At 44.1% G+C, this 70282-nt stretch overlaps 4 protein-coding genes across 5 annotated transcripts; 1 reads left to right on the top strand and 3 right to left on the bottom strand.

Annotated features, from left to right (window-relative positions):
• Positions 1-514: 514 nt before the first annotated feature.
• Positions 515-11469, bottom strand: RBM17 (RNA binding motif protein 17). Of its 2 annotated transcripts, none has more exons than XM_039730914.1 (11): positions 11329-11469; positions 10108-10224; positions 9122-9288; positions 7153-7250; positions 6583-6639; positions 4783-4924; positions 3694-3845; positions 2983-3056; positions 2552-2650; positions 2169-2241; positions 515-2025 (listed from the first exon to the last, which is right to left on the bottom strand). In XM_039730914.1, the coding sequence occupies exons 1-11, from the start codon at positions 11449-11451 to the stop codon at positions 1922-1924; spliced, it is 1206 nt and encodes a 401-aa protein (XP_039586848.1). In that variant the 5' UTR covers positions 11452-11469; the 3' UTR covers positions 515-1921. The 2 variants fall into 2 exon arrangements, with proteins under 2 accessions (XP_039586848.1, XP_039586849.1); XM_039730915.1 differs by having other exon boundaries at positions 7153-7247.
• An 18526-nt stretch (positions 11470-29995) lies between these two features.
• On the top strand, positions 29996-44905 carry LOC120512514 (interleukin-15 receptor subunit alpha-like). Its single transcript, XM_039730900.1, has 7 exons — positions 29996-30311; positions 38914-39099; positions 39318-39440; positions 39735-39962; positions 41729-41782; positions 42675-42738; positions 43977-44905. The coding sequence occupies exons 1-6, from the start codon at positions 30236-30238 to the stop codon at positions 42716-42718; spliced, it is 711 nt and encodes a 236-aa protein (XP_039586834.1). The 5' UTR covers positions 29996-30235; the 3' UTR covers positions 42719-42738; positions 43977-44905.
• Positions 44906-50991: 6086 nt separating this feature from the next.
• LOC120512531 (endonuclease domain-containing 1 protein-like) lies at positions 50992-55083 on the bottom strand. The gene is made up of 2 exons (XM_039730933.1): positions 54779-55083; positions 50992-52802 (listed from the first exon to the last, which is right to left on the bottom strand). The coding sequence occupies exons 1-2, from the start codon at positions 55061-55063 to the stop codon at positions 52263-52265; spliced, it is 825 nt and encodes a 274-aa protein (XP_039586867.1). The 5' UTR covers positions 55064-55083; the 3' UTR covers positions 50992-52262.
• Positions 55084-61102: 6019 nt separating this feature from the next.
• Positions 61103-65875, bottom strand: LOC120512530 (endonuclease domain-containing 1 protein-like). Its single transcript, XM_039730931.1, has 3 exons — positions 65757-65875; positions 63922-64240; positions 61103-61902 (listed from the first exon to the last, which is right to left on the bottom strand). Exons 2-3 carry the CDS (start codon positions 64204-64206, stop codon positions 61363-61365), a joined length of 825 nt encoding a protein of 274 aa, XP_039586865.1. The 5' UTR covers positions 64207-64240; positions 65757-65875; the 3' UTR covers positions 61103-61362.
• Positions 65876-70282: the final 4407 nt, after the last annotated feature.

The following is a 70282-nucleotide window of genomic DNA, read 5'->3' as shown; positions in this document are numbered from 1 at the left end:
AAGTTATCAGACTGGAAGCTCAGAAACTGGTGCTAAAAAGCAGAACAGCTTGTTAAAGGCACACAAAACAGCCTGTGTACCTCAGGAAATACTTACAGCCTAGTCACTCAAGAGGTATTTGCTGAAATAAGAGCCATAAATATATCACATTGCTTAATGCCAAGTCATATTTCAAACTAAGTTCAGATCACACTCAATCTGTTACCAGTGGTTAAACTTCCAACAGCAGCCACTCAAATTTTGAGTACTACAAGCAAACCTATGCTTATTCATAGCTGGCTAATCTCTGTTTTGCTACACAGCAGCAAAGGCCTTAAAGAGTTGCTCAAAGAGAAAACAGAGAAAACAAAGAGCAGAGGCAGGAACAGAATCCAGATTTTTGCCCCAGGTCCTGTGGTTTTGGTGTCAGGCCTGTTCCTCACCTCTGCTGCAGTGAGGGTGGATCAGAGAAAGTGCCCAACTCTGAGGGACTGCCCTGCACAACACAAGAGCACAGTAAGGAAGCCAAAACACAGCAGGTAAAATATCAGTTTTTTAAAAAAAAATTGTTTTACAAGCAAATGTTTGTACAGAGGTTGGTGGAACACAAGCAGACAAAATAAGCAGAACACAAGACCCAAGGGTTTGTCATAACTCAGCCAAAACTCAGCAAAAGGGCAAGAACTGGAGATATTCACAGCCTTGAACTACAGGTCTGTCCCCCCTCCCCCCCAGTCCGTGTGTGTAACAGGAAAAAGACATCAGCATCAGCTTTCAAACAGCTAAAATGCCCTCAGGGCTCACAGCCACTTTAGAATCTCCACAATTCTGGGTGCAATGAGGCACAGAGACAAATGCCACCATTGCAGAGCCCCTTCTTGCCAACTCTTTGTCACACACTGTTCCCAAACAAAAAGCAAACATAAAACCAGGAGCAGAGAGCTGTGTACTATCTCACATCGAGTTAAAACTAAGAGTAGTAGTGTTTAGTAGTTTAGTTTGTCAGCTCTTCAGGTTTTCATGGGAACTTCTCTCCATGGCAAAAATTTCCACAAGCACTCCTTCCTAAAAGAAAGCCTAACCCTGATGGTATTTGACCTCAAATATAGAAATATAAACAGAAAGAGCAAATGACAAGTTTGAAATGGTTAAACAAAGTTAGTTGCCTATGTGTGAGTTAGAGAAGTGAGATTTTTGACAGCTGGCCAGATACAGGAAGGAGTTTCCCTTCTCCCTACTAATGACCTGAAATCAGTTATCCCTGGATATTCCCAGCACAGACTGCCCAACAGCAGAGAGTCCTGCTAACAGTCCATTAAATTCCCTCCTCTTTCCATTTCCCTGGATTAGACATGGATTTTATTTTGCTCTGTGAAGACAGACTCAATCCTTGTTATTTCAGTCTCCATTCTGGCACAGAAGCTTTGTCCTGGAGTCAGGAGAACAAACCAGCTGCAGCTGTCCAATGACCCAAAGCACTGGTGTGCAGAGATGAGGACTCAGAGCAAGGCTCTAACTCTAGGAGAGACCATCAGGGAAGAGAAGATCAGAGCACACAGTCCTTGTCCAAAGCTTCACACTTATTGTGGATCCAGCACAGGGACTCCATGATGAAGCACCAGAACAAAGAAAGCAGGAATACAGACAAAGCATCTCCTCAGCAGTGGGTTTTCAACAGAGCAAAGTCATCTGAAAGCTCAAAAAAACCAGGATCCCCAGAGCAGAAAGCAGAAATGTGCAATTCAAAACCACACAGACGTGAATTTTACTTTCAAAGGGCTTTATATTACAAAAAAACATAAGTCACAACGAATGTGTAAAATCCATTCAATGAGGCTTGTTTCCAGTCTGCTAGGAAAGCTACTTTTCTCTTCCTTATTCCCAGCCTACTGCTGAAAACGTGATTGCCAAAACAATGACACCTCGAGCTAGATTTTTAAAATCAAACTTGTTCCGCCAGATCCAGCACTCTGAACTTGTCCAGGTTGTAGAAACAAGCCTTCACCACTCTGCCTCCAAAATATCTTCCATTTAGATCCACAACAGCTGGAATTGAAACAAAGAGCAGATCAGCAAGCAGCAATTCAATAAAATAAACATCTCTAACTAAACAGCCTGACCAGTGAGACTGTTTAATCTCTCTGCAGAAGTTAGCTCTGAGCTTCACAGGACACAATTTAGGATCCTACCTTTGATGGCAGATTCAACCCGTTCAAACTCTAAAAATATTCTTACAGCTTCATCATCAGGGGCACCAGGGATCTGAAACAAAACAAAAACCCAAAGCCACAAGCAATTAAAACAGCAGTGAGAACATGGTTTTCAACTGCTGTTCTTCACAAAGGCAGTGAAAAAAGGAAATAAAAAGGTTCCAAAAACACAATACTCAAGTGATTTTTGCACATTTGCTATTGTTAGAAGCTTGTATCTTACAGATACAGCAAATCCAGAATTCCAACACAGTGAAGGACCCTGAGAGATTTTCTATGTATGCCTCTCTCAGGCAGTAACACTCCAGTTGTGAGGGGAGTTTACTTTCAGAGCAGCCAAAAAGAGACAGATTATCTCTTACCTCAAAGATGACACATTTCCCAACCTTGCCATATTTCTCACATTCCTCCTTAGTTTCAACTTCAAGGTCTTCATCCACCTCCCCAGCACCGACCATGTTCTGAAAGCCAAAGAACAAAGCCAACTCACTGGATGGAGTCTGTGCAGGTGATTGTGCAGACAAATCACAGATGCTCTGTGAACTGTGACCACAAATACTTTTAAAGCTCAAAAGCTACAGGAGGAGACAGCTCCCTGTCCCTAAGGCAAGGGCACTGCATGATTTAAAGCAGTGTTGATTTAAAGTCACAGCTTGTACCCCGGGAAGTCACATAATTTCTCCTGCACCATGTGGGTGCAGGCCAGAACCATTTGAACTGTGCAGAGTTTTGTATCAGGAATAGAGGTTTAAACATTTCAGCACCAAGACACATTCCCTTACTTCCAACTCACCCTCAGTAAGACCACTTTAGTTGGGCATTTCAGGATCTCAGTTAAGGGGTTGGAATCCGCCTTCTTGCCCGTTTCTGTTTAAAGACAGAACAGTGAATCATGGTACAATTTAAAATTAAAGCTCAATTAGGGATTTTCATCAGAATCTTATTGATCAAACAATGGAATAAAAGCCACAAAATGTACTTTCATATTGGCGAGGAACAGTTATTCAGAACTTGTAGCTACCTGGAATGGCAGTAAGCAGAAAAATCAGTTCCAGTGGTGTGAATTAAACAGTAACACTGACAATGTACTACTCCTTTGAGGAAAAGAATTCCCTAGTTCAGAATTGTATCATAACAAGTACAAGACTAGGAGTATTCTGACTTCCACCACTTGTGCTCAGAAGCCTGGATGTTATCTCAAGATCAGACAAGAGCAGGGAAATGAGAGCAATATCAACAGGAAAAAAGCCATCTGAGCAGAGCAAGATCAGCCCTGGAAGTGAAGATGCTTCCCCAACACTAAAGGAGGACAACTGATGGAGGAAGGGGAGGATGAGCTAAAAAAATGTATACAGGATCAATTTACAAAAAGATTAAAAAAACGTAAATTTTCACAAGACCAAATATGAGTAAATTTTCCAACTCCAATGTGTTCAACAAGACAGATGCTAAACAGAAACCCAGGAGCTTCATTTCTCACACTCTTGGAGCAGGACACAATTACCTTTCTCTGTAGATTCACCAACAATGATCTTGCCACCCCTCTTGCTTGTTTTCTCTACTGACAGTGCTGTGCTGAGCCCCTGTTCATGTTTGCCCAGCCCCTGGCCCTCTCTGAAACCATACTTCTGCATGATTTTGTGAGCAACTGTCCCCCTGCAATGAGAAAAAAAAATCATAAAGGTTTCTTCCACAAAGTATGAACACTGCATTTCTCCTGAGTGTTCCAATATCCTACCTCCTAAAACTTCCTTACACAGGAGTAGAAAGTATAGGAGCTTCTACAAGTTACATGATTTTTTTCTACACAAAAGGCTAAAAAGTCTGGCTACATAATGCTGAAAGATTAAAGCACTAAATCACAGAAGAAATAGCCAATTGTGTGGTCAAAGTAAGGCAGGTCAGGTCAGATTTTTAGCCCTTCCTTCAGTGAAGTCAGAGTTCCATGGTACTACTAATTAGAGGTGGTAGCAATGCACAAGCTGGTCCAACAGTAGCAAATTTGGTTATCTTTTTCTGGATAATTAAAAAAACCCCACCAAACTCAAAAATTAAGTCTCTAAGCTGTTTTTAGGTATAGATTCATGTTCATTTGTTGCCATGGTAATTAACACACCATCACACACAAGGATGGAAAGTAAATGGGCAGATTTGCAGTCACAGTTGCTACATTCACGCAAAATACATTCTGAATTTTTCAACAAAGAAGAGCTGAAATTATTTGAAATATCCATTTGCTGGAATGTAGCAAATTTAAGACAATGCTGGAAAAGTAACCTAGAAGGACTAACATGCCACCTGTATTTTCAAGTACACTCCACTGTCTGGCTTGTGCAGGACATAAACACTTTATGCTGGAGTGTGGCTTAAAAGCACAGCCTTGAATGCAACCACCCCAGATGTGTTTTTCCCAATCCTGTCAATCCACATTTTCTCCTGTATCTTGCCAGTGTGGACTCTTTGAACTCAGACTAACCACACACATGCAATGGGTTGTGCTCATCTCTCCTGACAAACTATTTCAAGCTTTTGGTTTCCATCACCTTCCAAAGCCTTTCCCCACAAAATATGCAGGAATCACTCATTTGTTTACCCCATGTTGGCAAGGAAGGAGTTGCTGGGTCCTGTGGGGGAACGAGGTCTCTCTGGCTCATCGTACACTGGGGGAGGAATTGCTGCTTTGGAAGAAGGTGCCCGAGGTCTTGACTCCTCCTCATATGGGAATGATGCTACAGCTGGAGAAAACAGACACATTTGGGGTTTTTTCAATGAAATCCTAACAAACTATGAAAAGGTCTTCCACATAAATCCAAATAATAAGAATGTTTCCTTTGCACACTCTGTTTTGACATCCCCTCACCTCCCTCTCTCTCTCAGAAACAACATCTGAGTTATTTTGGGTTTTCCTCACTGGATGTAGGTTTCCACAGCTCTATATGGCATTTATTAACCTCTTATTAAATGGAGAAAACATTAAGAGACCACCTGCACTACAAAGAGTTTATCTGGGGGACAAACTCCCATTCATCAGGAACAGAATTATGACAAAAATGGATCAATGGACACAACTCAAGGCCCAAGGACTGTAATAAAAATACACTGCAGAGAAATCAGTCAATTAAAAAGAATAAATACAACTCTTCTCACTGGGAATTTCTGAACTGCAGCTATTCCTGGGAATGGAGATGAATCTGGATATCTCAATCATACTGGTTAGATTATTAAATCACCTTTCACTGACAAGTCAAATAGCAAAATGGAAAAAACCCCAACTATTAGAACACTAGAAAAAAATCACTTTTGAATGGATTTATGGACTTTTATCAGACTGACCTAATTTTAGAATATTTTCTTGTACACTGGCTCTTGTATCTTATCAAATAAAAGGTCAGACATGAAGTTTGAGGACATAATATGAAGAAAAATAATTCCTATTTAAATAGAAAATGGACTGGACTATGGGACTTTTGCTACACCAATAGTTTCTTGTTTTCTTCCAGCCTGGACTTGAGCATCAAGTAAGAAGCAACACAAAGGTTTCCTTGTCACATTTTAAAAGCTCTCCCCTTAAGGATATTTCTACTATTTCCAACCTATATTTACTTTTCCTTGACACTGATTAATTGCCCTTAATTATTTACTCAAAACAATGTCTTTCTGTTTTGAATGTTTACACATATCAAATGCTTTCACTGTATCATTCACTTAAGCTTCGAGGTATATTTTTACATTTTAATCTTCTTATAAATGCAATGAGGACTCCCAAACAAAAGTTTGTGTGCATAAGATTTTTTCTTATTATTGTTTTTTAAGTAGTTTTTTAAATTTTAAAATCTACAACAGTTAGACATGAAAAAGAAAGGGAATGGTTTTGTTCCTATAGCAGGATGATGCCATCTCGTGGACAACTGAGATCCTCACACCAGCACTGCAGGCAAATCTCCTCAGCTAAACTGCATCCTGGAAAAATTTATAAAATTCTGTCTCTAGTGCATAACTCCTTTAGAAAAAATATTCACTAAGTACCTCCTCAAGGAAAGAGCAATGGAAAAATTTCCTCTCCAGACTGTGGAGGTTTCTAGTCTACCCAGACAAACCTGCCTGTGACATTTCTTCTTTCGTATCAGAAGTGAGTAGCTGCACATGGTTGTAAGAGCCCAGTTTGCCAAGCCACTTGTCCAGCAATACAGAAAGATTTATTTCTTCAGAACAGAGATGCAAAACAGGGCAGCATCACAGGTCCCCCACAGCCTCTCCCCAGGAACAAAGAACTTGTTCATGTCCTGCTGCTACAAAGAATCCAATGGGAAAAGCAGGAGGGCTTAACTAAACAGAAAGCTGAGTAGGAAATGAACACTGCTGGGTTTAGAGAAGAAGATCTTGGAGCACTCACGTTCTTTGTCCTTCTCCACGAGAGAAGTGGGTGGTGCAATGGCAGCTCCTCCCATACCTATGAGCAAAATGGAACACAACACATTCAGAGGATATCACAACAGACTTGCAATTATTTACTGTAACTCTGCTGCTGAAAGAAAATAAAGACTAATTTTTTTATGCAAAGGCACATTTCTGACCCACGTCACCTGACCAGCTCAAAGGGCACTGATGTAACAAATGCAGGAATGAAAAGCTACAATAGTGAAAACTCAGTGATTGTCACAGCCTGATTTTATGTGATGCCTCATTCCTTACCTGGAACCTACACCATGCAGAAACTTACAATAGGTATCTACAAACTAATGTTAAACAGAGGTATTTCCACAAGTAATTTGGCTGCCATCTGCCTCCATGGAAAAATACCAGTATTCTACATTATATTATGTTGTAATAAAATGCCAGATTTACTCTAAAGGCATAGAATTAACAGTGTACAGAGAAATACAGAATCCATGAAACAGGACTGTGAATTCCCCTCCCCCTTTTTCTCCTCTTTCCACACCAAAACCATAAGCAGTTCCCTTACTTCTTTTCCGTCTTTCCCTTTCATAATCTTCATCTTCATCAGAATCTGGATCTGGTCGTCTTGAAAACCCACTGGCTTCATGTCTGTCTTTACGCCTTCTAGGAGACACAGCAAGTTAAGATGAGAAACCATGGAAGTTAACTCTTGGTTTTAATTTGTGATCCCACCTCTGCAGGGTGAATTATTCTGCTCCATCCAACTGGCATTTAACAAGTTTCCTATGAAAGTGCAAATTAACACCTTCACCATTTGTTTCTTTGCTTTTACCATCATGGGGCATTTTTGGTTAAACAGAAAATGGATCTAAGCCAAGATCATTTTCCACTTGCAAGTCAGCCAAGAAGAATGCATGGAAAGGAGGAAGCACCTGAATAAATCCTGTCCAAACAGACCAGAGTGACTGAATGACTAACGTGGAACAGATGTTGGATGGAACACAGAGCAAGGTAACAGACATTAATTAATCAATCACCCTGCTTCGGACAGAATCCCTTTTACATTTCCCATCACAGGCTATACAGAGTAGTATAATTTACTGAATAAAAAAATATCCTCATGTTTAAACATCAGATGGTTGAGACATTTGCTTGGCAATTAAAATAAGATTCAGGAACAACTTCTAATGTGAAGTACAGAATACTTCAAGATTTGTTTGCACTTCAGCTGTTATCTGATGTGATCAGGAAATTACTCATTTTAATACAACAAAAAGGAAAAGCACTTTTCCTCAAAAGTTAAGTGCACCACCTGATGCACAAATCAAATCTCATTCCTAGCACAGCCACCAAAACTGTGCTAAAGGATGACAAAAACAGCTCTACTGTGGAACCACACAGAATTTCTGAATATGCAATCAAATGTCCAGCCTGAACTTCCAAAGCACACATCTGATGAAGGCTTGGCTGAGATTGTCTCCCCAGTTTGAAATCAGAATTTATTATGCATTTTTCACCTCTTTTCTCTACTGTTAATATGTATAAAGATTTTTGGCCCACACACAAGTGCAAACACAACCAAAGTGCAGTCAATGCTGAAGCTGTGGGAATGCCATCCCAGATTCCTGAGGCCTTGTATGCCAGTAGGGCAGAGCCTCAGGCATTCCTCCTCCATCAAAACAGCAAAGATATAACCAAGAGAAAACAGAGAAGACCCAATGACTAGAGATATAAATTTCCACAATCTAAACAGGGTAGCAGAACTGTAATTCCAGAGTTCAGATGATTCATACTGTGATGAGGATGGTTTATTCACTTCACTTGAAATGAGCAAATGTAATCTTCTGCTTGGCTGGCAGACATTTTACCACTTATAACAATCAGATACTGAATCTGCATTCAACTTCTTTAACATGATTACAGAGATTTCTTATTTCAGGGAAAGGGCATTAAAATAAAGCAGTATTTTCTTTTGTCCAGAGACAAGAGATTAATAAACACATAATTAACTTACTTGATAATTAAATTACTGATTGCAGAGTATTAAAAAAGGAAATGCAATTATGCCTCTTGAAGGCTGTACTAGCTACATTTAAAACTGAATTCATCCATGGATCAGTTTGTAGTTTTTAGAAGCAGAAAGGGTGGTTCATTACTGAGTGCTGAAAAACTTTTCTGTAGTCAGATGACAATGACATCAAATACTCTGAAACACCTGCAAGGTCAAAGTCTAATAACAATGTATGAAGTACCCAAATATTGCTGCTATTATTGAAACAAAGTAAATTTAGAATATCTTTGACAAGGGTCTTTCACCCAGGGAGGCTGCAAAGTTGGTAATTCTTATTGTTTTTGCAATGTTTAGTGATTTTTACCAAGAGCACTAAAACACATTAACTAAAATACTGCTCTTGTTTCTACAAGCACACAGCATTCACAAACCCTCTAAGAACTTCCAAGAATACAGAGAGATAAAATTAAAATGCCTATTTAGATAAAAGTCAATATGCCAAGCCTTGAAACAAAAGCCTTACTTTTCCCTCTCTTCAATCTCCTTCTGCCTCTCCAGCTCCCGCTGCCGCTGCCGTTCCTCCCTCTGACGTTTCACCACTTTTTCGTAGTCATTTGGGAACATGGGATCATACTCATCTGCCAGGGGAATCAACACATCTCCTGCAGAAAAACCACTAGGGACAGGATCCTGGAAAAAAGAGACATTCTTTTTTAGCTGAGATCTGAAAACAACACCCAGCTGGAAAGCAAAAATTTAACACTTCTGATTCCTAACTTCTGTAATGTCAGGTAATATCCTAATCCCACTGGTGCTAGAGGAAATCTTGGCTTTATTTAAACCTAACATTTCATCCAGTCTCTCATTACATCAAATTCTTCCCATGAAGAAAGAACCACCCCTCCTTTTGCAAAATGCAAAGCAGCAGCAAATCAGCATGGACAGGAATTTTTCAAATCCCACTAATGCATTATTAGAAGCTTTATGAGATCTGCCAGGGTCCTCCCACACAATCTCATCAGGCTTTTTATCAGCTTCTATTAATATAATACCAACAGAGGCATACAGATTGTTCTCCTCTAATCTGAAATAACCATTTCAGAACTTTTCCTTTGCAAAAGCTGCAGGGAGAGAGTTTCTCTTGATTCCTTACCACGAGAAATTAATTTAAAAGGTTGGGTGGCTTTACTTCCTTTATTTTTCAGTTGATTGTTATACAAGTCCAGTTCCAACACTGGTGCAAACACAATTATAGTCATTATTTAGCTACCCAAACTGCTGTTTAGCCAAGTTATTTGAAGCTGTCCAAGATTCTAAGAACACTGTTTTATAACTGCACATTAACCGTGGTAATTCCATGCTGTACCCCACCTAAGTCTGAATGAAGCTGAAATGTTAATTAAAGAACTCTCAGCAGAGGAAGATATTCTCAGAAAATAATCAGTTTTTTGACCACTGGAAACATTCTATTTCCAAAACATCTGGAACTTTTAGCTGCCCTGGTCTTACCTTTAGCCCAGCTGCCACATGAGGAGGTGTGTCCACGATCTGCCTCTCATCAGAGGAGCTGCCTCGTTTCAGGTCAATCACTGGAGCAAGGACTGTGGTTTGTTTTGTTCTCTGACTCTGCAAAAATCACCAAAACACACAATGTCTAAAAAAGGGAAAGCAGTTTTCTGAAAATCAGCTTACTTGATATACTTTGCTGTGGTAGGTGAATGGCCCTAGGTTTTGACTGGGAGCAGAATCACACATTAAAAATTCATCCGATCACTTCAGGTGAGTTTGAACTGAGTTAGTTTCTAAGAAACTCAGATTTATTCCAAAGATCTACTGTTCTTCCCATTTATGATCAGATAAAATATTTTAAATACTTCTGAACTCTTGAGTTTTCTAATCCTATCCTGTTCTTCTGTTGGGCTGTGGATACACTGCACATCAGTTACATGGACAAAGAATATTTAGTAAATATTCATCAGTAATTTTCATCCATGCAGTTTGTTCCAATTATCAACTAAATCCTGCTCCCAATTTCAGCAGCATAAAAGCAGGAGTAATTCCAGTGAAAAATGCTGTGGCTATTTAGGTATCTGGCATCAGTGGTACTGCTCCTTCTTTTAATTAAGCAGTTTCACAACAGAACCTACACTGCCCCAAAGAGCACCTGTGTCCTGCCTGAACCAAAATATCAACACTGCTCAAAGAAAAAGCATGAAATATCAAGAACCAGCAATAAAGAGAGAAAATGGCTCTGTCACTCTAATAAGAATCAGCTTGCATTCCTCCTTTTCATCTACTCTGGAAATACCTGCTGTAAAATTTCTAATACATAAAGATTTGCAGGTTAGCACCAACAGCCTTTAAATAACAGCCATAAAATAATGCAAACACGTAAATAATCAATCACAGAGTGACCCTTACTTACACTGAAAAGTAATTTTATAAAGCTGAATCTCATTATCTTTAAAGCTAAACTTGATCAGCTTTTGGCTCTGCTGGCTAAAAGCTCAGATGTTTGCAGCACATACATCAGTGCTTCCTTCAGTTTTAATTTTGCAACACTCCCTCTAAGAAAAATTAATTTTCCCTTTTCCCCCTTCAGCTTTGCCAGGCTCTTTGCTACAAACTCACAGATAAATGCCAGCAAAATTACCTTAAATCAGTATTCTGAGGTCACAAACACAATGCACTGAACACAAAAGAAGTCTGAAAAACAGAAAGGGACTGTACCTTTGCTTGTGTGAGAGCTGCTTTCTTCACCTGCAGCTGAGACTGCAGCAGTTTGAAATTCTTGGACCAGCCTTCTGTTTTGGAATCACTGGTCTCAACCCCCAGGTCATCGTAAAGTGACATTTTCCCTTAAATTTAAAACTGAAAGACAAAAGGAAAAAAAACCTCCAGATGACACCACAAATCTATTTCCAGTTTATTTGCTAATAGTTTGCATATATGGGTACACAGCCTTTTATTTCACTTTTTCTAAAGCCAGAGAAAATGGACCTTTTTCTGGCTAGTGGTAAATACACATAACTAGAGCAAAGCTGCACAAAAATAATAGTTTGAAAGGTGATGAGAACTGCTCAAGAATTCATTTAATCCTGCAGTGGAATATGAGCAATTAGGGCTCAACAGCAATAAGTTTACTGCAAAAAGAAAAGTGAGGTTTTGAAGATTATTAAACATCTGGCCTCGGGATGAACACAAAGGGTTATAAAGGCACAGATGCACAGGATGGGGACAGGGTGCTGTAGGAATTCCCACCTGCCACAGAGCAGTGGGATGTTGGCAGCAGGACTGATGCTGTCCAGGGGGAGACAACATGCACTGGGGAATCACAGAATCAATCAGGCTGGAAAAGACCTCTGAGTCCAAGCCGAGACTGAAGACCAGCTTGTCACCCAGACCACAGCACTCAGTGCCACATCCAGTCCTTCCTTGGTCCCCTCCAGGGATGGGGACTTCACCCCCTCCCTGGGCAGCGTGTTCCAAACCTTAACCACCCTTCCTTGTAAGAAATTCTTCCTAATATCCAGCCTGAACCTCCCCTGGCACAGCTTGATGCCATTTCCTGTTGTCCTGTCACTTGTCACCCGTGAGCAGAGCCCGATCCCCGCCGGATATCCCCTCCTGTCAGGGAGTTTTGGAGAGAGAGAAATTCCCCCTGAGCCTCCTTTTCTCCAGGCTGAGCCCCCCCGCCACTCCTCCTCAGACCGGGGCTCCAGACCCTTCCCTGGACAAGGTAAGGACATGGATGGATGCAGGGTCACCGCGGGGAAGGGACAAGGCGCTGTCCCCACGGCAAAAGGAAGGGCGGGCTGCGATCTCCGCCGCTCTGGGAACAGAGGGGGCGAGGCAGGCCCTGACACCCCCCCACACACCTTCCACACAGGCCCGGACCTCTCCGAGGAGCCGCTGAGCGCGGCACACCCGCCCCTCCCCTCCTGCTCCGCCCTGCCCTGTGTCCCCACACCCCGCAGGGCCCGGAGCCGCCTCCCCGCAGGGCCGGGCCGGGCCGGGCCCGGAGCGGGAAGGGCCGCGCCTGCGCACCGCGCCCCGCGCCGCCGCCGCGCCAGCGCCCCCCGGCGGCGGGAGGAGGGAGCGGCAGCGCCGCCATTGCCGCCCCTCACGGCTCGGACTGGGAGGGCGGCAGGGCAAATCCCGGGGAATGGGAGGGCGGCAGGGCAAATCCCGGGAAATGGGGGGGCGGCAGGGAGTGCAGGACGCGAGTGGAATGCTGTCCCCGCCGCAGCTGCCCTCCCAGCGGCGGAGGAGCTGCCCGGCCGGAGAATAAGCCCGGGTTCCTTCGGGTTCTCGCGGGGCAATCTGAGCTCGGAGGTTTTATTTAATCACAGAATCCCCGAACCGCCGAGAGCGTCCGAAGGAGGCCACGGGGGTGGGGAAGGGTTTGGAGGGCAGCCCTGAGGGCGCTTGGATTGTTTAGGAGCGCTGGAGAACCTTTCTGGAGTGTCCAGTTCTGGGCCCCTCAGTTCAGGAGGGACGTTGAGATGCTTGAGCGTGTCCAAAGGAGAGCAACGAGGCTGGTGAGGGGCTTGGAACACAAGCCATATGAGGAACGACTGAGGGAGCTGGGATTGTTTAGCCTGGAGAAAAGGAGACTCAGAGGTGACCTTATCACTCTCTTCAACTTCCTGAAGGGTGGCTGTGGTGAGCTGGGGGTCGGTCTCTTTCTCCAGGCAACAACAGATAGAACAAGAGGACACAGTCTCAAGCTGCACCAAGGGAGATACAGGCTAGACTTAAGGAGGAAGTTTTTCACAGAAAGAGTGGTCAAATACTGGAGTCATCTGCCCAGGGAGGTGGTGGAGTCACCATCCCTGGATGTGTTTTAAAAAAGACTGGATGTGGCACTTGGTGCCATGATCTAGTTGAGGTGTTAGAACATGGGTTGGACTCGATGATCTTAAAGGTCTCTTCCAACCAGAAATTCTGTGATTCTGTGATTCAGCGTCCTCCCGAGAGCGGCAGGGCAGGCACTGCTCCCTGAGGGACAGCACCCGAGGGCAGCGCTGGGTTTGTGCCCAGCACTGTTCACTCTGGGTGTTCTATTGTAATTTTCCATTCCATGTTTCTAACTCCTGAAGCGATCTGTGGTGGTTGTTCAGTGAGTTACCTGTCTCCACTGCCATTCAGTATTTCCAGTTGCTTACCAAGGGCGCCTGAGATTTTGGGAGGGAAAATGGAGACAATATCAGACTTTTGAGTCTGGCAACACAGTAGCACTGAGAAAGTTACAAAAAACCAGAAAACTTACTCCTCATCAAGTGTATTTCAAACAATTCTGTCTTTTATTCCAGCATGTTTGCTGCCATTTTACTGTGCCATCACTGCCACCGAGGTCATTGGGTAATTGTTATTGCAAAACATTTGGCTATTAGAAGGTCTTGCTGCATTATGTCATTTGGGCCTGAAGTGCACTTGTTCCGTCTGCAGAAACAATTTTTATTTTGTAAAAAGCTTGAAATTCTGCATCTGTCTGAGCCTGGAATTTACCCAACCGTACCAATTTCCCAGCCCAATATTTTGCACTAATTATTTAATATCTTCTTTTTGACAGAGGCAAAAATGGATTTTCATTTTTACTTACACTGGGCTGGTGTATCTCCAGCTCATACCAAACACATGAAATAAATGAGCTGAGTTTTATAAGAATTATGGCCACTTGCACCACATGATGCAAATGAACAGGCAAGACTGTCTGCAAAGCCAAACACCAGGCTTGAAGCAGATATTTTGCACTAATTATTTAATATCTTCTTTTTGACCGAGGCAAAAATGGATTTTCATTTTTACTTACACTGGGCTGGTGTATCTCCAGCTCATACCAAACACATGAAATAAATGAGCTGAGTTTTATAAGAATTATGGCCACTTGCACCACATGATGATGCAAATGGACAGGCAAGACTGTCTGCAAACACCAGCCTTGAAGCAGGTAGATCTGGCCCCTCAACCTCAAAATTTTACAAGCACTATCTCTGTATTAATCAGAAAGTCTTCATCTCCAGCATTGCTTCTGACTGTGTTACTGTGCAGTTTATTTCCCTGTGGTTAGCTGAAAAAATAAATAAAATAAAGCTACTACTTCCTTTCCTACTTATGCTGCTTTCTATTAACCCAGTCTTTCTAAACACATTTACAGACATGTCTATTTTCATAATGACAGTGAAAGCTCCTTAAATATAAGAAGAAATTATCTTCACTTTATTTTTAGAGGATCTGCCAAGCATCTTCCTATGTTTTTTGCTTTAGCAATGCCTGTATTTTTTAAAGGAAGGATTGATACAATTCACACGTCTGTAACCTCGTGGAAGAAAAAAAAATCAGCAAGACACTCCTTTTACACCATAAGAATCCCACTGAGAAAAGAACTGTGTCCTATGTTAAAGGAAGGAATCAAATAATTAATTGCATCAAAAGGTACTGAGAGAAATCCCTGTGGGATGAAATGCCACAGAGCAATATCACAGCGTGACAGCCACTGGGAGAAACTCAGAGGAAATCAGAGGCTGCAGAGGTGGAAAACACGAGAGCCACGGGAGATTTCAGCTCCTCCTCAGAGCAAGTCATGGCAGGGAGGGTAAAGGTTGAATTATCAGACCTGTAAATAAGAACCTGTTAAAGCCAGGAATCAGGCAACTCACAAGGAGAGAAGCAGCTCTTGGTTAAGCCTGGAAAGTGCAGTAGGCATGGATCAAAACTGATAATAACAGCCACAGTGTGTTTGTACACACCCACTTAGGAGCAAAGGAGCCAAGAAAATCCTTCTCATTAAATCCAGGGAGGCTGCAGGAGATAAAGAAACCTCACCCTGCTGCCAAGGTCCCAGACAGACTGGAAATGGAGGAGAAATGTGTGAGCTCATCCCCAGCACTGCACATCTTCAAGGTGGATTAATTGTGGCTGAAATTCCTTTTCATCTGCCAAGGTGGGGGAGCACTGGCCAGCTCTGTGCCTCCTACAGACCCTCGCCCTGATCTTCCTGCTATTTTTATTTTTTTTCCATTCATATTTCAAACCTTTCCATGGTGATGCTTTTCCTCTTGAATCCCACTCATGATTTCTGTGCCTCCAGTTCTACCTCTCTACCTTCCTTTCTAATCTCATGTGGCTCTGTCTTTATGTTTTCTTGCAGCTCTTTCCTCCCAGCTTCACAATTTTCTTATCATTTTGAGATGAGTTTGATGCAGCTGGGTCTCCTGAACTGGAGAGGAGAGGAGAGGAGAGGAGAGGAGAGGAGGATTATGGAGGAGGATTTTTGGAGGTCCAAAAAGCTGTGAATAAACTGATTTTCTCACTGTGAGAAGAGCCACAAGCTTTGGTTGAAACCCCTCATTGTACCAACATACCACCTGGAAAAGGTGAACAGCCAAGGTGGTGAGATCTGCTGCAAATCCCAATTTTTTTTCAGAGTAATCAGCCAAAAGCTGGAAGGAAGAAGTTGCAGAAAGATGGCGTGGCACTGGCTGGGTGATGAGATGGCAGATGGGACCAGTGTTAATGAATGCAAAGCAATGCACACAAGACAAAATAGCACTAACAAAACACACACAGCAGCAGCTCTAAATCAGCTGCTTGCATTAAGGAAAGAGATGCTGCATTCATTGTGGATAATTTTCCTGAAATGCCTACTTAGTGAAGGAAGGAAGCAGGAAAGCAAACAGGCTGCTGGGAAGCATTAAAATCTTAAAAAAGGAGAAAGTAGCCTCATAAATCCAGCGTGCACATTCACGTTTGAGTGGCCACCTGCACTCCTGGGTATCTCATCCTCTCCAAGAAGCAGCAGTGCAATAAAAAACCTAAAGAAATCAGATGTGTTGGCTGAAAAGAGGCAGCTGAAGGGGACTCTGGAAGCATCAAGCACCCAAAATGGTCCAGAAAAGATAAATAGGGAGTTCTCATTTTTCTCCCTGATGGTGGTCTTTAAGAATGTGTAAAATAAAGCAGTGCTGGAAAAAAAAAACCAAAACCAAAAAAACCAGCCATTAAATGTCTCATTTATAAAAAGGAGGGGTGGAAAAAAAAAAAAAAAAAAAAAACAAAACCAAAAAAAACAGCCATTAAATGTCTCATTTATGTCTGATTTCCCTAAAGCATTGATAGCAGTTTTTGGTGGATGATTTATGTTACAGATCTCCTCTGAGGGTGAGGGCTGTTAATATGCCAAAATGGCATTAGAGGGCAGTACAAGGCAACCTAACTGGAGTTTTTTGGGGTGGCTGTGAGAAACCATCCTTTAGAACACCTGATGATCAGGACAACAGAGTGATTCCCACTCACACAAGTGGGAAATGGTGGGGATCAGCACGTGGCACAAAAGCAAAACACGAGGGCTGATCAGAGCAGTGTCAACCTGCCCAAAAAGTTGTTAAATCCCATTAAATGGTGGTTTCCAGCCAATGGTGGAGATCCCAAGCAGAGAACTAAGCCTGCTACACACCACACTTTTTGTGGTGAACCTGCCAGAGCCTCCAAACCTTTCTGGATTTGATTTTCCTTTTTTTCCCCCCCCAGAAAATGCTTGCTGTTATCCTGCCAGTGATCTTCAGCTTTGCCTACAGGGAAAATGAAATATGAAGAGGAAAGTCCCAGAGAAAGACTTGTCCTGGCTTGGGAAGATCAGCTTAGGTTTGCTGCCTTAAAAAAAACCCAAAACCCAAACTTCAGGCAGTAGCAACCTGAAGGAATTGAAAATGGTTAGAAAGGCATTTGAAATATTCTTTCTTCTGCTAAGGGAACAGCTGAAAATGTGACTGTGAAAGCGGTGAAGGAAACAGTGCCTTTTGCCATATATAGAATAACCCAAACCCCCCGAAAATTGTGGGGGTTTTCCCCCTATTTTTTACTTGCTTCACAGTTTCACCTAGTTTCATATTTTGGCTGAGTTCTATAACTAAAATGAGTAAGAAATGTCTCAGAACAGAAACATTTCATCACAGATGAAGTTTCCAACACACATACTTCAGTATTTTTGATGACAACTGAAAAAAACTCCATTGCTTTTGACACTGCACAGGGAGTGTTTTTGTTTGGCCAGCCATGGGAAAAAAAACATACTTTAAATGTGGAAATGACCATTTTGTCCTACCACCATGGTCTCAAGCTTGTTTGAAGAAGTGAGAAAACATCAAAAACACAGCAGTGAAAATATTACACATGACTAGGCTCAGTACAGATGGGATATCTGCCATCACTGAGGAAAAAAAAGGGTTGTGCTGCTTTGCTAGAGGAAGGATTTGGATGAGAAATTATTCAGAACTCCTCTGTGTTAGCCACAGTGGGTTTCTGTGCCAAAAATGCAGGTTTCTTACATGTTGAAAATGCCACTGCCTGAGAAAGTGGAGGGATTTCAGAAGGTTTGTCTTTTTGGACTTGTAGAAGAAGCTGAATTGAAATGGACCTACAATGATGTGGATTAAGAAGGTTTCCTGGGAGTTGGACTCAGTCAACCCTGCATGTCACTTCCAGCATAAAATGTTCTATGATTCTGTGATTTTATGAAAATGAGAGGGATGGGGGGAGTTAAACCTCTTTGCATTGGTCACCAGTTTTAAAACTAATAACTGAGAAAGGCACTGCAAGCCAAAGCAAACAGTGAAGGAGGGTTTGGAAGTGGAGTAGAAAATCAGATTTACAAACATCTGAATGAAAGCTCTATCCAAATTTACGGGTAGTCTTTTTGGACTGAAATAAAATTCTGGATATGAGATTAAATTCTAAGAACTGTGGGTTGTTATCGAGCAGAGCGACACAGCTCTGGAAATGCCTCTGCTCTGATGATTCACAGATAGGTGAGGTTACCCTTCCGCTTGCTCAAGATTTATATCAACTTCTTATTAACCACTGTTTTTAGCCCAAAACAGCTGAGTCCAAGAACTTGAAGTTCAAAGACAATTCTCTGATATCCTGTCGTGGTGGCTGTCACGACATTCTTGGTATAATCAGAACTATTTGGTGTTAGAAACACATTAATGGGCACTGAGATGCTCATGGACAGTAACAGATTGCCCAGAGAGGTTGTGCAGTCTCCATCCTTGGAGGTTTGCGAGGCCAAGTGAAAAAATCCAGGTGGGATCTCATTGTCAGCCTTGTTTCCAATCTGAACTGTTTGATGAATCTGTGATTATTTCTATGGCTTTGTTACTTGCTGTATTTCTTCAGAGAGATGAAAGAGAAGATTTAGCCTCCAGACTTGCTCTGGATTTATTTTCCAAGTGCTCTGACCACTGGGAAAATGTCAAAAGGAGTTCTCCTTCATTAGGGATCCCCAGCTTTTAAAGAGAAATCCAGCTTCTTTTCCATGCAGAATTTTGTGCTGGGACATGGTCTTGTCTGTCTTTTTGTGTGGATTTCTTCCCATGTGGATCAAGTCCAGTGGCATTGATATTCCAGGTGAATTTTTGAAGCTAAGACAGATGTTCAGAATCTGTTGAATGAAGAAATGCTGCTGTAGGGTAGTTGTAGAGGACTTACATGCCAACCCTTCCAGATGTTTCTGCCACAGAGGTGTGTGATGCCAACAGAGACAGGAACACTGGAGCATCCTCATCCCTGACCAGTCGGGTCTAAGGGATATGACTCTGGTTTAGGATTTGGAACTTCCTCAAACCCCAAGCAGCATTTTCCAGCTGTTTAGAAGTTAGACTTTTCACCTCACAAGAGGATCATATATATGGATATATGGACATAGGGATGTTGTCTTATACAATTAGAATATAATTAATCTCATCAATTTTTATATTTCTAAAATTGAGATGCCGAATATGTTTTCAAGCATAGGCTGTGGCCAGGTGGTCAGTCATCTCTAGAACACAATCCTTGGATCAGCACTTTCCTAATTTACTGAAACAATTTCCATATTCCACTTTATATTCTAGGACTTATTTTTGGTCATAGTTTTAATTTTATGAAAATACATATATGCTTGCCATGCAGTTTTTGATATCTCTACAATTCACAAGATGCTGCTCAAGTAAGAAACAAAGAGCTGTGTGTTTATTCTGAGTGTATATCTCATTCAAGACAGAAAAGCTTTTATATGTTATAAAGCAACCTAATGACTGGAAGTTAAAACAAGATTAGGAACAAAGGCTGATTATTCTGCATTTTTCTGGGCAGGATTTCTTGCCTCTTCCTTCAAAAATATTATCCTGAAAAAGACCTGATACTGAACTGCCCTGATGGGTAATGTAGCCTGGTCTATCAACTCTTATATTTCTTAAAAAACAAAAGCAGTGTAGCCAGAGATAGAGGACTCTAAAGTCCTTGATGATCTGATCCCACCATGGATCATGGAAGGCAAATGATGGAAATTGAACACTGGGATTTCATCTTTTTCAGCCTGACAGTGTTCACCACGTGCCTTGTTTTTCCTTCTGCACTCATTCTAATGCCTTAACCATAAACGAGCAATGGCCAGGTGTGAGCATTGTTCATCCTTTTGTTCCTGAAAAACAAGGAAGACATAAAAAGAAAACCACCCCAAACCTACTCTTCAGGTAAACAGCATTATCTCCACCATCAGACCAGACCACATGTACGTAAAAGGATGTGTTATCAAAAATATCTGTAATGGTGACCTTAAAAAAGTACAAGCAGTGCTAATGAATTTCTTGTTATTTTAGAAAGGGACTTTCTTCTCCGTTGGTGCAGAGAGCTTCCTGAAGCAAAAACAAATGAATCTTTTCTCTCTTTCTTTTTAAATGTAAGGTAGAAACATTTTGACTAAATTTCTGCTCTGTTGTTTTCTAGTTATTCAGAGTTAGGAGGAGGTGTTATCAATGATCCTTTAGCCCAGAAAAGAGAAGGGTCTTGGGAGAACTTCAGACACCTTTCAGTATCAAAGCAATCTCCAAGAGAGATGGAAAGGGACTTGGTATGAGGGCATGGAGTGACAGAATAAGGGGGGATGGCTTTAACCTGACAGAGGACAGCATTAGACTGGATATCAGGAAGAAATTCTTTACTGTGTGTGTAGTGAGCTCTGACACAGATATTCCAGAGAAGCTGTGGCTGGCCCATCCCTGGAAATGTTCAAGGTCAGGTTGGACAGGACTTGGAGCAACTTGGGATAGTGGAAGGTGTCCCTGCCCATGGCAGGAGGATGGAGCAAAGTGATCTTTAAAGTCTCTTCCAACCCAAATGATTCTGTGATTCTAAGACAGATTCCTGTCTTGGCTCAAAGACTGCACATGGCATCAAGCAGGAGAACACAGAGACATTTCTGCAGTTAACATGAAGGTTTTTGTCAAGAATTTATTGTAATCAAGAGTTTATAGGTGTTGGGCAAGGGGAACAGCAAGGAAGTGACTTGCCCATCCACATTTGGAGTTAGTGGAGGAGCCAAAATTAGAACAAGGTGCTCTTAGCTGTCTCCCCAGATGGTGAGAGTTATCGATTACTGCAAGATTTAAGGCAATTAACAAAATTACAGAGGACATGCACCCAGTGGTAGCCAATTCCTATAGCCTTTTGACCACACTGATGGACGAATTAGGGTGGTTTACTGTTGTACACCTGAAGGATGCCTTTTTCTGCATTCCTGTGCACAAAACCTGCCAAGATATAACCCAAAATATAAAGTGTTAGCAAATTCTCTTCACAAAAGACAAAACAATAACTTTCCAGCCTGAGAACAAAGGACTCCGCTGCAGCTTCAGGCCTAAAAAGTGTAAACGACAGTGAATTGGGGAGAGCAATCTGGGAGGATGGAACTGCATAAACTGAAGCTGTAATTGGACAATTAACCCCAACATGTAAATGGACCAAAACTTATTAAAGTGTGAAAACTCGTGTCTGGTCATCCATCTTGGGTGTAGCCACAGCCAGGCTCAAGGTGCTACAGTACTGCCACAGTACTGCTCAAGGTGTATCCTTTGAAGGCCTTTTAAATAAATGCTTACTTTATTCCTTTAACTCTGTCTAGCCTCTGTTCCAGGCAGTCTCTCAAGGCATCATGGGCTCCTTCTGGTGCTTGTTGCCTTTGGCAGCTGGTCCTTCTCAGGAAGCTCTCCCTCTCTTAGCTCCTCTGGTTTCCCATGTAGTGGAATTTCCCGTTTGTTGGTTATGATTTCTCATTTCAAAGCTCCACACTGGAGCTGGATGTTGCCAGAATGGAACATTCCAAGGGCAGAGCCAGGCTGTGCCACCATGAGGAGCTCACAGCAATGCCTGTGACAATCAGTGAGTGCCAGCAGCTCTGCTCAGACAATGTCACTTTTTGGGGAGTGTGAGAAGCTGAGGTTTGGCTGTGCATGGACATTTGAGATGCCACAGCAACCAGGATGCAATCCAGTTGCATTAAATGGGTGCAGTTATTGTCTTTGTACAAATATTTAATTTTTGAATTTTCTTGATCCCATTAAAGAGGGGTGATACAGATGTAATCATCTTGGTGAATACTGAACAGCCAAGCAGGTAGATACTATCATTCTATTATGATTTATTTTTTCATATTATCTTTCATCTATTCTTTTATAGTCTAAGCTGCACATATCTGGCAGAGCATCTGGAGTACTTTCCACTTCTAACTTTAAACGACCTGACAAAAACACTCCAAACTGGGGAAGCTCAGTGTCTGTCTTTTATTAGTCACATCACATATTCAGGTTTTCCACTTGCTCACTGTGAAAACGGCTAATGAGATGTTTTTTGAGTGCTATGCTTTGTATCATGCAGGTGACAGATACAATGAAGATGGTCATGAGGGCATCTGAGCGAGGGGCAGTCTGGCTGATAGGAAGTAAATCAGCCCTGGAAATTGTCCTCTCTTTGTTCCTTCAACACAAGTGACATCAGCCTCTGTGGGGCATGGGGACATGTGAGACTCTTCCCAAAATATTCTCACTTTCAAAGACTTACTTAATAATTCCCTATATTAAAAGTAAGTCAAACTCAAGATGAGGGAATGTTGATCTCTAGAAATAGAAACTAGGAATAAAGAAAATTAGGAGCTGGAACCATCCACCTGAGGACAGAGCCTAAAATTATAAGATTGTTTAATGCCTTCTTCAGAGGACTGTATAGGGTTATGGTTATCACCATGCAGGGATCAAAATAGACAGGACTTCAGAAGGGCTGAACTGTGATAATCAGAGGTATCAATAGAGAAGAGGGCAAGTGTACATCCAGGAGAGATATAAAAGATCCCACATGCTGTTTTTTTTATCTGATTTCCTGCCTGCAGGGTCACTGTACCCTTTCAAAGCACAAGACCAGCCCATAGATGGTGGAATTCTGCTGGATAAAGGTGACCTCCAGCAAAATTTGCACAGTTGGTACAGTTGGTAAATACAATCAGATTCTAAGCTAATTGCACTCACTGTGTGAGCTCAGCATTTTGGGGTAAGGACCCCTTTTCAGCACTGAATGTCCTTAAGTTACAGTGAGCTTTGTCCTGATCTCTGGGAGAAAGTTTGAGGCCATTTGCCCCACATGAATGATTCCTCTGCAACCTCCAAAGCCATCCACCACGCAGTTCCCTCAGCTGGATGGATGCAGGTGATGAAATAAGGTCTGGCTATAAAATGTGCACAGTTTCATTCCTTAGGGTCAGAGGAGAACTTCCTCAGGACAAGAGTACTTGTGTTGAACAGCCTGATAAATAGCTGCTGTTTTTTTGGAAGAACAGTTCCAGGGTATGAAATATGATCTGCTTTATGGAAATAACTCCTGTATTTCATTAGCATGTTTTACAATCAGTTTGATCCTGTCTAGGTCACCTTCGTCATTCCTTTTCCTCAGAGCAGTAGAGAGGCATTGACCATCAGAGACCCTGAACAGAACAGAACCGGTGTTTGGACTCATGTGGACACCTTGGACCTTTCCATACTGCAGATTTGCCAGCTGCAGTCCATTGCTTTCACCTTTAATTGCATTACCCTTCAAGAGTGAAATTGTCTAGAATCCAGCCCCAAACCTGCTGTGCTCCAGCATTTATAAACTGTGCACAAGAGTCAGAAAGATGGTGAGGCTGGTGACAGGGTCTGGATCCAGGATAACTGACAAATTTCTGGCTCATCTGATTGAAGAGATTAAACCTGGTGGTAAGGAAGTTGTTTTTGCCAAGGTCTCTAAGCACTGGGAGATTGTTATGGACACCAAAGCAACACAGGGCAATGTTTGGTGCTAATTATAGCAGGCAGAGTTTGTTCCTGGCAATTGAGTGCCAGCTGGGAGGTTTGGTGGGTATCCTCAAACCAAATGTGTCATCTGCAGCATTTGGGTGTTCACAGCCAGTGCAGTGAAGCAGCCACTTGACAGTGGAGCTCATTTCACCCCAATGCAGGCATCAGAAATAGGTCATCTGAGCTGCTGCTTCTCCTCTCCTTTCACTGTGGCAGCAGACGGGTGACTAACTCAAAAGTCTGTGTCTACACCAACATCTCATTAACTGACAAAATGTGAAAACCACCTTGTTGATCCAAAATTCTTTTCTCATCTTGTCTCAGCAGTTGAGCTCCCTCAGGAGAAAGACACAATGTGCCCTGGAATCCTCACAGGCCTGTCAAGTTACTCAGAGCTTTGCACATCGATGATCCATCATCTCATGGTCAGGGAGACCTTAGAGCAGCATTCCAGTATCTAAAGGAGGCTCACAAGGGGGCTGAAGAGGCAATTCTCACAAGGGTATGGAGTGATAGGACAAGGGGAAATGGCCTTAAGCCAAAGGACAGTTAAGTTGGATTTGATATTAGGAAGAACTTCTTTACTGTGAAGGTGGTGAAGCACTGGAACAGGATTCTTTTGACTCCCCATCCCTGGAGGTGTTCAAGGCCCGGTTGGACAGGGCTTGGAGCAATCTGGGGTAGTGGAAGGTAGCACTACCCACAACAGGGAGGTAGAAATGGGATGATCTTTAAGGTCCCTTTCAACCCAAACCATTGTGTGACTCTATAATTGCATAATTTGATAATCCAAAGATCCCATCCCCACCCCACCCTTCTCCACTGCACAAATAGTGCTCGGTCAATGAAAATGGTTTTAGGTTAACTGCACCAAAACAGGCCATGGAGATCTGACCCAATGGAAAGGGTACCCACCAGTGAGCTGTTTTTTTAATATCTCACCCATAATTTTCTGTCTTCGAGTGTCCAGCTCTGCTGAACATCATTGCTCCCTCATTAATTCATAATTATCCCATTTTAGTTTGCCTACAACTACTTGAATACTGGTGTCACTGGAGTATTTGAGGACCACTGAACATGCATTAGAGAAATGCCCTACAAAAAATCCTACAGCAATCACAGGAAATCATGGTTTCAAAATTCTGTCCCAAATCATCAGGTCTGACTTCTGTAACAAATCTCAGCCTGAGTTACTTTGGCAATAATTGGAATGATTGTACTTAATTCTGTAAGAAGAGGATTTGAGATTCATCACAAAGATGTTGGACAAAGTCCTGAGCCTCACTAGAAGCAAAGAAACAAGGCATGAACCCTTATTCTGCACTGAATGAAAGGGTCAGGTTGAATAATTTCTGCTCAAGAAGGAAAAACTCTTATTATTTTCTGTTTCTTTAGCCTGACTGAAGCGAAATGCATTCTGAGGTTTCTACACAGCTTTTCATTTTCTCACTCCGTACTTGTTTCCCGAGTACCACACCAATTTTTACACTTGAACACCAACTTTTCTTGGTTAGTGGTTAGATCTAGAAATTTTCCAAGTTATTCGAGCTGAAGAACTTCTCTAAATAGTTCCCACTACTATTTGCATTTAGAACTTCTAATTTTTTGCATTTCTATAAGTAATCTTCAAAATCTATCCAACTCAGAAGGTTTTTTTCACTCCCAGGGTAAGGCACTACATTAGGGTCGAGGACCTGAAATGAAACTGTTTGCTTTTAATTTCTGTGGCAGAGAATTTAGCCCCAGTTCTTGGAACATCTACATCAGCTTCCTATGAGGTGGTAAATTCACAGCTGACTCAACAAAATTCATGAAGATAAGATTAACTGTGCTTTTACTGAACTAAAGGAAGGCACTGAGCTCTGCCTTTCTAAACAGACGCATCTACCCAGCCCATGAAGGTAAAGAAGATGCAGAAAGGTGCCTTCTGACATGCAGCAGAAAGATTTCCAATGGTGATCTTCAACCATGGGAAGTTCACTTGGCAATTTAAGGACCAAAGGTGGAATGGCAATAGTGGGATATGCCAAACTGAGCATTGAAACTTGCTCACATTTTTAGATGCCTCTGATAAAGGGGATGTGCCCTATTTAAATAGTCCCTAGACTCCAGTGCTGGAAGGAGATTTGAGGGTTCATCTAGTCCATGCCTAGATGATCTTCATCACTACCACTGCTAAGGCTCTTACCTTGTCCCCTTCTCCATCATCATTCCTCAGACAGCTTCAAGTTATTTGGTTCTTTCTTTTGGAAAAGGTTTTCTAGACCCTTTTCTCATTCCCACTGCTGCTCCACGCTTTTCTCAGTGTGCAGTGCCCACAAGTAGGGGCAGCATCCTCCATGGCTTCGCTGTCACAACACAAAACAAGGGATTTCTTTGCGTGTGCTGCACAGTTCAGGGTTAGATTTAAGTTTTTAATGTATGGCATTGCCAGCTGGTCTTCATCATCAGGGAACTGCTGGAAATACTGAATAACCAAAGACTCACCTTTCAGTGCATCCTTCTCTTCTGGCAGTTAATCAGTGCCTCTCAATATGACCTTCCATTTGACACAGTTTTGAACCATTTTAAGGGCACTTTTCAGGGATTTTCCAATAAATTTCATACTGACTTCATAATTCATCTAGATTATATTTCCATAACTTTACAGATAGTATAAAAATTATTACTGAAATCAAGCAAAGAAATGGTATCTTGGGTAAGAAGCTTACTGCAGGGTTAAATAGACTTGATTTACTATAACTTCCTGGTAATAAAAAGAAGAGGAGGAGCAAATATGACCACGCAACAATACACTTCATTTTCCAGTTTCTTTTTTTTTTTCCTCAGGCCAAGGGAATGGTGATTGCAAATAAGAATAGGAAGGAATTTATCTGTACTACTCAGCTGTATTTGCATGGGGAAGTATTAAGGAACCCAGTCTAGGCACTGGTGTGTTAAGAACTCACTACATGGAAACTAAAGAGTTTTTCATATTCCTCACATATTTATCTCACAACTCAGCATCAAAGAAAGGAACAGTTAATATGAGCCATGATGACCCATATCCAGGATGTTTGGCAGAAAAGACTGTTCTCAGTCACTAAACAATCAATTTAAATTCTGTTTTCAAAGTCAGTATGGATTTTCAGGATGGATTTGTCTCATCCAGCTGGGGCTACCTAAAAGACCTGTTGTGCTGGTTTAACAGTTGCATGCAGATGGAAGGGAGAGAAGGAGAGAAGATAAGAGTGACTCATCTGGTGGATGTAGATGTTCAGAAGACGAGGTGAGTCACTCTCTGGATGCCCTTATTGACTGTCCACTGACTCAAGGGGGAACTTTAACAGCTGTACTGACCACACAACTCTCTCTTGAGCTGAACCCTGTGGACATGGTAAAGATGCTCCACTTAAGGCCTGAAATTTGTATGCCTTGCGTCAGCTCCGTCTCACTTTTATGGGAAATAAAAAGTGATTAAAACCTGTTTGACCTTTATAGATAATTAGGGTGGATGAAATTTTTCTCATGATAATTTTGAGGAGGTGGTATAATCAGGCTTCCCCAAACCTCTGCCCTGCAGCAGAGCTGGATGCTGCTGTGGAGGTTGGGAAGGGCCCTTGTGGGTGCAGTGTGAGTTCACAACCCCCTTTACTGTGATTTTAAGGATGGATAAGCAATATGCTGATTAACAGAGTTTAAGTAGCTGCTAGAGCCACCCCCACACCCTCCCTGGGAAGGTCCATATGAAACATTATTCCCTTGAATACAGGACTCACATAAGAGTGATTAACAGCAGAAAAGTTGAATAAAACACAAAGATTGCTTATTTCAGTGAGTTACATGGATGTTTACAGCTGCTTTAAAATGGGAAGAGCTGCAGTAAGATCAGTGTTACCCTTTCTTCAAGCTGGCTGAGAGAAGGAAAGGACAGTCCTCCAGACCAAATGAGTTTGTGCAGAGTTTTAAAAGCACTTACAAGATTTCAAAAAGCCCTTGTTAAACCTAGACCTAGGAAGGCTGTAGCTGTGTTTGTGGTTTACTCCATGGCAACTCCATTCCTGTACTTGTGATCTTGTGATACTGAATAAAAATAATCTTTATAATCTTGTCTGTGGTGGCCTCAGCTACGTGACAGACTCTTTTCCTCCCAGCTCTCTGCTGAAACAGACGATTTATCTGAGTAGCAAAACTCTGCTTATCAATGGAGGAAAATCAAGGAGCAACAGTATCCCAGCACTTTCCTTCTACATCTTCCTTAATTCTCAAGATGCCTTTTTTTTCTTCCTCCACCACTGCCCAGATACCCACTGAGTTTTCACAGCACCTCCTGTCCTTTATTGTCACACCTAATTCTGTTGCTAACATCTTATGCTGATAATCAAAATTATAATGCTAGTTATGTTTTTTTTCTCATAAACACCAATTTTTATCTGTGCCTGGGTGCCTTTTCCTCCTTGCTGGGTCTCTCTGCTCTCACTCTCCCCTTCTCTACCTTGCTGTTTGGGTCTGTTCCTTGCACAATCTGCACTGGCTTGGGTTTGTGGTTTTTTTGGTGGTGGGTTTTTTCTTTTTTTTCTTTTTTTTCTTTTTTGTAGAATCATTCAGCAAACTGACCTACTTCCAAAGCTGATCTGGCTAATTCCTCTCACAAACCATAACCATTTTTTCTGACCTTTAAGAGATGTAAATGCTGAGTTACAGGTCTTTCTCATGCAATCTGTGTTTGTAGCAATGAGCCACCTGAAGTCACCATTCATTCCAGTACAATTGACTGTACTTTCCATTTATTCCTGGATAAAAACTCACCTTTTCTGATACAACCTTAGTGGCTGTTACTCACCTGTGCTGAGGTTTGCTACCTGAAAACAAATGGCTTAATGAAAGATTGAGCTGGAGGACTGCAGAAAACATTCCTCATCTGTGTCCATCATTAAAATAGCCGTGGAACTAAAAAGTTAGACCAAGCAAGAAATTGAAGCAGATGTTGACAAGTAAATCCCTTCACCTCAAAAGAACAGACCCCGTGTTTAATAAGGAAAGGATAAAAAGTTTGGGATTTCGTTCCAGGCAACATAATAAATATGTTTACCAGTCCCAATGACTGCAGGGTTCATGCAGTTACATATCTCATGGCATCTTGGAAAAAGGTGAAGGATTGGGTTCTAAGACTTTCAGACAGAATTTTCAGGAGTGAAACTCTCTAAGTCCTTCATATGGCTTTGGCATGAGCTTTTCCTGTTACACTGTTAAATATGGAAGATGATTTGATACTGAAGCAAAGTTAGTAAATACTGTGGAGTGTGAAGCAGCCCCGGGGTGAGCAGAGCATTTTACCCACAGCAGTTGCTTCAGAAATCTTACTTGTTCTCCATGCCCTGTTGCATTTGGATTTGAGAAGTAATCTCCTGGCAAAGCCTCGCAGCTGGCAAACCCTGCAGGAAGATTTGTCACCTGCATCACAAAGCTGCACAAAATCTCTCATGGAAAGAGCAAAGGGAAATTTATCAGGAGAAAGGTGGCAGACTGATGGGTACAGCCACAGCAGCAGTTAAAAATGTATCACATCTATTCCTTAGCTTGCCTGTTAAGATTTAATTCATTGAGGATTTATAAAGGAGAAATAAATGCTGAGCATGTAATAATCATGATAGAATACCACAGATAGTTTAAATCAGTTTTCTTCTATAGTTTATCCCAACTAATTCTCTATTTATTAACAGAAAATCGTTTCTGTGGAAATGACTGAAGAAAAGCTACATAAAGTGTGATACTTCCTTGGTAATTTCCATTTTTGCAAAAATTTCACTGAAGTATGTCACACCCAGACAATTTAGGAGCAAGGGAAACCTTTCCAAACCTGGGAGCCTCACTGTCATGGCTTTTTTTTTTTTTAATCAAGCTGTCCATCCTTCAGAAGCTCAGCTGTGATTCAGAGAAACTGCACACATGCTTCCATCCAACCCAAATGCAGTATGGCTTTATCACCACTAACAGAAGACCTCTGAAACCCAAAAGGATAAGCCATGGAACCTTTTCTTTGCTGGTAGAGCCCACAGAGGTTGCCTGAGATCCATTGTCACACACCACACATCTATTCCACAGCCCTGGTTCCCTCTCTAATACCTCTTCAGCCACAGATTTGGGGCTGAGTGCCTGAACAAACCTACTGAAGTCTTCCTGCTTCTACTGACCTCAGCTGTAGTGAAATGTGAAAGAGCTCTGGAGCCAGGAGCTCTGATGTGTCAAACCACTTCCTATACACGATGGCACGCTCTGCCACAGCGAGCATCGAGTTTGGTTTCCTGGATAACAGACTAATACCTGAACAGAAAGCAGCCTTTGTTCTTTCCCGTGGAGCCAGCAAAACAATGATTTGCTGACCAAAGCCCTCGCTGCACACGTGGGGGATGCTCCCAGACAGCTTCATCAGGCAGTAATCAGCTCCTTGGCTTAGCTGGCAACAGCTCATCACTTCTGAGAAACTTCACCATCCTCAGAGGTGTGGAGAAAAGATGGGGACAAGTCCCATGGAGATCAAGTGGCTTTTGATGTGGCTCTTGCTTGGATTTGTCAAGGGGAACGGGCCAGGTAAAAGACTCTTTTTGCCTTTTGGGGAGGGAAAAAAAGATTTGGGTTTTTTGGTGGCTGAAGAGGGTGTTCACAACATCCTTTCAGCAAAGGAAAGATGCTAAGGAGCTTAAGGAATTTATTATTCTAAGGAAATGAGAGAAATGGGTTCTGTGCCCACAAGCTGTCAACTGCAGAAAATCCAGAGCTTTTTTGTGTGACTAATGTATGTATCCTCCAACCCATCACTGGAACAGTGGGCAGATCAAAGCAGCCTGAGGCAGCCCTTTGATTTTCCTTTTTCCATTTTGCTTGTAAGTTTAGGAAACAAAAATAGACACTGAAATGCCAGCATCCCTGTAGGTAAAATTGATGGCAATGCTATTAGTTAAAAGGTACCATCCAAATTTGCTATGGGTACTATAGATATGAAATATTTTTTCAGCCATGCCTCTCAATCAGCAGTGCCTGTAAACTGTGAATGGAGACAGCTAATCCAATTCAGCATGATTTTACACATTTATAAATGGTGACACTGCTTAGATTTGGCTTATTTATTGTGACAAGTGTGTGCATTGAGAAATGGTCTGGTGATGCATTACTGTATTTAAATTTAAACTGCTTTGTTCAAAGGCAGGGGAAAAAAAACAACAAAAAAACAACAAAAACCCTTCCATTCTCAGTGCTCCATAAATGTGATATTTCTTTCTGTGTCTGATGATGATGTCCAGGCTGAGAGGTATGAACAGACACAGCCTAAGGCAGGCTCTCAGATATGCTGGTGCTGTAATTGCTGATGGATCATCCTTAGCAGGGCTGGGAATTTTCCTCAGGGCTGGCCATCTCAAGGGAGGCGTGTGTTGCTAATGACTGAACTGATGAATGCAGGAAGGACCTTCACAAACGTTGAAGCTCCAGGTGATTTTATTCTCATTATTTTGCCAGTAAATGCCGCACCTTCTCCTTTCACTGCCAGGCGAGGAAGCAGAGCCCATGGGAAGTGTTTGGTGCTGCGTGCAGGAGCAGCACCACGAGCTGCTCAGCCAGAGATGTGTCAGTGGGATCAGTTCTGGGATGAGTCAGGTCCCCCAGATCACACTTTCTGTATTACTCTGCCTGGAACATGTTGTGAAATTTCTTTCTGGCAGTTCTCGTTTATCAGAAACCTTTCTGGTTTTTTGGAAAAAAAATCGAGGGGTGTCAGAGCAGTTGCATTTTATGCTATTTCATGTAATTTTATTCACTGCTGAATGGATTAATGCACAGGATTGCATTCCCCACTGTATCTCTAAGCTCTTCTTTCCTCAGCTTCCTGTACTTATTTTCAATAATGTTTAAACATATTAAACATAATTTTTTTTTTTTTTTTTTTTTTTTGTAATTTCTCCCTGCAAATAATATGCTAAGGTAGAAACACCACCTTTTACCAATTTAGGGATTTTTAATCATGGAGACACTTAAGGCATTGTGGCTGTAAGACCTGTTGGTTTAATTCCTTAGGGGGATCAACAAGGAGACCTGGGAATAGACATAAGCAAAGCAAAGGGAAAGGAACTGGGTCAAACTGGTCAAAAACCAACCAGGCCTCAGCACATACAGTGCTTTTTTTATTATTTTGCCTTAGTATTTTCAGCTCGTCCCAGCACTGCAAGTTCAGTTTTGTAAATACATCCATTCCTAGATGGTGTTTGTCAAAATGCACTATCAGGAATAAATATAATTAGAGGGAGAAGGAAACAAAAAACATTTGTTTTACAGAACAACTTCACTGAGAGGTCTCAAAGTGTTTTGAGAGGGAAAAGTCCTGGGGGACTGGGGAAGTTAAGGCATGGGATGATTATTCATTTAATAAAAATTAAACTACACTTTAGTGCTGAAAAGAAGAGAAATGCTGGTTTTCCTGTGAAGAGCATCACATTTATCTCCTTCATTCTGCACAGCATCAGTGCCTAGAAGATGCAGGCATGGTTGAAGCCTGAAGTGAGGGTCAAACACAAGGTAAAAGCTGGTCTGTGCTCCTACAACCTTTCCATCTTGCTGTTCATCATACAGGAATACACTGAACAGATTTGTAACTTAAACCTGGAAAGGATTGAAACTCACAAAAGAAAGAAATTCATTCAAGTGAATTTCATTCACACAAGATGGGTACCAGATCTCAGTCATGTAAATGAGAGGAACTTCTTTCCCATTATACTTGCATATTAGTGCTGGCTCCTATGGATTTGAAATGCAATGCAGAATACATTAAAGTTGTCAAACACAGACAAGTGATTGTTGTAAGGTCAACTAGAGAGCAAATACCTTTAAAAGCCTTTCAGCTACAGTGCCCTTCAGCAACAAAGGGCTCAATATACAGCTACAATTAAAAAAGAAGTTAAAAAAATGTTTTTAAAGTGTGACCCTTCTGAGGAAAAGCAGATATTATAGACAGATAGAGATCCTGCAGTACTTGCTTCTTCAGCTGGAGGAATTATGTCCTTTTTCCCTTTATTGCAGAAAAAAATCCACTCTTTATCTACTTCTGGAAAGACACTGCTGCTGACTTTGCTCACTGTTGCCTTCAGATTGTTGTTATTTTGGTCTCCCTACCTCCTCAATGTTCAGCTTTGTCTGCCCTGTTCTCCCTGTTGCATTAATGCTATCTTCAGAGCCCAGCTTCTGGATATTTTCTACCCACGGATTCCATTCCCTGACCTTGGTCCTGAATTTTGGAAAAACGTGGCTCACTGAGTCTTTGCTCCATCTCCTCCAATGCTTCCCAAAACCTCACATTTCCAAAGTCCTTCCATGAGTTTCCTCACTTGACTCCCTGCTCCTCAGCCCTGCCTGAGCAGCACTCAGTCATCTGCTGCTTGTTCTTGATGTTCTTGATTTGTAAAGTGTGAGCCTTCACATAAAGAATATATAACCTTCTCTATGTGGAAAAATACTTCATGCATGACATCAGAAAGATCATTGCCATGTGCAGAAAATTTCCATTTCACTTTTGAGATCTCCAGGGCAAAGCTCCATAACCATGCAAAGTCCCTAAGTCAGGTGAGATGAATCCTTAGGGCATATTTGAAATCAGAATTTCCCCACTAGACCTTTTTTTTTTTCCACTTTCCCAAGACTTGGACACACACATGTGTCAGACCATTCAATTATTTTCAGAGATGCTATTCTCTACTGCCTTTCAGCCCTACAAAAAGCAAGACTGAGAAAATTCCAGACAAAGGAAAGAATCTGTATCTCTGCTGTTGTTTAAAAAGAAAATTTTTGTTTCTTTTTAGATGAAAATATCAAAGACACGTGTTACTGAGATTGTCTATTTAAGCAGAAGTGTCACACACCAAAACAAGGCTTTCATGTATGATATTCTCAAAACTTGGCTCTGTGTTTTGCTACAAAACCATGTTCTGTGATTCCATTTAGAGAGTCTGAGCTCTGTGGCTTTACCACGGAACCACGGATGTTATAAACACCCAGAAACAAAAACAAGTGTTCCCCATGCTTTACTTACTGCACTTTCTATACAGCACACAGTGCCCAGGCTAGTTTTCCTCCCTCTTCCTCCTTTGTTAGTGTTCCTAGTTTTCCTCCCGCTTCCTCTTTTGCTAATGTTCCCTCTTCCAATTCCACATTTTGAGTTCAAGTCCCCAGCCCAGCCTCTCTGCTAGGGCAGGTGTGAGATCCATCAGTGCATCAGGTAAACCACTCTGATTATCAATGTGAGCATGTAAGAATGTTCTTCCACCGCTGCAGCTGATAAAAAGGAAGGAGCGCCTTAAAGCTTTGCTTTGGAGGAGGTAAATTAGGTGTCTGCTGTGCTCTAGAGAGGTTTGCCCAGCTCCACTTCTCACAGAAGGAGCTAAGAAGGCACATTCCTGAGGCCAAATTCTGCTTAGCATGACAAAGCTTAGTCCACTGTGCAACCTGCTCTAGCCTTGCTGTAGATGGAATTTTTTTGCATTAGATTCCACTACCTAGGTCAATGGCTAACAGCTGGTAAGCAGGATTAAGCCAAGAGGTAAGAGAAAAGTTCATTTCTCCCAAACACAGTTTTTTGTGGTCCTAGAGCTCCTGACAGTTCATATTCCACTTTATTTTACACTGTTTTTTAAACAGAGACATCTGGCACAGCAAACTCAGCAGGGACTGAACTGCCAGATCATTTGAACAGAACATTCTTGTTCTTCACTGCTGGGAATATTCAAACCCACCTCCATCCCCTCAAGGCTGGTCTTGCCTCCATTGCTGTTTGTATTAAAACTTGCACCTGGTCATTTTATCTGCACTGTATTTCTGTCACTTACACTGAAGACTCACTATTACTCAAATTATTTTTAAGATAATCTCTCTGTAATCTAAGGAACAGTTAATTATAATCTCACAGGCAAATTACAATAAAGTTGGGGTCTGTTCCCCAACCCCACCTTTGGGATCTGTTCCCATCTTACAAATTCACATAAGCAATAAATGACATTAATGGGGGAAAGACTCCTGCAGACCTGAGGCTTGCTTGTTAAAGGATCCTTTGGGAATAGGTTTTGAAATTAGGAAAAATTCATTACCATTTCAGTGCTGTTGTCGGTATCAATTCCTTCTCTTTGCCTGTATCAGTTTCATCTTCATGAGACTGCACCATTTAGAGAGCCCACTTTCTCACAGCACATAAATCTCCAGGGCTGATTTAGCTTTTCAGGCACAGCTGGGAGAGTATCTTCATTTTCACCTGGTTTGATTTGTTGCTGTCTCTGGGGAGAGGTGCCCTTCATCTCTGAACTGGGCAGGTGTGTGCAGTGCCTGGTTTCTTCCACTGCTTCTGCCCAAAACTTCAGAGCATCCAGTCTCCTACCAATCCCATCCTACTGCCTTTGTAGTAAGGGGAAAATTGTCCTATTTTTGCACCTTGCTGCTTTAACTTGAGATCAGAATAATGTCAGTGCTGGTGACACACAGCCACGTGACAGAGGAAGTTCTGAGTTTAGGTTAGTGTGGCGTGACTCACTGTCTGTATTTTACCTAACACTAAAAATACCTGTTACAAATTTTCCGCACTCGCTTCTTGTGGACTGAAGGTGCTGTTTTAGACCCTCATCTATCGCTGCTCTGCCAGCTCAGATGTGGAAGAGAAACAGAAGGGAGGGTTTCATGAAGCCTGGTACTGCCAGCATACCCACCAAGAGCAGTTTTGTGGTAGTTTTGTGGTTGGGTGAGTAACATAGGTGAATGGGAAATGTGACGGAAGAAATCTGAAAGAACTGATGCTGATTTAAATGCTGGGTTTCTTTCCCTCCAGTATCTCCTGTCTGATATCTGACAGCTCCTGTGGAAATCCCAAATGCCCTGAGACATCTCAAATGGCATCAGACACCCCAGATCACACCTATCTGTTGGCTCAGATGACAAGGCTTTCAGGTCTCAAAAAGCTTTTCAAACCTAATTTAGGGAGCACTCCAGCAGAACCAAGAACTACTTTTTAATTTTTATGTTTCATGGCTGCCTATTGTCCCAATACACAAGTCTCCTAATTCCAAGGGTTTGTCTCCATCCACTCCATCATAATAATTGAAACCACCTCCAGAATTTCCACAAATGCTGTAGGTACCAAAAATCCATGACGATGGGGGGAGAAAGAGAAATTCCCATCTGTTTTAGGACAGCTAAATTTTCTCATAATTGTGCAACTGACAGAAAGGCTAAATCCCTGTGAACACAATTATACCAGCCTCTCTGTTTGGCCATTTACTACCTCTAACTGCAGAAAAATGGAGTCCCATGACACTTTTGGGGTATGGGAAGTGAGAATAATTGGTAGGGACTGATGAATTTTGTGAATGAAGGAATGAGAGAACAGTGAACATCAGGATAGCAAGAGGAGGAAATAGTGGCACACAGCACCTTGTCATGGGGACGAAAAATTGGAATATGTGCAGAGGGAAAATGAGGAGGCAACAAAACATCAAGACATCTCAAGGTAATGTGAGGGCAGTATTTCAAACGAGTACTAGCAGGAGTGCAGTCCTGGAGAAGATGAGAAGGGATGCAGAATCCAGGGAAAGCTGGGCTGTGCAAAACTAGGTCACCACAGGCTGTGAGGCAGGTTATGCCTAGATATGCTGGCCTCTTAAAAGATTGATATTTTCATATCACACCAACTCAAACAAGTTGATTGGCTAATTACCAACAGGGTGCAAAACAACAGAAAACCCCAGAAAACAAAGCTAATCTTCCCTAAAAATGTAAAAAGTCAGAAATTTGGTGAGGGAGAAAAAAAATCTACCCTGCCATTCCCTACTCCCTGGATTCTTCCAATCCCTTACCTATTTTCCCACTCACACAGCAAGGATGTTGATTTTTTTAGGAGTAAACCATGTAGTCTCCTTGGGGACAAAGATGGAATGAAGTTCTAGGCACAATTCACTCCAGAGGTCAGTATGGTCCAGAGCTCACCAGGTCTGCATCCTCTCTGCAGTCTTCCCAAAGTATTCCAGGAGGTGCCATGACATGAAACCAAAGAAAGACAATGAGATGCTAGAACAGGTCCAGTGGAGCTGGGGAAAGGTTTGGAGCACAGGTTTGATGAGGAGAGGCTGAGGGATCTGGGGGAGCTCAGCCTGGAGAAAATGAGGCTCGGGGAGGATCTTTTCACTCCCTAAAACTACCTGGCATGGGTTACAGGCCGAGTGCCTACTTTTTCTAGAAAGAGGAGTAAAAACCACATAAAGAGAAGGACTTCTGAAGATATATAAGATATTTTGAGACAATTCAGAGCAACCATGGCAAAGGATATTTTGCAATATCTGTATTCATTCACGGCTCCTCCCAGTGTGAGGACTGGTACAACAATAAACCCAAAAGTTGACAGCTTTGATCAAGCACATTGGTGAGAAGTATGGGAGGACAAGCTAATGTTTTAAAAGCTTATGATGGTTCCAAAGGAAAAGGCTCTTGAAAATGGGAGCAAAATATTTTATGTGACAATGGAGCAGTTAAAAGTTAAAAGGAGGCAGGCACAAGGTCACAACAAAACCCGGGAAATTTCCAAAATTCTTTCTGGATAGGAGAAAAGAATATGGTTGTAAAGGTCAAAGAAGATACTGCAGTTATTTAGATGTGAGAAGACAATAACTTGAGCGATGTGGATGAAATTAAAAGGCTGGATCAAAGGAAGGTTGTGTGTGATCCAGCTGCAATGTGGATGTTCACCGTCTCCCAAGTGCACCATTTCTGCACAATCCCTGGCTGATGTGTGCAAGTTCAGAACAACCCAACATCTGATCATCAATTAAAGAATGTTTGCCCTTTATGATGAGTTGGTTAAATGTTGTGGGTTTTCTTAAGAAGAGACTAATGAGTTGTAGGTTTGAGTGCCTTATGCTGAGATTCAGATCTGCAATCTGCTTCAAAGAGGCTTTTGAAGTCTTGAGGGAAACAAGCTTTTAGCTTTCAGGGAAAGTGAGAGTACATGATCTCAACTTGCTGCTGATCTGATAACTCTTTAATTTTAATCACCCTGACAGTCTGTGGTAAACCATGTGGTTAACTATTTCGGGTGCAGTCGCTTCTCTCAAAGCCACAGTCTGATGTCGTTTACAAGGCAAATCCTTTGATAACAGAAAGATACAAGGGGATTAAAACAACCCTTATGCAGATTAGCTGTTAAACTGCTCACAAACCTTTCATTGTTGCCTTCTTCAAACTTTGTGACTTACTAAACAGCAAGACAATGTAAAGTAAAAAGGGCAGAAATTATCGACGCGAGGAAATGAAAGAAAAAGGCATTGCAGGGCTGGGGCTGGGAGTCACAGGTTGAGTTGCTGTTGGTCTTTCAAGGAGAAAGCACTTTTGGGAGTCAAGGGCAGACACCAGATGATGAACAACTATCAGGGACTTGATGGCCTTTGGCAGTCATTCCTACTGTTTGCTAAGGCTGCATTAATTATGGGTGCAGAAAGTGTGAGGCTATGAGGATTAAGAAATCTCACTCCTGATAGCTGTTACTGTTGTGCATAAGCACAAGGGCCACAGATCATGCACCCAAGGATCCAGAGGCCTGGTGCAACCAGACTATTTGAGCCTTGAATTTCTCAGCCTTTAGGCCTTAACTAATAATTAAGTAGTGCCTTTACCAACCTCCGGGTCCCCAGCTCAGCTTGAGCAGGCTTTTCAAGTGCACTGAAATGATCTAACTTAACTCATTCCAACTGATTAAGAAGTATATTTAGATATGATTTGGTGATGACACAACACTTCACGTCTTTGTTTTGGGACAAGTTATATTTAGGTTTGCAAACTTATTTCACAGTAAACTGCTCTTTAGTGTCCTCAGACAGAACTGAGAGTCTGTGCCTGTTCCCAGTGTTTGCTTATATATGATTGCAACTTTTAATTGCTTACTTTTGCCTATTGTGCCTCACTCCATAGACTGAGGGCAGCACACTCTGGTGGTGGTAGCTGCTTTCCAAAACAATTACATACAGCTTCATTAAGAAAATGCTGACAATAATGATTCTTCATTAAGAAAATATTTCATGTTGTCCATCTGCTGGACATGTCTGGTATTGAGAACAGGGAAGTCCTTGATCCATAAAGTAAAATGCCAGGCTGTGCTGATTCTCAGGCTTTCTATTTGCAGGAGCATGCCCACCTCTTCCACCGAGTGAATTTGCTGATGTTACTGCCGACAGGTATCCAGTACAGACCAGACTGTACTATGTGTGTGACCCTGGCTATGACAGAGAAGCTGGTGTATACCTAGGAATTCAGTGTAAGAGTGGACAGCAGGGTGCTGTTTGGGAATTCCAACAATTTAAATGCATTGGTGAGTGAGTGTTGTTTTTTTTCTATATATAGAGGTGTTTCTCCTCCATGTGTAACTTGGTATAAAACAAATCTGGGCATTAACAAAAGATCTTTTGTGTTTATTTTTCTAAGTTAGAACTTGAAACAGTTTTATCCAACCTCTAGAAGCTTGGGTGCTCTGGCACTTTGTTCTGATATTCGTCCTGCAGTAACTCAACAAATGTAACTTCTCCACAGAAATGAAAAATTCATCACCAATGGCTTCCAAGACAGAGTTAGAACTTACACTGAAGCCAGAAATAGAACCAACGAGCCCTGCACCCCAGAAGCAAGAAGACCTTTCAGAGTCCAAACAAAAAGGTAGATAAGAGCTCATTCAATACTTCTCCTGCTGATTTCCATGGAAGTAGTGTAAAAATGGTGAATAATATTTAATTATTTTGCAGACAGAGGGAAAGAAATTATTTCTGTAATATCTTGGCTGAATAAGGTGGTACAATATAAGCAAATGAGCATTTTATATCCTAACCAAGAATTATAAAGGCTTGAAATACCTTGCTTGTCTTTATTTCCTAAGAACACAAAATTTTCAAGAACAGAAGCAGTATGCAAACTCTGTCTGCTTTAACCATGTGCTGCCTTGTGCTCCCACAGATTTCTGTGGTCCTCCCAAGACTGTTCCACATGCCTCCATAAAGCTGCCCCAAACGCATTACGTGGGACAAGTCTTAAATTTCAAATGCCAGGCGGGTTATGATAAGAGACCCCCCACCTCTGGCAGCAGGACGTGCAAGGAGGTGGATGGCAGAACCTTCTGGACCCCCCTTGATATGAGGTGCACCAATGACACCAACCAGTGGCCACCACAGACCATTGGGCCAGGTAAGATGGTTGTGGTTACACCACAGCAATGCCCTGACCTGCTCATGTGGGGTTCAGACACCCCGGCTGTCATGGGGAGAGTGGGGGCTTCAAAAAAGTTTACTAAAGAAGCCCTGCCACTGAGGGGAAGAAAGAACTCCCTTGTGTGTTTAAACACCTTGATAGAAAGGGGTTGAAATGAAGGCAGATCCTTCCTTAGCCTCAGATTTTGTCAACAGTTTAAATTTAAGGAATCACCCTGTCCTGCAAGTTCTGTTGATGGCAAATCAGATGTATTCATATAAAAGGGAGTTGTTTATTAAGACATATGAACAGGAGGTAACAGACAAAAGACTTTCATCAGGATTACTTGCTACACAGTATAAAATTAAAATAACTACCAGCAGATTATAGCACAATATAAAACTGTATCAAGATACCTATATTAAAGCCAACAAAAGAAATAGTATTGATTAGGAGTCAAATGTAACTTACCACTGAAATAATTATAATGTACACAGACAGATTCCTTTACTTAATCCCTTGGGAAGTATCTGTGAAATAGGTGTCCCTACTCATGGCAGAAACTCCACACATTTCCAGGAAAATGTACAGATTTCTGCTTTGTGAAAGTTTTCTGTGGCTTTTATATCTGTAAAATGAATGGAGTGAGAAATCTTGTGAAAGTTTGCTGTGGCTTTTATATCTGTAAAATGAATGGCTGTCAGTGAGAAATTCAGCCTATTTTGTCATTCCAGCCCTTGTGACCATACCAGACCACTGCATACCCTGTTTCAGCATCAGCCCAGCACTTTCTCCCCTATTTCATAGATCTGTTCCCCTGTGTTGCCTGGTTCAGAGTGTTCCTGGTACAGAATGAATCCACTGAAATTTCACTTGGTGCTATCAGGATAAAAGAATTTCTTGCTCTGATAGATACAGCCCATCAACAAACCAGTCCTAGAAAATAATACAGCCGATTGGAATTTCATTTATTTAAAAATTACAAATATTTTAGAATTTTTAAATTTGGATTGTGAGAAACATGGGACTGGATAACAAAAGAAGCCCCCTTGGCCTTTAATTTAACTAAACAGTAATTCCAGTTTCCTGCAAAATGCTCTCAAACCTCAGCAAGGTCAGGTCCTTGCAAATAGAGTACCAAATGTTTATTCCCCTAAAGTGTTGCCTTTGTATTTGTTATGATCTGATGTCTGTAATGAGGCTAGAACTTTCTCAGTTCTCCTTCAGCATTCAGCACAAAAAAAAAAATTTCAACCACTATTACAGGGCATCTTGTTAAAAATTTTGCCCCATATCAGACCAAGTTCAGAGCTTCCTTTTCAGGATAAGAGAGAAATTAATTTCTTGCACCAGGGAAAGTTTAGTTTACATTTCTGGACAAAAACAGATCCTGGTTGAAACCATGTTTCCAAGTACTAGCGTGACACCTTGAAAGTCATCCTTCCACTCTTATATGAGGTAAAGATCTTAGATGGATCCCATTCCAGTTCACTTCATGCCCACCATTAACAGGTATCAGGTTAACAGGTATGTTGGTATCCAGGCTGGAAAGATCTTTTGATGGCCAAGAAACAAACATGGCAATTTTAAAGCTGTCAGACTCCACCCTTGGAGCTGCTTTGGTGCTGGAATGAGCTGGGCTTGGTGCTTTGGTGCTAGAATGAGCTGGCTCTTTGCCCAACTCTGTCCTCATCACTGTCCTGGTGCTCTTCATCAGAAGAGCAAATTGATATAAAAATCAAGATTTTTCTCTCTCTTCATAGGTTTGAGTCTTCTGTCCTCTTTCCCTTCCTCATCAGGGACACTGTCAGTGACAGGTATGTCATTTTATTAAAGACTTCACCACCCAGAGCACTTAGTTGGTCTTTCAGTTTGTTGTTCCATTCCAAAGAGATCCATCTCTGATAGAAGAGCTGCTAAATATGCTTCAAGACAAATCTATACCCATGTATTTTGTGAGAAGTTAGTAAAGACAGTATAACCAGATTGTTTAAGCACTTAAGCTTTTACAAAGAAATTTTCAAATATTTGTAAGGAATGTAAAAGAAAACAGATCAACCAAAAATCTGTTTTTTTAAATGGAACCATTTTCAGATTCTTCTCTGAGACCTTCTGTGAATTCAGTGAATCACTTCAACTGGAAAAAAGCAGAAATAAAAAAGTAAATATTTAAATGCTGAGGTTTTTTTTACATTTTCAAAGGAATAAAAAAGAGGGCAAATAGAACATTTCTTCATGGCTAAACCAATGCATTTAGATCAGTCTGAAGAGATTTTCTTCTCCCACTTCCCTATCTTCCACTCAGCCATTAGCTGATGAAATAGAAATTGTGTCTTACTGTGCATAAGCTCAAGACTTTGCACAAGGGCTCTTGATTCCAGCTGGAGTCTGTCAAAAACTGTAGTGCACATTATGGTGAGAAGAAATAATGGAGTGAGATGAAGGAAGGGAAGGAGGAGTTTTGCAAACTGCTCCAGAGACCACAACATCAGCAGTCCCTGGTTATTTGACTGTGGTCAATCACTAGTAGCCCAAGTCTCCTCTGCTTGAGTCCTGGGAGCAATGGGAAAACATGGAAAAATTCCTGCCTCTGGGCAGAGGGGCAAGATGAGACCCCATCCCTAAACCTGCCTGTTTCTCCCAGCTGGAGTAAATACAATAATTAAGGTAACTCCAGGTGCTAACCATATTGGTTTTCACGTTTTACAGCTATCTGGTTTGTTCTGCTTATCATTCCCACTGCCTTTGTGTGACTCACCAAGAAGCCGATAAGGTAAGTGGGGCAGAAGGAGGAAAACATGGAATATAACAAAAAAATCCCTAGAGGTGGAAGAGTTATCAACTCGATCAGCCTTTCCCTGATGCACTGCTTAGATTTCTGGAATCTTTGGTGTTAAATATGAGCCATGATTTTGGGATTGTCTGATTCAGCTGTTAAATACTGGCACAAAAAGAGGAGGAATCAAATAAAAAAAAATCTTAGAACAAGTTGCCCAGAGAGGTTATGGACTCCTCATCCCTGGAAGTGTCCGAGGCCAGGTTGGATGGAGCAGCCTGGGATAGTGGAAGGTGTCCCTGCCCATGGCAGGGGAATGGAATGAGATGGGCTTTAATATCCCTTCCAACCCAAATCATTTTGTGATTCTCTAATTCTAAAAAGCAGTCTTTGTCCCAGCCATTGTGGAACTGAGAATGGCAGTTCAAATAATGGGTGGGAGATTAATTCTGTGGGAAAATTAAGGTTAGCTATGCAAATACATTGTTTCACATAGGTTATGCAATCAGTCTTTTTCTCTCTGGCCAAACTGTGGGAAGTCTGGGGGAGCATCTGCCACCACAACCACGTAATTCTGTTAACTTCTTTCCCCTAATTTCAGAGTTGTGTCATGACAACTTTGTACTTCAGATTTATTTCAGTCTGGCCTCCTCCCTGTTTCTGTTACTACACTGAGATGCACCAAGGCTGTTCCTGCTCATAGGCTCCCCTGCCTAGTTAAGCCAATTGTTCCTATTTAACATTTGGGAACTCTCCTCTTCTCTCTCTTTACTAATCCTCATCCCTGTTTCTCTTCATGTTCCTTACTAATTACTAATGCTTCTTAGCTGAATGGGGATGTTTCTTGAAAAGTGGGAAGGGAGGACCTTGTGAAACCACATTAGAAGTGGAATTTTGTCGATTCATGGCTGGATAAAGTGTAAACAACTTTGTAAAAAGTGCTTTAGTGAAGATAGTCAAACATGGTGCAGATTGCCTGGGCCATTGTAGGATTTCTGAAAGTGTGCTATGTGACAAAGTGTCAAGAATGATCTACATTGTACTGGCTCTGTGGTGGAACAAAGATGAAATAGCCAATGCCAGATGAAAATAGGAACTGACAAATGAAAGAGTAACTGAGATCCTAAATGGTGTCATCTGCAAAAAATACTCCGTTGTTTCTCATAGTAAATATAGAAGAAGCCATAGAAAACCTGCTTCTTCCCACCTGTAAAAAAGTATTTTTCCTGTTGTAGGGAAGACTTCTCAGGGAATTGTGGCATTCAGATGCAAACCTGTGAAATTAATGATTTGCCACCAGAAGAAACCAGATTGCACCAGTGACCCCAAGACTAGCAATGGCAAACGAGGAGGAAGCCTGGACACCCAAATCCAATGTGTGAAGGTGGCAGAAGATGTTACAGCTCAACTCTTATGAGGACAGCATGACTTTCCACCTACAGAGTGTTGGTAGGAGGACTGCACCCCATCACTGACTGCTGGGGAAAGAGCCCTGCCTGAAGCTGCTTCCCAAACCCACTTCTCCTCCTCCTACGACACAGCAGATGTATTTCTAATATAACTGCAGCCCCTCCCAAGCCACCAGGAGTACATATGGACCATTCTCCCAAGCACATTGAATGGTGCCACTGTCATTTCAGCCCACACACCATCCTCCCCACAATCAGAGCAGCTTTGCTGGACACCTGATGTCCCCCTGCCTCTTCCCCACCCAGGTGGGGCAAGTGCAGGCACACTTTTCTCCTCAAATTGTTCCCCTTGGAAATTAAACCCCTTCACCCCCTGCACTGCAGCTGAAAATCCGACTGGATTCCCTTATGGTTTGCTATATACATGCATTCCTCATCACTCCTCTCTTCCCAGTTATTTTGGATTTGTGCCTTCCATGACAGTTCCTCCATCATTCCTCCAGCTCAGACAAGGATGATGCAGATCGTGGTGGCCAATTAATTTGACAGCTCCTTTTGTAGCTGCAGAGAGTGAGAGAGCCCAGCACAAAGGCATCTGAGGACAGGCTCAAGCACACATAATACTTGACATGTTCTTGTATTATTGGGAATTTGCAAGGTCTGGATATTCTTCTGCCTCTTTTTAGCCACGCTCATCTGGGTAAGATGGGTTTCACCTGGATGAATCTCAGGCAGGCAGTGGGGAGGAACAAGTCTCTTTGGAGAGCAGTTCTTCTCACCCTATTGCCTATATATATATAATAATAAATATATAGTATATATGATAATACATCTATTATTATTCTGTAATATATGTATGTGGATATGTATTTATTTATACACACACACAGACATATAGTTATTATTGTATAATACAGGTCAAATGACTCAGGGTCTTGACCAGTTTCTCTGCATTGACTTTAACAATGCCCAGATTGACCAGATTAACTACAGATGCTTACATGGCATATGACAAAAGCCAAATGGGGTGGATCCCTTCCTTATAATTCAGAAGGCATGAGGAGGTTTTGGTCTAGTTTTCTGTTTTGAGATAGAGTGTATGTGTCATTGCTTTACTGGTTAGTATTCCTGTTGAGTTATTCTCACTCTACAGCCTTGATGTTTGTATTTCCCATGGCTTTTTTATTCTTGTTGGGATAGGATTTATTTGTAGTAAGTATCTTATTGTATGAACCCTCAGTAAGTTCATGGATACTGTCAAGTATGCTGGGAATGTTAATCTGCTGGAAGGTAGGAAGGGTCTGCAGAAGGATCTGGACAGGCTGGATTGATGGTGGGAAGCCAATGGAATGAGGTTCAACAGACCAAGTGCTGAGTCCTGCATTTTAGCCACAATAACCCCAGGCAGTGCTACAGGCTGGGCCAAAGTGGCTGGAAAGTGTCCCAGGGGGAAAGGACCTGGGTGACAGCAGCTGAACATGGGTCAGCTGTGCCCAGGTGATCAAGAAGGCATCATGGCTTGTATCAGCAATAGTGTGGCCAGCAGGACCAGGGCAGTGATTGCCCTCCTGTGGTTGGCACTGGGACCTTGAGTCCTGTGTCCAGCTCAGGACCCCTCAGATCAGGGAAGACACTGATTGTATCAGCAATAGTGTGGCCAGCAGGACCAGGGCAGTGATTGCCCTCCTGTGGTTGGCACTGGGGAAGCCCCACCTTGAGTCCTGTGTCCAGTTCAGGACCCCTCAGTTCAGGGAAGACATTGTGGTGGTGGTGAGTCCAGAGAAGGACAATGAAGCTAATGAAGGTCCTGGTGGGCAAGTCCTATGAGGAGTGGCTGAGGGAGTTGGGATTGTTTATCCCAGACAAAAAGAGGCTCAGGAGAGGCTTTATTGCTCTCTGCAACTCTGGTGAGTGTCTGTCACTTCTCCCAGGAAACCAGCCACAGGATGAGAGGGTGGTGGTGAGTCCAGAGAAGGACAATGAAGCTAATGAAGGTCCTGGTGGGCAAGTCCTATGAGGAGTGGCTGAGGGAGTTGGGATTGTTTATCCCAGACAAAAAGAGGCTCAGGAGAGGCTTTATTGCTCTCTGCAACTCTGGTGAGTGTCTGTCACTTCTCCCAGGAAACCAGCCACAGGATGAGAGGACCCAGCCTCAAGCTGCTCCAGGGGAGGTTCAAACTGGACCTCAGGAAGAATTTCTTCTCTGAAAGTGTGGTTAAGCATTGGAATGGGCTGCCCAGGGAAGGTGTGGAATCACCATCCCTGAAAGTGTTCAAGAAATGACTGGACATGACACATGGTGTCACAAGGTGGTCAAAGATTGGACTCAATAATTTTGGAGGTCTTTTCCAACCTAACTGATTCTGTGACATGGCCCTTCTCTCTGAATGAGAAGGAGGGCTTGAAGAGAAAAGTACAGGCAGCAAGGGTAAATAGGAAGCCATTTCCTCCTCCTCCTTCTTCCTCCTTTTCTTCTGAGAAGGTCCACAGGCTTGGATGGCAGTAAAGGAGATAAACCCTGAAGAGGTCAGTGTTGGAAGTGAGGGGAGTAGCCACTCACACAGGCAGTGGGTCTTCAAAGAGAAACTCTCCATTTGACAATGCTGGCTTCTAGATGGGTTAGAAACATAAAAACACAATTTAGTTTTAAAAGAGGGCTTTTAATTTATGTCAGATATGAAAGTACCTGTAAGTTTAATGTGTGCTCTGCAAACAGAGACAGCTGGGGGTGTTCAACCTGGAGAAGAAATTACTCCAGGGAGACCTTGGAGCCACTTCCAGTGCCTCAAGGGACTCCAGGAGAGCTGGAGAGAGACTTTGGACATGGGCATGAAGTGACAGGACAAGGGGGAACGGCTTCCCACTGCCAGAGGGCAGGGTTAGATGGGATATTAGGGATGCATTCTTAACTGTGGGGCTGGTGAGGCCCTGGCACAGGCTGCCCAGAGAAGCTGTGGCTGCCCCATCCCTGGGAATGTCCAAGACCAGGACAGGGCTTGGAGCAACCTGGGATAGTGGAAGGTGTCTCTCCTCATGGCAGGGGATTTGGAACTGGAAGATGTCTCATGTCCCTTCTAACCCAAACCATTCCATAATTCAATGAAGCCCCAGGGAGTGTTTTTCCAGTACATCTGCTTTAAACAAGTTTTCTGCAGCTGTTAAAAGAAAAGGATGTGATGTGTTAACCTGGAGTATCTGCATGTAACCTGGAGTATTTACAAGAGCTGGCTTATACATTCCCAAACTATGTGGACAATGGCTCATGTTCTGCCTTCCTCATCTCTGCTCACTGATAATCCCAATCTGTCTGATACTCTTAAACTGCTGTTTTCTGAAGGCTTCTCATGCTTGAAACTAGAAGACACTTAGCAGACAAACCTTCTCCTCATTTTTTTTATTTTCTTTTTTTTTTCTCTCAAAAATCAAGATAAAGACACTTGGGTTTTAAATCTTTTTACATATCTAAGATCCAGAGTTTACCTAGACACCAAGTGTTTGTGGGTAGCCATAGTAATAAATTCCACCTGCATATAAACCAGCAAGGGAAGGACAGAGATAAATCACTGCTCCTAGCATTTACTCCCTAAAGGATGGAGGCAGTGCAACCTGTTTACTTCCAGCTCAGAATCACTGGTTCAGCCTTCTTGAACTTGCAGGCTTTTCTACCATATTTATATCACACAATTTCATTTGCTTTGGGCTTAGAATATTTAGTGAAGGTAGTGGAGAAAAATGTAACTTCATATGAAAAGAAAAACAAGAGCATGCCAACTTGCACTCCCAAGGTACAGTGCTGCTACTGAATGGTGTTGGCATTTTCTGGACTTCTTCAGCGTGTGATCTACAACCCCTCAAACCCACTGGCACAGCAGAGCCATCCATCCAGCACTTGAGACAGATCAGGCTGATCCTGAGTGTATTTTCTCTCTTAGTTCTCTTTGACATATAAATCTACATTCTTGGAGGGTTCTTTAGATTATGAAGCATTTTGAGGCACTGAGTTCACAATGAATCACAAATTAGCAGTTCCTAAAAAATAATGTCAAATAAAATCAGATTTCTTTTGCTGAAGTAATTGTTGTTCTCAGAGGAAATGTGAATGTAACATTGACTCTCAGAAGGAGCTCGTGTTGAGGCCTTTGAGTGTTCCTTAGAATGGATGTGATGTTTACAAAGGCCTAAAAAATCATCTGGATAATCTTCCTGAGCCACTCTTAAATGTAGTGTCATCCACCTGGGAAGTATATTGGGAAGTATAAAAGACTTTATGTATTTGGGGTTTGTTGTTGGCTGCTGGAGCTCCAATATTTGCACAGTCACTATGTGAAAGCTGAGTTTGTAAATCCCACTGAAGGAGAACCCAGACAATAACCAAAAGCAACAGTAAAAACAAAACAAAACAATAGGGAAAGTCTCCTACTGTGTAATTAGTTTGAATAGGTTTGGTGGTTCTTATGTACATGGAGTGTAACTTCACATGATCCCATCTGGGTACACAAGAAATAAGTAGTTCCTCAGAAATCAAAGGAGGTTAAATTTTATACGACTTTCATAATAGGAAAGTGTGGCCTTTATATCCAGAGGCTAAAATGGTTAAGCAAACATCTAATATGGACTTAATGTCTTAATCTGACTTTGGATGTAAAAACAACGCATGAGAATAAACATTTGGGTTTTGATAAATTTAACTGTCCTCTCTTCTAAAAGCTCCCAGCAAGATAAAGCACTTAGACTAGTGAAAGTAGTCTTTTTTTGTTATCCTTTTTCTAGATTAACATTTAATTTAAGACAGGAAACTCCTAGAAGGACCTCCTGTGAGACTCGGGAATGTCCCCCATGTCTTTGATCATCATTTCCCAGGAAAGAGCCTGTCCCTGCAGGGTGAGATGAGTTGTGCATTTTCCCTGGAGGAGCAGCTGGAGATTGGGCTGGCAGTGCCACAAACAGAACATGTTTCACACAGTACATTTGCTGCCTACATGAGAGAGATCTGGTAGCTCCCATGTGTCCGACTCAGCAGATGGGGATGGCATCTCCTTTGCCCAGGGGATGGCAAAGCACTGGGAAGCAGCTCCCAGGCTGCCTTCCCAATGAGCAGCCAAAGATTCTTCTGGGTGCACCAAAGGAGTTTTGCCCAGCACAGGCCAGGTTATGCAAATGTCTTGATTTTCTTGTTTCTTTCTCTTCCAGGACAGAACAAGACAAAGGGTTCATTTAATGCAATCTGAACCCTTGGTGTTATTGGAAAAGGACCAAGAAAGCTGCATGATCCAACACTTTGCTGTGAAGAGGCTTGAGGTTGCAGTGTGTCTTCACAGCTCCCAGCAAAAATAATTTTTCCTTAGTGGCTAAAATCCCTGTGACACACCGGAGCCCAGAGCTCTCCCCAAAGATGGACAGACACAGAGCAAACTGCAAAATTCCCCAGCCATGTCAGTGCATCTTCCCAGGGAACACAGGTGCTTCCCACCCCAGCGTGGGCATGGAGCAGCTCTGGCCTCAGCAAAGGGCTCCATCCCTATTCCCTGTTCACAGCAGGCTCAGCAGAGAGCAGAGGCCATCCCAGCTGAAAGGTGCCTGGCAGCATGCTTGTGGAGCTGGGGCAGCCCTCTGCTCAGCTCCAGGCTGGGTTCCTGTGAGAAGCACCTCTAAGACCTGTGGGAAGACACCAGCCAGGCTGATCCTTTGTTTTGTGTTTTCCAGCTATTTCACCTCCTGCTGTGGAAGGCAGGGCATTTCTGCCAAGGTGGCAGAGGACTCTCTAATGCATCTGCTATAGTCTGAGAATGGCTATGTTTATAGGATCTCCAGGAAGGAAGATGTGTGGGATTTCCCATACAGGGTTGAGATGGAGTTTGTCCAGGAGTTCTGCCAGCACTTGTATTTCTCCAGAGGAATTTTGCACTGTCTGGGGAGGGGTTTTGGTATTCACAATGCTCTCACTCCCTTCTGCTTAAAATATTTGATGTTAGTTCTCAAGGTGACTAGGCTTGAGTTTTTTCTTAAGAAATAAACTAAGCAAATGCAGGGAACTGTAAACCTTGTTGTGACTGCACTACTGGGGAAAGGGAATTCTGATTGACTCAGATGATTCCTTTCTCTATTTGGCTTCACAAGCTTGCTGTGCAGGGCAGGGCATTTCTGGGTACTGCCATGAGTAAAGGCCCTGGGAAGAGCCAGGGAAGTTCATAAAGGAGGGACTGATGGACATGATCAATCAGCCAGTGGTTCCAGAGCCTGGGAATTGAGGGCAGTGGGGCATGGCACAAGAAATGGTGAGGATGAGTGTGGTCTCAAGACACAGCCAGTGTGCAGATGCTGGTGAGCAAGTCAGAGGGAGCCATACCCTGAGGTACAGCAGAGGTGCCTCAGCCTGAAATCACTCTGATGCTTTCATCCCATCAGGGACTGTGTCAGCATTTGATCCCAGCAGAAAAAATCCTTCCAGGCAGAGTACCCGGGATAGCAGGAGCTCTCCAGCAAGGGGTGAGAGTGATGTGCTCACTTTGTTCTTCTAGGACAATGTCTAGGACAATTAACAACAGCTCCTGAGCTGAGATGTCCAGTCCCATGATGGCACCTCTGAAAGGGACACAGCTTGTAAGAGCTGGTGGCACCCTGGACCACTTTGTTCATGCCATTCACAGGAAAATAACTGGTGTCTGACACTGACACTGGTTTGGGTGTTGGCTCATCCTCTGATTGCATTTGCACACCCAATGTCCTGCAAGGGTGCTCTGGGAACTGTGACTTTACTGGTATTGTAGAAATTTCAGTGAGAAGCAACATGCAGTTTATGAAAGAGGTGTCCCTGCAATCCAGCACTGCAGCAAATAACTTTTATTGTGAGCTTTTGCAAACTCCATGATGTGGCACACATTGGTCTTTGACAACCATTGAATACACTTCCCCAAATCAGTTTCCCATCAATCTGCAGAAAAGCTTCAGAAGCAGAGCAGAGAATGAAGGTGTCCAAGGAGTGCATCACAGGAATTCAGCTTTGGCTGCTCAAAGCTTTCTATGTCTCTGATGCCAAAGCCTGCCTGTCTGATACAACAGCTGCTGCTCTCAAGGTGCAGTTTCAAAAGCAACCAAGCAAAAGCATGTGCCAGGATCACAGAATCACTGAATTGTTGTGTTTTGGAGGGACTTCTCAGGACCTTCTAGTCCAGACTCCAGGCTCCAGCAGGATCCGCAGGTTGTCCAGAATCACGGATTTTTGGGGTTTGGGAATCTCCAGACATGGAGATCTCCAGGCAGGATCTCTGGGCATCCTGAGAAGCCCTGGTGCCACAGCCTTGCTAAGGAGATGAGGGACAAGTCAGCTGCACACTCCTGGGGACAGCAAAGGAGGAGAGGACTCATTCCTGAGAGCTCTCTCCTGAGATGGGCAGCAAAGCAAAGCAGCTGGAGGCTCTGCCCACGTCTCTGTGCCTTTGAGCAGAGGAGGAGGTGCCCTGAGGGACAGAGCTGGGAACACAGCAGAGAAGGAAGCAGCACAGACTCTGCACAGGACACTTGTGCCCCGCTACTCTGCTCTGCTGAGACCCCACCTGCAGTGCTGCCTCCAGCTCTGGGGCCCACAGCACAAGAAGGATACAAAGCTGTTGGAGAGGAGTCCAGTGGAGGCCATGAAGGTGCTGTGAGGGCTGGAGCATGTCTGCTCTGGAGAGAGGGTGAGAGAGCTGGGGATGTTCAGCCGGGAGAAGACTGCTGAGAGTGCAGTACCTCAAGGATCTCCAAGAGGGCTGGAGAGGGTGTCTGGACAAGGGTATGGAGTGGCAGGGCAAGAGGGAATGGTTTCACACTGATGGAGGGCAGGGTTAGACGGGATATTATAAAGAAGTAAATTACTGTGAGCATGCTGTGGTATGAGTAAAAGTTACTGAGAGATGTTTTGACTGGTCCATCCCTGGAAGGGTTCAAGGCCTGGCTGGGGAGGGCTTGGAACAACCTGGAGTAGTGGAAGGTGTCCCTGCTCATGGCGGGCAGGTCAATATGAGATGATCGTTAAGGCTTTTATGTCCCATCAAAGCCAACCCATTCTGTGATTCTGTGATTCTGTGACATGTGAGAAAAGGCACTGCACCTTTTCCATTGAGGATGTGTGGCTTATTTCTGAGAACAGGAATTGTTGAACAGAGTAATATTTTTCACCTTGTAGAGCTCAGTCAACCTCTCCTCCAGTTCCCCCAGCGTGATGTTCTCCACCTCATTTTTGTCATTCTCAGCAATGGCCCCCCAAGCATCTTTGGGCTCTTCATCCACCAGACAGCAGGCAGCTGACCAGATGTGGCTGGGTACATTAACCCTCTTATTGGACATGTAATTTTTCCCAGGCACAGCACCTGTGATGACATAGGTGGTTGTACAGCCCTTGGTCATTTCGATCATTGTTCTACGCTCGTAGACCTTCCACTGGCCATCATTGAGACTCTTATTCTGGGGCACTGCGTTGGTCAGGGTGTAGGTAGCTTTCTTGCTCTCTTTATTATCCATATGGCCACAGGGGCACAAATGGCCACGGTCCCAAACAGTCATGTTGTAGTCAGCGTTGACAGCCTGGCTCTTTTGGATTTCTTCTACGGTGAAATTGTTTCTTATGAGGACTGATTCCATTTCCATAGCTTCAAAATTATTTTTACCTATGAGCTGGACAGAGAAAGAGAAAGAGGTGTTAGAATGGGAGTAATGGAGAAGATTTCCCTGGAGCAGAAGTCTCTGATGATTAAGATCCAATTTTTTGTCATCTCATTGTAGGAAAAAAGTATGAATCTTAGAGAAATCATACACATGACCCACCCACATGAACACAAAAGCTGAAAGAGTAAGCAGCTCAGAATCTGACTGCTCTCAGTTTGACTTGTGACCTTTGTAATCTAGCCTGCAGCTTGTGCAGGGAGCATGGATGGATGCACAAGACAAGGAGCATTTTCTACTCCTAGGATTGAAAGTTGATTTTGGTGAAGCACTTTCCCTGCCAAATCTGTTTCGCTTTCCTCCTGTCTCCACAGCCCAAATCTGCCCAGGGCTCTCCCTGGATCCCCTCACAACATGCTGTCATTCTGTGATTCTGTGATTTTATGTGTGGTTGCTGCAGGTGTACCCCAGTCCTGGAACACCAGAGGTTGCCTCCTGTAACCCCATACAGAGGGAGATGTGTCAGGAAATCAGTCCTGGAGCTGAGGTTTCCCTGGGAGGGCTGCAGTTTATTCAAGGTTGAACAGTTTTGCTCAGTAAGCAAAAAGATCTCAATGTGAATGGAATCTGTTACAGCAGTGCTGAGAATGTGTCTCAGGGCTGATGTGGGCCAGGGAGAATTATTGGCAGCATCACTGAAAAGAAGTTACAAATGATCAGCCTCTGATTGGGACCTCAAAAGAGTCCTGGGGAAACTAAATACTCCAACATTTCCTCAGGAGTACATCTACCAAATCTAAGACGTTTTAAGTTGCTAGGATCCAAGGTCGAGGAGGAAGATGCCAGGTTGGATAGGGCTTGATCATGCTGGTCTAATGGCAAGTGGCCATTAGGGGAGTTGGACTGAGATGGTCTTTAAGGTTCCTTCTAACACAAATCATTCCATAAATATCCAAAAAGAGAGAATGTGAAGGCTACAGTGTTGATCGGAATAGTTGTTCAAGTTATATGATGAAATTACAGGTTTTTTTTATAACTTCAACATATTTTTGGTCATTTTTAGGGAAACATATTTAGCCTTCCTCTGGAGCAGGGCACGTGGCCTCCTCCTCTGGCTCACCTTCCCCCAAATTGTGTCCTGCTACTCCGTCCTTACCAATGACAGGAATTCCTTCTTTTTCTCTTCTGCAAGTGGCCTGGCCTGTTTTACCGAGGTTTGTCAGAAGGACATTTCTGAGGGCTCAGTTTTTTGTGGTGTTCTGTCTGTCTGCTGGATCCTTCTCAACCAAGCCTGAGCCAAAGGTGCTCAGGGGTCACTGCCCATGGATGGAGATCCCACCCTTCTGACTGGACCAACACTGATGCTCCTCACATTTCGCTGCCTGAAATGTCACTGCAGAAATCCCTCCACAGTTAACCTGACCCTCTCATCTCCAGTGCCTTTTCCCCTGAGGCTTTGTCCCTGGGCCATCTCACCCCCTTCTGAGTTTCTCCTCACTTCTTTCACTCCACTCACAAAGGCTGTTGGACTCTTCACTGGGAGCAGAGAAGCTCTGCCAAGGATGCAGAACAGCTCAGGGCCAAGTGGGGATCAGATGCCAGCAGGACTGTTGGTGCATCAAGTTTAGCCTCTCCTGGATGCCTTTTCCCCATCACTTGGTCACCCAGCACAGCAGGGCCCAGGGAGGGGAAGCATTTGCCTTTGTCATGTCATGCAAAGGAATCTGATTTGCTGTTCCTGTCAGGTGAAGGCAGAAAGCTGGGCACCCTTGGGATGTGATTCATCTCCTGCTCCTGCTGATATCTCAGATGCATCAGAGGAAGCATGGTGTGCAGGGGTTTGAAGTTCAGTGAGGACATTCCCATGCAGTGTGTCCATTTGCATGTGAGTAGTGGGGTGTCAGGAAACAGAAGTGGTAATTTAAATGCTGCAGCTCATCTCTCAGTGGCTGCAGGGTGATGTGATGTGCTGTAAGAGAGACACTCACCTGAGGCTCAACCATCCACAATCGTCGAGGATTGTTCCCTTCTACAGGATGGTATTTGTAAGCAGAGTACACTGGTATTCTCTCGTCTCTGTTGTACAGGGTGGCATAGTGATACGAGCCATTGTACCGCTGGCAGATCCAGGCTGGGTTCTTTGGATTCAGGGCATCATTTGGGGGAAGGCGTGAATAGAAGAACTGAGGACAGCTTGCAAAGGAGTTCACCACCTCGCCGTGTCCCAGCCAGAGGCAGCTGGCCAACCCCTGCAGCAGCAGCAGCCCCAGCATGGTGGGAGGATTTCAGTGAAGGGCTCTTGCTCCCCTGGAAGGCAAATGCAGAGACACACTCAGCTTGGAGAGAGCTGAACATGGCCTGGAGCCTTTTTGTGCAGGGGGACAAACCTGGTAGTGGAGAGGATTATGAGACACCAGGAAAGGTCTAATTTCTGTCCTCCTACATATGGAGAAATCAGAAGGGCAGTAAGGGTGAATCCCAAAGCAGGATTTAGGTGACCACAGGAGGCAGCAGTGGAAGCACTCAGCCTGCAGGAAGAAGAAGCCAAACCCACCACAGGACTGCAATCAGCTCTCACAGCAAAAGTGCAACTGAGGCACAGCCCTGGGACAAGGTCACCTTTTCCCACCTCCCTCCTGCTCTCAGCACCTTCCCACAGCAGACACCTGCAGCTGGGCACGGGCTCTGCTCAGCCCCCTGCAATGCTGAGCTGGGCTTTAATCTCATGGGGCATGAGGCAGGCAAAGAACAGCAATGCTGCACTTCCTTCAAGTCTCTGGCCCCATCCAGGCTCACACAGACACTCAGCTGTGCCACTCAGACCCAATACTGAACCCCAAATGATCCACCTGGGCTCCTGCCTCTCAGCTGACATTGGGCCATGGGTGTCCTGCTGCTCACCTTGCATTTCCATGTCATCCAACCCCACACTCTGAACTTGCAGACACATGGAGAGAGCAAATGAAGGGGCCAAGCAGATGGCAGCAGCAAGCAGGAGGGATAACACCTCTATCTTATCAGTACAGTGGCTGCTGCAATGCAAGCACTAAGGGGCAGCTCTTCCCATGGTTGCTTGGGATTGCTGCTGATGTCCATCTTCAGCTTTGCTGATGGATTTCCCTGTAGAGTCAAAGGCACCATTGCAGGAATTTCTTGGACAGCCACCTATCCTGTTTTGTCTTTCTCAGTGGAGACCTGATTTTCAGCAGTCAGTAAGGTCATTCCTTTATGAGAAACCTGCTGAAAAGTTCCCTGGGACTCTGGTAACCAAGCATGGGTCTTTGGTTTGAACAAGATGTAGTGATTGGTTCATGAAAATGAGGAGGAGTTATTAAATATGGTGGGTGGAGGTTTTATTTAGGTTAGCATTTCTTTGACATGTATTTTTGTTTCTCCACTGTGGATTTGAACCCTTTTCTGTGCTCCCTTCAATTCCCCCCCGTGGGGTGGCTGCTTGGCAGCTCTGGCTGACGGGACTGTGGGGGCATGTGCAGGACAACGTGTATTTGTCCCTTGTGGGAAGCTACAGGGAGTGGAGGACACTTGTTGCTGGGAGGCCTGGCAGGGTAGCATTGCACCACCACTCAAGATGCAGGAAGACCTCAGCCAAAGAAAGGCATGGAAGGACATATGAGGACTGCTCATGAATATTAATGAGGCTGATGCAATCTTGGGTATATCAAAGACGGAGATGCCATTTTTTAAGCCAAGCCTCCAGTGAGCAAAAGGAGACTTACTACGCTCAGAGCAATTTTCCCTTTGCTTTGCAATTTTTAACAGGATCTAAGCAAATTTTATTTACTCAATCCCACCTGGGTATGATTGGTTTATAACAGTTTTGTCTCCTTTCAGAGGCAGTACAGGTTTGGGGGAGGGATATTTCCATTTGCATCGCCAGACACTCAATGCAGTGATTTCATATCATCAGCATTTGGAATATGGCAGCTGGGACAGGCAGGTAAAAGGGTTCCTGGCAGAGAAAGCTGCCACAGCCTCTAAAGCACAAAGCCCACCTTGGGCTGGGAAGGGGCTGAGCTCAGCACTGCTGAAGGCTTGACAAGTCACCTTGCACATTTGCCCTTGTCTTGTTCTTCTCCCTGACCCTCATCTCTCCATTTCCACTGGATTCAGGATGTTGAGCTGCACTCAGTCCTACTCTGACCCAAGATATCTGGTACTTTTTCTCTTTTGCATCCCTGGATCAGGAACATGTGATCCTGACCAATGAGCTGGAAACTGAGAAATGGCACTATAAGTGGTGACTCTTTACAGTACTCTGCAGAGCATGCCCAAAGCTACCCTAAAGCAAGCAGGGAAGGGTCTGAAAACTCCTTCTGCATGAATCACTCCATGAGATTGAAATAGATCTAACTCACTTAATATCTGACTTAATAGATACAGAGAAAACAACCTACCGTGAGAAGGAGCGGCACAGGATGCTGCTCGCAGCCCCCAAGTGGCAGAGGAGTCTCCAATGCCTCTGCTGCAGTCTCAGACTCTCTGGGTTTATATGCTCTCCAGGAAGAGACAGATGTTAGATTTCCCAAGAAGGCTTTCGAGTGAATTTTCCCAGGTGTTCAGAGAGCACCTCTGTTTGTCCAGAAGTTTTTTGCAAGGTCATAGATGGAGTTTTAGTACTGCATAATCTCCCCCTTCCTACTTATTCAACAGTTTGATGTTAATTTTCAGGTGAGCTGGCTTGAGTTTCTTTCTAAATCATTCCTTCTCTTCTTGCCCTCCTGACTGAGAGAAAATACCAAAGTGCTGCAAAATTCAGTGCATGCATAAGCTCCGATTGCTCCTTGGAGCTCAGCTACTCCATCTTAGGCTTTGCTTATTGACTATATATATTTATGCTAAAATGTTTTGAAAGACAGGTGTGTGTAAGTGAAGGCTGGAGCCTCCCTTGAAATGGAGAATGTAAATCCCGTCCTTGTGATTTATTTTAATTTTGAAATTAGGGTTCTCTCAGGCAAAAGCATATGAATATAGAAATCACAGGGTTTTTTTTACTAGTTTTTACAATAAAGCAAGCGAACAATAACACCTACAGCATTCTCAACAAACAGAACCACAATCCCACTCCCAGCCTGCTCTGCCATGGGCGCCTTCCCCTTCGGTGCAGTTCCTGTCGCCGCCACCAGGGGCGCTGGTGGCTCCTGTTGGGCGGGGCAGTGCGGTGACTCCTCCGCGGCTGCAGGGGGCGCTGTGGCGCGGGCTCGCGGAGCACGTGGCAATGGCGGCTTTGTCCCGCGAAGGGACGGAAGAGAGGCTTTGCTGAAAAAAACCCTGTGGCAATCGATCTCGGTGCCCCAGCAGGAGTCTGAGGAGCACCGAGCTGGAACGGCAGGAATGAGCAGAAATCTTGGGGTGGTGGATGAGAGGTATCGGAATCTCCACGGTGGTGGATGGAACTGTGGGACATCCCAGCAGGGCAGGGCGATGCAGGGCCCCACAGCGTAGAGAAACCCAAAGCAGTGCCAAAGAAAGCAGTGGGCGTGGGGCAGGAGCGACCCGGCTCCCAGCAGGGCAGGGAGAGGCAGGTTCAGGCTCCCAGGCACCTGAGCAGATGGTGATAGGTCCTTCTTAGCGAGGTAAGAACTAATAAGGTTTTGGTTTAGTGGCTGCTCTTAGAGTCAGAAGCTCACCCTACAGAAAAAGAAGAAGCCAAAGAAGAAGCAGGAGAAGGCAAAGGAGAAGAACAAGGAGAAGACGAAGAAAAAGAATAAAAGAAGAGAAAGAAGAAGAGAAGGAGAGGAAGAAGAAGAGGAAGAAGAACAAGAACAACAAGGAGCAGCAGCTCTGAGCATCCACCTATGAAGCCGCTGAGCGAAAGAGCTACCAGCTGCCCCAGCCTTCCTTCACCTGCCCTGAAATCCAGCAGTACCTCTGTTCGTCACAGAGAAACTCCCCAGATGAGAGGAAATGCAACCAGATGCCTTCATAACCCCTGGGCTTAGCCACTTCTTTGTTTTCTCAAGTAGCCGTAAGTGCCCAGTAGTCAGTGTTTCTTAGCAACTTATGGGAAAAGTTCTATAGGTGAGAAGAAACAAAGGCAGAGAAACCTAACCCCCGACACAAAGCTCAGGAAAGACTTTGAATATTGGAGGCAGTGGTGAGGAAGGAGCAAGAGATGACCTTGAAGCAGAGTCTCAGAAGAGGCAGCTGAACTGCTCCTTCTCATTTCTCCCTGGAGCAAGGACCTGAAAGGACTTGTTTGAATCCTCAGGAGTGCCACTGCAAAATATATACCCAGTCATAAATTTGCTCTTCTTATAAACAGGGAATTCCACAGGAAAGAGAAATTTTCTATTTACTTTAGGGCAGTTTGTTCATACTGTGAGAAATGCTGCCACCTTTCAAAATTTTAAAAGGTTGATTAAAACCATATCAAAACTTACAACAGAAGACTGAATAGAGAAAATTTAACAAAGCACCATGAACAAAGTACTACCAACCATCTGCTCATCCACAAAATGGGGGTTCCACCTTTTAACCCTCTGGCCCCTCCCAAAGCTCTGTCCATCAACTCCTTCATTTCAAGTGGTAGAGGTTACTTCCTGACATCTTGATTGGAGGTCAGATGTTGCCACATTAACAAGTGGACCCTCCCAAATGCCCTAGCTTCCCCAGCCATCCCATGAGACCAATGGAAAAAGGGGAAAACATATCTATAAAAATTGTGTTTTGGAGTTCTTCTGAACACAGAGATGATAACAGAGATGTTTCTGGTTTTACTGGGCAGAGCTTTCACGGGGCAAAGCCTTTTCTGTTTTCTGTACTGCCAGGCTGGCAAGGAGGCTGGGGGTACTTGGGAGGTTGGAAGGAGACACAGCCAGGAGAGGTGAGCCCAACTGACCAGAAGAATATTGCAGACCATGAGACATCATGCTGAGGATATAAAGTGAGGGGAAGAATGGGGAAGGTGGTGTCATTTGGAGTGGTGGGTTTAGTCTTCCCAGCTAGCTGTTAGGTGGGATGGGGCTCTGCTCTCCTGGAGGTGGCTGAACACCTTTCTATCCATGGGAAATGGTGAAAGGATTCCTTGATGTGCTGTGATTGTGTGCACAGCTTTTGCTCTCCCTGTCAAACTGTCTGTATCTCCACCCACGAGTTTTCCAGCTTTTCCTCTTCCAGTTCTCTCCCTGATCCCGGTGGTCGGGGAGTGAGGGAGCGGCTGCTGGCTGGGCTTAAACCACGCCATTAGAACAATGTGAAAGGTCTTGAAATGGCAGGAGTGTAGGTTTAGAGTGGATATTTGGAAGATATTTGTTACTGTGGGGGTGGTGATTCCCCAGCACAAGTTACTCACAGAAGCTGAGACTGCCCCATGCCTGGAAGTGTCCATGGCCAGGCTGGCTGGGGCTTGGAGCAACCTGGGATAGTGAAAGGTGTCCATGTCCATGGAAGGGCATGGAAGTAGCTGGTAATTAAGGTCCTTTCCAACCCAAAATGTTCTGTCATTCAATGACCACTCATTCACTCAAAGCTAAACTGGACACATGTTCTTGCATTTCCAAAAGTCCAGGAATAACAGAAGGATGAGTTACAACCAGAAGTATCCAGAAGAAGTGGGTTAGACCAAAATTTGTTCAAACTGGGTGCGTCCCATGGTTTCTTTTGATCTGTTAACCTGGGACTGATGTCTTAAACAAAGTGGGGTTTATCCAGAATGAGGGAGAAGGCCAAGAAGAGGCAGAAGTGGTGGAGGTGGGGCAAATTTCTCCTTCCTTGTGAGGCCCAGCTGACAGAACAAAGTACGGCACATCATTAGAAGGGGCCGTAAAGAATCAAAGACTCCCAAAGTGACCCCCAACTCCACAGTGCTGTATGACCAGTGTAAAACCCCTCCCAGGGGAAAAGTGGGGCAATCCCACATAACCTTTAACTCATGGAACCCGTTGAACTGTTAAATGCAAAGGCCCCCACCACCAAAGGATCAAGAGTGGGGACATTAAAGTTGGGAGTCCTGTTCCTAGATCTGTGGAGATATCTAGTAAGAGCTGTTGGCACCCTTGCCCACTTTGTTCATGCCCATTCACAGGAGAATAACTGTTGTCTGATGCTGACATTTGTGTGGGTATTATGGCATCCTCTGGATTTGCACACCCAATGTCCTGCAAGGATGCTCTGGGCACTGTGACTTTACTGGTGGTTCTAGAAATTTCAGTGAGAAGCAACTTGTGGTTCATATAAGACATGACACTGCAATGCAGCACTGCTGCAAATAACTTTTATTGTGAGCTCTTGCAAACTCCATGATGTGGCACACATTGGTCTTTGACAACCATTGAATACATTTCCCCTAAAGAAGTAAATTACTATGAACAGGCGGTGGTATGAGTAAAAGTTACCCAGAGATGTTTTGACTGGCCCATCCCTGGAAGGGTTCAAGGCTGGGCTGGGGAGGGCAAGGAACAACCTGGTGTAGTGGAATGTGTCCCTGCCCATGGCGGGCAGGTGTGAATGAGATGATCATTAAGGCTTTAAGGTCCAATCAAAAACAACCCATTCTGTGATTCTGTGACATGTGAGAAAAGCCACTCAGCCTTTTCCATTGAGGATATGAGGCTTATTGCCGGGGACAGGCATTATTGAACAATGTAACTGTTCCATGGTAGTGCTCGGTCAACCTCTCCTCCAGCTCCCCCAGGCTGAGCTCCTCCACCTCATTCTTGTCATTCTCAGCGATGGCCCCCCAAGCCTTCTTGGGCTCTGTGCCCACCAGACAGCAGGCAGCTGACCAGATATGGCTGGGTATGTTAACCCTCCCTTCAGCGATGTAGGTGTTCCCAGGCACAGCACCCGTGATCACGTAGGTTGTTGTACAGCCCTTGGTCTTTGTGGCCATCCTTTTAGACTCATAGATGTTCCACTGGCCCTCGTTGAGACTGCTGTTCTGAGGCACTATGTTGGTGAGGGTGAAGGTAGCTGTCTTGCTTTCTCTACTGTAATGATGCCCACTGGGGCTCAAATGGCCACGGTCCAAACCAGTCACGTTGTAGTCACTGAGGACAGCTTGGCTTTCTTTGATTTGGTCTAAGGTGAACTTGTATTTCTGTATGAGGACCGACTCTCTTTCCATCTCTTTAAGATTATTTTTACCTATCAGCTGGACAGGGAAAGAGAAAGAGGCGTTAGAATGGGGAATGGGAGTAACAGAGAAGATTTCCCTGGAGCAGAAGACTCTGATGGTTAAGATTACAGTTTGTGCCATCTCAGTGCAGGAAAGTGTATGAATCTGAGCCAAATCATACACCTGTCCCTCCTGCATGAATCCAAGAGCTTTAAAGAGTAAAGAGCTCAGAATCTGACTGCTCTCAGCTTGACTTGTGACCTTTGTGATCCAGCCTGCAGCCTGTGCTGGGAGCATGGATGGATGCACGAGAGAAGGAGCATTTCCTACTCCTAGGATTGAAAGGTGATTTTGTTGAGACACCTCCCCTGACAAATATGTTTCCTTTTCCTCCTGCCTCCACAGCCCAAACCTGCCCAGGGCTCTCCCTGGATCCTCTTACACCACGCTGTGATCGTGTGATTCAACGATTCTGTGATTTTGTGTGGTTGCTGCAGAGGCACCCAAGTTCTGGAAGACCAGAGGTTGCCTCCTGTAACCCTGTACAGTGGGAGATGTGTCAGTAAATCAGTCCTGCAGCTGAGGTTTCCCTGGGAGGGCTACAGTTTTTTCAATGGAAGAACAGTTTTGCTCAGTAAGCAAAATTATATCAATGTGAATGGAATCTGTTGCAGCAGTGCTGGGAATGTGCGCTAGGGCAGATCTGGGTAAGGGAGAATTTTCTGCAGCATCACTGAAAAGAAGTTACAAATGAACAGCCCCTGAGAAGGGTCCTGTAATCCCAAAAGAGTCGTGGGGAAACTAAATACTCCAAAAATGCCTCAGGAGAAAGTTATTAAAAATCAAAGGTTGTTTGGGTGGCCAGGGTCCAAGGACCAGAAGGAAAATGCCAAGGTAGATAGGGCTTGGAGCATGCTGGTCTAATGGCAAGTGGCCTGGTGCATGCAGGGGAATTGGACTGAGATGGTCTTTAAGGTTCCTTCCAACAAAAAACATTCCATAAATCTCCAAAAACAGACAATGTGGAAGCTGCAGTGGTGCAAGGCCAGAGTAGTTGTTCTAGTTCCTACGCAAAATAAGAGGAAGTTATTATTTTTTTTAATAACTTCAACATAATTTTGTTCACCTTTTGGGAAACATATTTAGCCTTCCTCTGGAGTAGAGCACAAGGCTTCCTTCTCTGGCTCACCTTCCCTGGCTCACCTTACCCCAAATTCCATCCTGCTACTCTGTCCTTAGCAATGACAGGAATTGTCTCTTTTTCTCTTCTGCAATTGGCCTGGCCTGTTCTACCGAATTTTGGCTGAAGGCCATTGGTAAGGGCTCTTTTGTCTGTGCTGTTCTGTCTGTCTGGTGGATCAAGCCTGAGCCAAAGGCGCACAGGGGTCACTGCCCATGGACGGAGATCTCACCCCTCTGACTGGACCAACACTGATGCTCCTCACTCTCACTGCAGGAAATGTCACTGCAGAAATCCCTCCACAGTTAACCTGACCCTCTCATCTCCAGTGCCTTTTCCCCTGAGGCTTTGTCCCTGGGCCATTTCATTCCCTTCTGAGTTTCTCCTCACTTCTCTCCCACCACTCACAAAGCCTGTTTGACTCTTCACTAGGAACAGAGAAGCTCTGCCAGGGATGCAGAACAGCTCAGGGCCAAGTGGGGATCAGATGCCAGCAGGACTGTTGGTGCCTCAAGTTTAGCCTCTCCTGGATGCCTTTTCCCCATCACTTGGTCACCCAGCACAGCAGGGCCCAGGGAGGGGAAGCATTTGCCTTTGTCATGTCATGCAAAGGAATCTGATTTGCTGTTCCTGTCAGGTGAAGGCAGAAAGCTGGGCACCCTTGGGATGTGATTCATCTCCTGCTCCTGCTGATGTCTCAGATGCATCAGAGGAACCCTGTGGTGCAGGGGTTTGATGTTCAGTGAGGACATTCCCATCCAGTGTGTCCATTTGCATGTGTGTAGTGGGGTGTTAGGAAACAGAAGTGGTAATTTAAATGCTGCAGCTCATCTCTGAGTGGCTGCAGAGTGATGTGAGTAAAGAGGGACACTCACCTGAGGCTCAACAAACCACCATGTGTGAGGTCTCTTGGCAATCCCAGGCTGGTATTTGTAAGCAGAGTACACTGGAATTCTCCTGTCTCTGTCATACAGGGTGGCATAGTGATACGAGTTGCTGAAACGCTGGCAGATCCAGGCTGGGTTCTTTGGATTCAGGACATCATTTGGAGGATGGCCTGCATAGAAGAACTGAGGACAGCTTGCAAAGGAGTTCACCACCTCACTGTGTCCCAGCCAGAGGCAGCTGGCCAACCCCTGCAGCAGCAGCAGCCCCAGCATGGTGGGAGGATTTCAGTGAAGGGCTCTTGCTCCCCTGGAAGGCAAATGCAGAGACACACTCAGCTTGGAGAGAGCTGGACATGGCCTGGAGCCTTTTTGTGCAGGGGGACAGAGCTGCCAGAGGAGGGGATTATGAGACACCAGGAAAGGTCTAATTTCTGTCCTCCTATACATGGAAAAAATCACAAGAGCAATAAGGGTGAATCCCAACACAGGATTTAGGTGCCCACAGAAGGCAGCAGTGGGAGAAGTCAGCCTGCAGGAGGAAGGAGCCAAACCCACCACGACTGCAATCAGTTCTCATAGCAAAGTGATCTTGCAACTGAGGTACAGCCCTGGGATAAGGTCACCTTTTCCCACCTCCCTCCTGCTCTCAGCACCTTCCCACAGCAGACACCTGCAGCTGGGCACAGGCTCTGCTCAGCCCCCTGCCATGCTGACCTGGGCTTTAATCTCATGGGGCATGAGGCAGGCAAAGAACAGCAATGCTGCACTTCCTACAAGTCTCTGGCCCCATCCAGGCTCACACAGACACTCAGCTCTGCCACTCAGACCCAATAGTGAACCCCAAATGATCCCCCTGGGCTCCTGCCTCTCAGCTGACATTGGGCCATGGGTGTCCTGCTGCTCACCTTGCATTTCCATGTCATCCAACCCCACACTCTGAACTTGCAGACACACGGAGAGAGCAAAGGGGCCAAGCAGATGGCAGCAGCAAACATCAGGGATAACACCTCTATCTTATCAGCACAGTGGCTGCTGCAATGCAAGCACTGACTCATCTCTCCATTTCCACTGGAGTCAGGATGTTGAGCTGCACACAGCCCTGCTCTGACCCAAGATATCTGGTACTTTTTCTCTTGTTCATCCCTGGATCAGGAACATGATGACCAATGATCTGCAAACTGAGAACTGGAGGTACAAGTGATGACTTTTTACAGTACTCTGCAGAGCATGCCCAAAGCTACCCTAAAGCAAGCAGGGAAGGGTCTGAAAACTCCTTCTGCGTGTCCTACTCCATGAGATTAAAATATATCTTAAGGAAATATCTAAGTTAACAGATACATAGAAAACAACCTACCGTGAGAAGGAGTGGCACAGGATTCTGCTCGCAGCCCCCAAGTGGCAGAGGAGTCTCCAATGCCTCTGCTGCAGTCTCAGACTGTTTGGGTTTATATGCTCTCCAGGGAGAGGCAGTGGTTACATTTCCCAAGAAGCCTTTAGTGTAAATTTTCTCAGGAATTCAGACCACACCTCTGTTTGTCCAGAGGTTTTTTGCAAGATCATAATCTCCTCCTTCCTATTTATTCAACAGTTTGATGTTGATTTTCAGGTGAGCTGCCTTGAGTTTCTTTCCGACATCATTCCTTCTGTCTTTGTCCTCCTGACTGACGGAAAATACTGAAGTCTTGCAAAATTCAGTGCATGCATAAGCTCTGATTGCTCCTTGGAGCTCAGCAACTCCAGCCTAAGTTTGTCCATAAATATTTCAAAAAGTCAGGAAATACTTCAAATATTGGAATGAATAGTGAGAGGGAGGAAGAGCTTACCTTGATGTAGAGTCTTAGAATAAAGCAGCTGAACCGTTCCTTTTGTCTTCTCCCTGGAGAAAGGAGTGTTTGAATGCTCAGGAGTGCCACTGCAATATATACCCAGGCATAAATTTGCCCCTTCTTATAAAGAAGGCATTCCACAGAATAGAGAAGTTTTCTATTTTTATTTGGAAGGTTTGTGCACACCCACCCTGAAATGTGCTGACTGTTGTTTGTCATAGTTTCCTCAGAATTTCTCCCAAATTTGCTGACTTGCAGCATGACATGTCAGGATCTGTTATATATATACCAGTCATGAAGTTGCCCTTTCTAATTTTCCCTAGTAAACAGGGAATGCCACAGAAAAGACAAGTTTTCTGTTTTTATTTAGGGGGTATGTTCACACCCACCCTGAAATGTGTTGACAGTTGTCATAGTTTCCCCAAAATTTTCCCAAATTTGCTGCCTTGCAGCATGGTATGTCAGGTTCAGCTAACAGGGTCTGGTGGCTGCCTTGATCATTTCATCAATCCCACCAGCTGCAGTTGCTGCTGCTCCAGCACCTACACGTGTTCCTGTTCCCAACAGAACATCTCTGGTGACATGGGATGGACTGGCCTGGCTCTGAGTGCACTCAGATATTCACAGTCTGCTCTTCTGCAGCCTCCCATAACATCATTCCTATGGCCAGGCTACAAATACTCTCCTGCCTGATTGCCATGGCTGTGTAACAGCTTGATCCCAGCAGCCTGGGAAGGAGAAGGCTCTGGGGACACCTCAGAGCACCTGCCAGTACTGTAGGAGTCTGCAGGAGAGCTGGAGAGAGACTTTGCATAAGGGCTTGGAGCTGATAGGTGTGCTGGGTTCAGAGTTAATTTTTTTGAAAATGGCAGGTGTGGGGCTGTGTTTTGGAGTTCTGCTGAACACAGAGTTGATAGCACAGAGATGTTTCTGGTTTTACTGGGCAGAGCTTTCACAGGGCAAAGCCTTTTCTGCATTTTTGTACTGCCAGGCTGGCAAGGAGGCTGGGGATACTTGGGAGGTTGGGAGGAGACACAGCCAGGAGAGGTGAGCCCAACTGACCAGAGGGATATTGCAGACCATGAGACATCCTACTGAGGATATAAAGGGAGGGGAAGGAGGAGTGAGGAGGTGTTATTTGGAGTGGTGGGTTTTTTTGTCTTCAGAGGCAGCTGTTAGGTGGGATGTGGCCCTGCTGTCTTGGAGGTGGCTGAACACCTTTCTGTCCATGAGAAGAGTTGAAAGATCTCCTTAACCTGCTTTGCTTGTGAGCAAAGTTTTTCTTTTCCCTGTTAAATTGGCTCTGTCTCTATCACAAATTTTCCAGCTTTCACCTTCCAGTTCACTTTCTGATCCTGGTGGTTGTGGAGTGAGGGAGCGGCTGCGTGGGGTGTGGCTGCTGGCTGGGGTTAAACCACATCTTTAGGACAGAATTCCCAGAATTCCCAGAATGACTTGTTTGGAAGAGACCCTCAAAATGATTGAGTCAAACCCATGCCCCAACACCTTAACTGAACCATGACACCGAGTGCTGTATCCAGTCTTTTTTTAAAACACTTGCAGGGATGGTGACTCCACCACCTCCCCAGGCAGACCATTCCAGAACTTCATCACTTTTTCAGTGAAAAACTTTTTTCTAATATCTGACCTCTATTTCCCTTGAAGCAGCTTGAGACAAGGTGAAAGGGCTTGAAAGCAGTGTAGGTTTATATTGGCTATTAGGCAGATATTTGTTACTGTGGGGATGGGGAAGCCCCAGCACAGGTTGCTCACAGAAGCTGAGACTGCCACATCTCTGGAAGTGTCCATGGCCAGGCTACCTGCGGCTTGGAGCAACCTGGGATAGTGAAAGGTGTCCCTGCCCATGGGAGAGCATGGAAGTAGCTGGTCATTAAGAACCTTTCCAACCCAGAATGTTCTGTCATTCAATGAGCATTCATTTAATCAAAATGAAACTTGACTCATATTCTTCCATTTTCAAAAGGCCAGGAATAATAAAATGATGAGTTTGTTGTTACAACCAGAAGTATCCAGAAGAAGTGTGTTAGACCAAAGTTTTTCCAAACAATCTGGTTGGGTCCTATGGTTTCTTTTTTCTCTGTTAACCTGGGACTGATGTCTTAAACAAAGCAGGGTTTAGCCAGAATGTGGGAGAAGGCCAAGAAGAAGCAGATCTGGTGGAGGTGGGGCAAATTTCTCCTTCCTTATGAGGACCAACTGACAGAACAAAGCAGGGCCCAACAGTGGTCACATCATTAGAAAAGGCCATAAACCATCAAAGACCGCCAAAGTGTCCCTGAATTCCACAATGCTGCATGACCAAGTGTAAAACTGTTCCCAGGAGAAAAGTGAGGCAATCCCACACAATCCTGAGCTCACAGAATCCACTGGACTCTTAAATGCACTTAAATCCCACTCCTAAAGGATCAAGAGTGAGGACATTAAAGTTGGGAGTGTTTTTCCTGGATCCATGGGGATATCTTGTAAGAGCTGTTGGCACCCTTGCCCACTTTGTTCATGCCATTCACAGGACAATAACTGCTGTCTAATGGTGACACTGGTGTGGGTGTTACGACACCCTCTGATTGCATTTGCACACCCAGTGTCCAGCAAGGATGCTCTGGGCACTGTGACTTTACTGGTATTGTAGAAATTTCAGTGAGAAACAACTTGTGGTTGTAGAAGACGTGACCCTACAATCCAACACTGCAGCAAATAACTTTTATTGTAAGCTCATGCAAACTCCATGATGTGGCACACATTGGTCTTTGACAACCATTGAATACATTTCCCCAAATCAGTTTCCCATCAATCTGCAGAAAAGCTTCAGAAGCACAGCAGAGAATGAAGGTGTCCAAGGAGTATATCAGAGCTTTCTATGTCTCTGATGCCAAAGCCTGCCTGTCTGATACAACAGCTGCTGCTTTCAAGGTGCAGTTCCAAAAGCAAACAAACAAAAACATCTGCCAGGATCACAGAATCAGTGAGTTGTTGTGTTTTGGAGGGACTTCTCAGGACCTTCTAGTCCAGACTCCAGGCTCCAGCAGGATCAGCTAGAGCAGGTTGTCCATAAGGTTCTGTGCAGCATCTTCAGGCATGTGGCACAGCACTCGGGCAGCAGCATTGCTGAACACCTCCTCACCTGAACCCAGGGGTTCTTGGCTGATATTCCTGTGCCAAAGTGCTGTTGCCCATTAGTAAGGACATTTTGCCCAGGTGCGGGAAGTGAGGACCTCATTGCAGGGAGTGAAACAGAAACACACCCAGATTTACAACAGATAAGTAGTTCCTCAGAAATCAGAAGTTTAACTTTACAGTGTAACCTTATTAAAGTTGCCAAACACGAATTTTTGTTTCCTGGAGGAACCAAAGGAGCTTTGCCCAGCTGCTCTCTCAAGCAGAGGCCAGAGGATGTCACTGTCTTGAGTCTCCTGTTATCTTCTCTTTTGGGACAGCACACCGCAACATGTTCAGTTCACAGAATGGGAACACTTGGTGTTACTGGAAAAGGGCTAAGCAAGCTGCATGACCAACATTTTGCAGTGAAGAGGCTTGAGGCTGCAGTGTCCCCTCACAGCTCCCAGCAAAAATAATTTTTCCTTAGTGGCTAAAATCCCTGTGACACACCGGAGCCCAGAGCTCTCCCCAAAGATGGACAGACACAGAGCAAACTGCAAAATTACCCGGCCATGTCAGTGCAGCTGCATCTTCCCAGGGAACACAGGTGCTTCCCACCCCACGGTGGGATTAGGATTCCACCACACCCTTAGGAGGTCCATTCCAATGTTGAATCACCCTTTATGTGAAGAAATTCCTCCTGATGTGCCACCAGAATCTCTCCCAGTGCAGGTTGAGTCCTGGCCCTCTCATCATCTCCCTGGTTGTCCAGCAGAATATTCTGACACCCAGCTGGCTACACCTCCATTTCAGGGAGCTGGAGAGAGAAATAATCTCTCAGAGATGCCTCTTCTGGGCTAAAGAACCCCAGCTGCCTCAGCTGCTTCTCACAGGCCTTTCCCTCCAGGGCCTTCGCCAGCTTCATGGCCTTTCTCTGCACTGCCTGCTGACGTGGCCCCGGCCCGTGGATCCAGCCCGTCCAGATCCCTCTGCAGAGCCTTCCTGCCCTCCAGCAGGCTGAGTCGCCCACCCACCTTGGTATCATACATGATCTTGCTGAGAGTTCTCTGGATGCCCTCATGCAGATCACCAGTACAGATCTTAAACGGGACTAGGCCCCACGCTGCTCCCTGGGGACAGCGCTTGTGGCCGGACGCCAGCTGGATGTGGCACTGTTCACCAAGGCTCTCTGGGCCTGGACACCCGGACAGCTCCTGACCCAGCCAGGAGAGCACCTCTCCAAGCCGTGGGCTGACAGCTTTTCCAGGAGAATGCTGTGGGAGACTGTGCCAAAGGCTTTGTTGAAGTCCAGGTGGACACTTCCACAGCCTCCCCCTCATCAGCAGGGCCGCTCATCTGGTCATCAAAGGAGATCAGGTTCAGTATGCATGACCTGCCTTTCCTAA

The sequence above is a fragment of the Passer montanus genome, unplaced genomic scaffold, assembly GCF_014805655.1.
Source record: "Passer montanus isolate IOZ18808 unplaced genomic scaffold, ASM1480565v1 scaffold74, whole genome shotgun sequence".
NCBI classification, from domain to species: domain Eukaryota; kingdom Metazoa; phylum Chordata; class Aves; order Passeriformes; family Passeridae; genus Passer; species Passer montanus.
The sequence above is the reverse complement of the archived record's forward strand: the minus strand, read 5'-3'. Positions and strand labels throughout refer to the sequence as shown.

Bases quoted from the DNA above. Each gene is read 5' to 3' on its own strand.
- RBM17 (XM_039730914.1), bottom strand. From the start codon at position 11,451: ATGTCACTTTACGATGACCTGGGGGTTGAGACCAGTGATTCCAAAACA. The intron at 3,057-3,693 runs GTAATTGTGTCC...GTCTTTAAACAG, and splicing joins TGGTGAATCTACAGAGAAAG to AAACGGGCAAGAAGGCGGAT. The intron at 2,242-2,551 runs GTAAGAGATAAT...GTTTTGTTTCAG, and splicing joins GGAAATGTGTCATCTTTGAG to ATCCCTGGTGCCCCTGATGA.
- LOC120512514 (XM_039730900.1), top strand. From the start codon at position 30,236: ATGGGGACAAGTCCCATGGAGATCAAGTGGCTTTTGATGTGGCTCTTG. The intron at 30,312-38,913 runs GTAAAAGACTCT...TTCTATTTGCAG, and splicing joins TGTCAAGGGGAACGGGCCAG to GAGCATGCCCACCTCTTCCA. The intron at 39,963-41,728 runs GTAAGATGGTTG...CTCTCTTCATAG, and splicing joins ACCACAGACCATTGGGCCAG to GTTTGAGTCTTCTGTCCTCT.
- LOC120512531 (XM_039730933.1), bottom strand. From the start codon at position 55,063: ATGCTGGGGCTGCTGCTGCTGCAGGGGTTGGCCAGCTGCCTCTGGCTG. The intron at 52,803-54,778 runs GTGAGTGTCTCT...TTCTCTGTCCAG, and splicing joins TGTGGATGGTTGAGCCTCAG to CTCATAGGTAAAAATAATTT.
- LOC120512530 (XM_039730931.1), bottom strand. From the start codon at position 64,206: ATGCTGGGGCTGCTGCTGCTGCAGGGGTTGGCCAGCTGCCTCTGGCTG. The intron at 61,903-63,921 runs GTGAGTGTCCCT...TTCCCTGTCCAG, and splicing joins GGTGGTTTGTTGAGCCTCAG to CTGATAGGTAAAAATAATCT.